General features: G+C 35.5%; 1 protein-coding gene and 1 non-coding gene across 5 annotated transcripts; one reads left to right on the top strand and one right to left on the bottom strand.

The window, feature by feature from the left end:
* Positions 1-34,935: 34,935 nt before the first annotated feature.
* On the top strand, positions 34,936-35,007 carry TRNAC-GCA (transfer RNA cysteine (anticodon GCA)). The gene has a single exon. It is a non-coding gene; the product is annotated as a tRNA-Cys (tRNA).
* Positions 35,008-37,402: 2,395 nt separating this feature from the next.
* LOC114260045 (sucrose-phosphatase 2-like) lies at positions 37,403-44,177 on the bottom strand. 4 transcript variants are annotated; one of them, XM_082899032.1, is made up of 10 exons: positions 43,849-44,151; positions 43,634-43,673; positions 42,655-42,737; positions 42,271-42,570; positions 41,998-42,099; positions 41,620-41,814; positions 41,217-41,507; positions 40,060-40,246; positions 37,800-37,846; positions 37,403-37,714 (listed from the first exon to the last, which is right to left on the bottom strand). In XM_082899032.1, the coding sequence occupies exons 3-10, from the start codon at positions 42,712-42,714 to the stop codon at positions 37,622-37,624; spliced, it is 1,275 nt and encodes a 424-aa protein (XP_082755158.1). In that variant the 5' UTR covers positions 42,715-42,737; positions 43,634-43,673; positions 43,849-44,151; the 3' UTR covers positions 37,403-37,621. The 4 variants fall into 4 exon arrangements, with proteins under 4 accessions (XP_082755158.1, XP_082755160.1, XP_082755159.1 ...); XM_082899034.1 differs by having other exon boundaries at positions 43,627-43,673; positions 43,849-43,927; XM_082899033.1 differs by lacking the exon at positions 43,634-43,673 and having other exon boundaries at positions 43,880-44,177.
* Positions 44,178-72,089: the final 27,912 nt, after the last annotated feature.

The raw sequence follows: 72,089 nt of genomic DNA, 5'->3' as shown, positions 1-72,089 counted from the left end.
GAAGCAAGAAAAAAATGAAGAATAAAGGTCATTCAGATGGCACTTTAAAGCCATAGCCAAGTTTCACACACACACACACACACAGAGAGTAAAAGGGACCCATGGCTATCTTTACTTTCAAAAAAAAATTATAATTGAAAATTAGTTTGATTATGTGTAAACACCCCATTTTGATCGACCCTAAGACTCGAGCGCTTTTTTGCTTACCCGATGATGACAATCAAAATGTGTTTCTCACAGAATCCTCAGTAAGAGAGATGAAATTTGAGCTTTAATCCCAACCTTCACACATTTTTTGCCCAAATTATTTTTCATCCAAAATTCACCAATCTTCACTACCAAAAGAATCTTGTCTCTTCAATCTCCACTACCAAATTTTTTGTACATCAATCCCCACTCACCATCCACTTTCATAATCATACCCTATCAATTTTCACTCACCATTCACTTTCATAATCATACCCTGTCAATCCCCACTCACCATCCACTTTCATAATCACACCTCATCATCCCCACTCACCATCTACTTTCATAATCATACCCTATCAATTCCCACTCACTATCCACTATCCACTTTCCTAATCATGCCCCATCAATCCTCACTCTCCATCCACTTTCATAATCACACCCCACCATCCCCACTCACCATCCACTTTCATAATCATACACCATCAATCCCCACTCGCCATCCACTTTCATAATCACACCCCACCATCTCCACTCACCATCCACTTTCATAATCATACCCTATCAATTCCCACTCACTTTCCACTTTCCACTTTCCACTTTCCACTTTCCTAATCATACCCCATCAATCCCTATTCTCCATCACTTTCATAATCACACCCCACCATCCCCACTCACTGTCCACTTTCCTAATCACACACCATCATCACCACTCACTATTCACCTCCATTATACATTATCTCTCATTAGTTTCATTAGTGCCCCATTAGCTCCACTATCTTCCCTAAATGCTCCACTTTGTCTTCCACTATGTCCTTCACTTTGTCTTTCACTTTGTCCTCCACCATTGCCCACTTGCATTGCCTATATAATGAGAGCTCTAGTCTTGAATTTAGAGAGGGAAATAAAACAAGAGAAATGTAGAGATAATGCTAAATTTTTAGAATTTGAGAGAAAAGAAAGCCCTAAAAATAAGAAAGTTGTCTTGCCAAAATAGTGAAGGTACCAAGCATCTCATCTTCCTTTGCAAAAACCACTCAAGAACCAAGTCCTAAAGTCTTGATCAAGGAGAGAGTAGTCTTGCTAAGTTGAAAAAGAGTAAAGAGTGATCATACACTTGTTCAAAACCATTGTTCTAGCTCAAATTCCAAGCTCTTGAATTGAGGATTAAGAACATAATTCACGCAAACTTGAGGGTAATCAAGAGGAAGTTTGGAAATCAAGAGGTTCACTCTTCCTTTGGAAGATGAATTTTCAATTCTTTCATTTCTATTCACATTCATTTTCTTACTTTTGTTTCATATTGTTTTGTTGTAAAGTAATTAAGTTTCAATTCCTTCATTTTCTTGCAACTTTATATCTTATATTTATTTTCTTACTTTGATTTCATATTAGTTTTGTTGTAAGCTAACCGGAAGTGGTTAGTTGAGCTACCTACATATTTCTTGTTTGTTCCCTTTCTAGCTTTTGCAACGAGACAGCTTTTGCAAGGCCTACTTAGTCGGCCGGTTAACTTCTTTTGGACAAGACGACGTAGTCTTCCGATGTTAACCAGTAGTTTCCAAGGCGCGTAAAGCTTATTTTGTTTATTTTTATTTTGAGTGTTTTGTGAGGTTTCTTTTATTTTTGTTGTAATATTCTCATACTTCCTCTCTAATTTAGTTTGTAATAATTTGTTCAAAGTGTTGTAATAATTCTCCACCCCGCTTCTTTTTATCCCGTTCTTTTACTTGCTTTCCTTTGTAAATATACATCATAGTTTGTTTTTCATTATATCCATGCTTTGTATCCATGTTTCATGCATCATGATTCGACTAAGTTTGCATTCGTGGATTTAATCAATTCCTATGTGATTATGTGCGCTACCTCATGTTCTTGAGATGATTCGCACACATGTCATATTTTAGAAGCCAAATATTTAGTTGCATCTTAAGTGTAAATTACATTAGGATTTTGTATATAAGATTATGCATATTTTGCTAACTTTGTTTTGTAGCTGTTCGCGGGATGTTCGGTAAACATGTAAGTTTTTATACTTTAACATCCTATTTTTGTGTGTTTTGTTTCTTACTATGTTTAAGCATCCTACCATGTGGCTACTTGCTTACTTGATATAACTGTATCAATGTCGATGGATAGATGTTGTATCGCTTAATTTGGAATAATATTGATTTTCATGTTTGTGAACTCAATTTCTTTGGGTTATACATCTTCAAAACATATGAAATCAATTTTTTCCAAAATGAATGACATAGTCTATACTTGTATGTTTCACATAGTAATTTTTTTAGGATTTATTAAATAAATCGGAACATGAATATATAAAATTAATAAAATGCATATCATGATTTAGTAGAAGCCGATCTTTGATCGGGTGAGTGGGAGTGCTTGTTAACGACCTTCTCCTCTCATACCTAAGGTTCTAAGCCAAGCTCTTTGGTTAAGATGAAAAGTGGACTTGACACGAGTCACAGGTTTCCTAATTTTTTCAAAAATATTAGGTGGCAACTCTAAGATCTGGTGAAGCAGTCCATTTTTGACAAAGATTTTGTAATGAAATGGATTTTCTATAAAATTTCCAAATCTGGATTCTCAACCACTTTTCACATTGCACTCGTAAGATCAGATCAAAAAAATCGAGGGTCCAAACTATTTAACACGCACAGGTACCCCCCAGGCATGTTACAGTTTCTAGTGACTCTGTTGGGATTGTATGAAACCTTGACTCGAACTCCATGATATGAGTTTTATTTTCAATTATATGTTTATTGCATTGCATGCATTGATGCACTTAAAGCCTCTGTGTTGCCCAGATACTGGTAAAAGCACAAGCACACTTTTTGTGACACTACACCTATCTCTACGGTACTTTGGAGGCCTTATGTTATAACCTTTTAAGATCTGTCAAAAAGGTGGCTCTGTTATCTAAGGTTCTCAAACTTCGAAGAAATGATATATTGACTCTTCTGATTTCTTGGGATCTTCATTGGTTATGACCCAAAGGACTCTTTGGTAATGTCACCTTAACTTCAACTCCTAAAGTAGAGCCAACCTTATACATATAGTGAGCTATAATACATTTCAAAATTTGGACAGGATGCTCTCCCATTTTTAAGATGTATGATGCCGCTTATCTAAATAGTGAAGCCCTAGACCATTTCAAAATTAGGACAAGGTAACCATAGCCCCCATAGGGGTGTTTGTTCTCTTTCCTACTATATGTTATGTGCAATGGAGATCTATATAGGGCTTCTCAGTATCAGTGGTTCAAGCATTTCAATTTATGGGTTTGAGTTTAGTTCTTTTTTAGTATGATCTGTTAAGCTGGCATGCTGCTGTCAGTATCAGTGGCTCAGGCATTTCAGTTTGTGGGTTTGAGTTTAGTTCTTTTTTATCATGATCAGTTGAGCTGGCATGCTGCTGAAATTTGATTGAAGGTTCTGTTTTATGTTTTTGCAAGATAGTTGGGCAACATAGCTTCAGAACAATCAAATATCCCCTAAGTTTTGTGGCCTTGCGTTGGTAGACTTTGTAAAACTACAAATTTGGCTCAAGGACAGCTAGTGTTAGTTTCTTTATCGCTAAGCACAGAAAGTAGAAGTATAAAAGTCGCATCAACTAGTCAGAATAACCCTTCTTCACCTGCTAGATCATTCTCACCTAGTTCATCAGCATCCATGATGGCTCATGTTTCGGAAAATATAGTGGACATGTTGTTGGCCCTTCAACGAAGTTTGGATGCTATGGATAATACAGTGGCCACCCATGGTGATGCTCTTGCTAAATTATGGCACCCATTTGAGTCATCCGCTACTCAAACACCTTCAGTGGCTAATCTGATTCCACCCCCACCAATTGAGGAATTCCCTAAACCCAATGTAACAAAAAACTTAAGGGTTACTGCACAGTCATCAGGAGGTCCTTTTCCCCTTCCACATTCATTAGAAGGACCTTTTTCCCCTACCACAACCAACGAGAGGCTCTTTCCCTTAGAAATGAATGAGGTTGATCCGACTGTGATGAAACTGGCCAAGTTGGAACAAACATTTAAAAGGTCACAGGAAATCAACTATATCCCAGACATTGAAGATGGGTATACAGAAACAATTGTCAAATTGCAAAAATAGTTTCAAATGCCACATATTGACAGGTTTGATGGAGTTGGAGACCCTATGGTCCACATTCACCTCTTCTTGGATGTCCTAAAACCCATGGGCTTGACTCGGCCTCAAAAATTTTCCTTGTTTGGAAGAACTTCATCTGGTGTAGCTACCATCTGGTATGCCAAGTTAAAGGGCTCAGTGAAACAAAGCTGGGAAAAATTAGCTGAGGCCTTCGTTACCCAATATACCTATAACACTCAGATTGAAGTGATCACTCGTGAGTTAGAGGCAACCCGCCAAGAGCCGAATGAAAGTTTTGCAGCCTTCATTACTAGATGGAGGGCCAAGGAGGTGATAATGACGACCACTAGACCACCAAAGAAAGATCAAATTCGAATGGTGATAAGGAATTTGCACGGAAAAATACTGCAGAAAATGATAGTTCTCTAATTGTTCACTTTTAAAGAACTACATGAAATGAGGGTCCAGATAGAAGATGCCACCAAGGAGGGAATCATTGTCAACGACAAAGAACCTGTGCAAAAAACCTTCGGTGCAGTTCCAATGCCACTACCAGTAGTAGCATAGCTGTAAAGCCTTCTAAGGTCAACTCAGTCACTACCACCACTAACAAAATAACAGACCCCTTTGCCAATACCAGTCCACAAAAAAAAAAACTTAGCCTGAGCCTCAAACAGAACATTCACCCCGCTCCATATGTCCCTTACCAAAGCCATGAAGATCTTGGTAGAAAACGGGCATCTTAAACCTCTTAACCCACGACCTCTCCTAGATCCTCTCCCAGCCAAACATGACCCTACCAAATATTGTACCTTTCACCAACAGCTTAGACATGATATCGACCGTTGTTTCCGTCTTCATCATGAGATTCAAGATCTTATTAACAATAAAATCATAGCTCCCCCACAACCACTAAAACCCAATGTCACCACTAACCCATTGCCACCCCATGACAAAGCCCCACCATTACCTCACCTCAATTTTATCCATACACTTTTGCCCACTTTGGACCCTAGTATCTACACCACACCCTTCCATCTACCAAAACCCGAGGTATACATTCCTGAGAGCACTAATCTGTGCATGATGGGTGCACCTCCAACCCAACCAAAACCCAAAAGCCCTATGGTGGTATTGTTAAAGGAAACAACCGAAGTACCTGTATTTGAGGCTAGTAAACTATCAGAGGAGGATTATGATCCAAGCCAGTATATTATTTTCATTGGTCAATTGAAACCTAAGGTTGTTCTGCCTGACTCATCTTTGATCAATGTTGTTAGGGAAGATGTTTTCAAATAGAGGTTGGATGACTTAGCCAACTTAGAGGAAGACTTGGCCAATTTCCAGTTCTTTGAAGAACTGGACCTTGGGAAGGTACGGATAGGATGGTGGGATCCGAGAAATTCCAAAGCCAGTTACGGTTGGACAAGCAGCAGTAAAGTTTTTAATGAAGAAACTGAGAGAAAAGATAATGAACTAAAAATCTACACCGAAAAACCTGATGATAGTAGTAAAGGAAAGGGTTCTAGAGAGAAAAAAGAAAAGCCAGAAAACCATTCAGAGTATATTTTGGGAATGATTCGAGCAGAGCTTGATAATTGTCTTTCAATCAACAAAGGCAAATGGTAGGATGATAGTGACTTGCAGCTCACCCATATTGATGATGAATAGATAAGTAGTGTGCCTGACGAGACATGGTACTCAGAAGAAATTGAGCATATGACTAGGAGTGGGCGCTACTGCAAGCCTCCACACCTAGACCAAGGAGAATCCTCAGGCAAAGACAAAGAAGTTGAGAAAGAGAAAGAGAAAGAGATAGAAGAAGACCTGATTCTAAAACAGCTGAAAAAGGTATAGGCAAATATATCCATTTAGGGGCTTCTCATAGCTTCTCGAGAACACTGACAAGCGATGTTGTCAACCTTAAGCAAGGCTAAGTTGTCAATTGACACAACTCTGGAACAACTAGTGTCACTAATCACCCCAAGAGAAACAATCCCCGTAATAACCTTTGCTGACAAAGAGCTATCACCAGAAGGGTCAAGACACAATAAGCCTCTATATGTCTCACTAGAGTGCAGAAAGAAATGGGTCCTGATTGTTCTGATTGACACAGGGTCAGCCATCATGTCTGCCCTATACGCATTGCCTATGCGATAGGGCTAAAGCTAGCAAATTTCACGCCCACTACTCAATTGATCCGGGCCTATGATAATACTAGTCAAGAAGTGATGAGGATAATCAAAGTACAAATAATAATGGGTCCATCTAAGCACAAGGCTGAATTTCATGTCATGGATGTTCCCTCCATATTCAACTTGCTATTGGAAAGGCCTGGCTTCACCAGATGAAAGTTGTATCATCCACACTACATCAATTGGTAAAGTACCCATATGACAGAGGAATCGCCACTATCTTCGAAAATTCATCTATTCATCCTCCCCAGAAGTCACAACGCCATTGTTAAAAATACAACATAGGGAAGAAGATGTGTTCCTCTCAGGCTTTACCTTGGCAGAAGCCCAGCTAGTTCAAACACTCATGGCAAAAGACGAAGATGTGTACGTTAGCGCCCAGCCAATCTACTTTATGACTAAACTGGGTCACATTCCTGGGATAGGATTGGGACAAAATGGTAGGAAAGGTATTATTACAGCCAATGTACCTCATAACCCATGTGCATTCGAACTAGGGTATGCACCCACGGCTGATTATTGGAAAAGGAAAACTGAAGAGATCAGGGAAAGGATCAGGACCAAGAGAACCAGGCAACAGTTTGAATTAGTTCATAAGCCAATTTCTGGAACCTTGAACGGGTACTTTATCTAAGAATGAGAGGATCTCCCTTTCTGTGGGTTTTCGGAGCCATGGATTGACCAAGAGGACAATAAGAGATATCCTGGGTTTGAAATCTTCTTCGATCAGCAGTTTTCTAATAGTGATGAAGAACAGGCAGATCCAAGCATCAACATCGGTCAAGACAGTGATGTTAGTTCCAATAGCAGTATAGAGGACATCCTGAGTCTAACACTGGTTGATTTGCTAAAAGAGTCTGATACTAGTACTAAACCAGTGAACTTAGGGGATATGACTATTTCTGTGATCGAGGAAGGACCACCTGTTGACTGTTCAAGCTTCATCGTGGATGTAATGAATGACACCTAAGCAAATTGGCATGTTGAGAAAAGTTTTATTGAGAATTCTGAATTGGTTATTGAGTTTGAGCCTGTTGGGCTTGTTGGTTTTGAGTCAGATTTGAGTTTCTCTGAGATGTCAAAGTCATCTTTTGTTTTTTATTTTTCTTTTGAGCCAATTTCCATAGTTGAGCCCGAGATTATGAATGAAGATGATCTGAGTTCTACTTACTTCTTTGTGCCTATAATTCATAGCATTGACCAGAATTTTTAGAATTTTGATGAAAACGAAGTCGAAGAAATTCCTTAGGCTTTGGAAAACTTATTCAACTGAGAGGAAGAAAGGCGTGCTAAGTCGTTGGTCGATGAAATTATTTCCGTTAATGTGGGTACTGTGAAGGATCCTCACTTAATCCAGATTGGTTCCATTTTATCTTCGGATGAACGCGAGCAATTAGTAGCTTTATTAAAGAAATTCAAAAATGTTTTACGTGGTCCTACAAAGATATACTTGGAATTGATCCTGAGATTGTACAACAATGGATCCCTCTTAATCCGGATCCCCGACCTGTCAAACAAAAGTTTCACCAAATTCGTCCGAATTGGGTACTGAAAGTCAAAGAAGAGGTTACTAAACAAATCAATGTTGTGCTCTTGCTTGTATCTGAGTAAAGTTCTTTCGAACAAGGAAAGTTTTTGAGGCCGAGTCAAGCCCATGGGTTTTAGGACATCCAAGAAGAGGCGAAAGTGGACCATAGGGTCTCCAACTCCATCAAACCTATCAATATATGGCATTTTAAACCATTCTGGCAATTTGACAGTTGTATCCGTATTCCCATCTTCAATGTCTGGAATAGAGTTGACTCCCTATTACCTTTTAAACATCTGTTCCAGCTTGGCCAGTTTCATCACAGTCGGATCAACCTTATTCATTTCTAGGGAAAAAAGCCCTCTCGTTGGTTATAAAAGGGGAAAAGGTCCTTCCGATGAATGTGGAAAGGGAAAATGACCTCCTGATGACTGTGCAGGAACCCTCAAGTCTTCTGGTACATTGGGTTTAGGAAACTCCTCAACTGGTTCGGGTGGAATCGGATTAGCCACCGGAGGTGTTTAAGTAGCGGATAACCCAAATGGGTACCGCAATTCAACAAGAACATCACCATGGGTGGCCATTGTATTGACCACAGCATTCAAACTTCATTGAAGGGCCAACAACATGTCCACTATATTCTCCGAAACTCGAACCATCACGGATGCCAATGAACTATGTGGGGATGATCAAGCAGGTGAAAAAAGGGTGTTCTAACCAGTTGATGTGACTTTTGTACTTCTACTTCTTATACTTAGTGGAAAAGAAACTAACATTGGCTATCCTTGAACCAAATTTGTAGTTTTATAGAGTCTACCAACACGAGTCTACAAAAATTGGGTGGTATTTGACTATTCTGAAGCTATGTTGCCCAATTACCTTGCAAAAACATAAAACAGAACCTTCAATCAAATTTCAGCGGTATGCCGGCTCAACTGATCATAATGAAAAAGAATTGAACTCAAACCCAAAAACTGAAATGCCTGAACCACTGATACTGATAAGCCCTATATAGATCTCATCCATTGCGCATAACACATAGCAGGAAAGAGTTAGGGTTACCATATTCTAATTTTGAAATAATCTAGGGATTCACTATTCAAACAAGCGGCATCATACATCCTAGAAATGAGAGAGCATCCTATCTTAATTTTGAAAGGTATTATAGCTTACTGCATGTACAAGGTTGGCTCTACTTTAGGAGTTAAAGTCAAGGTGACATTACCAAAGAGTCCTTTGGGTCATAACCAATGAAGATTCCAGGAAAATAGAAGAGTCAATATAGCCTCTCTTCGAAATCTAAAAACCTTAGATAACAGAGCTACCTTTTTGACAAATCTCAAAAGGTTATAATACAAGGCCTCCAAAGTACCGTAGAGATAGGTGTAGTGTCACAAAAAGTGTGCCTGTGTTCCCACCAGTATCTGGGTAATACAAAAACTTTAAGTGCACTAATGCATGCAATGCAATAAACATATAATTAAAAATAAAAGTCATATCATGGAGTTCAAGTCAAGGTTTCATAAAATCCCCAACAAAGTTTCCAGAAACTGTAACATGCCTAGGGAGTACCCATGCACGTTAAACAGTTCGATCCTTTGACTTCTTTGATCTAGTCTCATGAGTGCAATGTGAAACTTTACAACAAAATCTATTTTATTACAAAATCTTTGCCAAAAATGGACTGCATCATCTACTTTTGTGATAAAATGGATTTTCTATAAAGTTGCCAAATCTGGACTCTCATCTACGTTTCACGTTGCACTTGTGGGACTAGATCAAAGAAGTTGAGGGTCTGAACTGTTTAACACGCACCCCGGACATGTTACATTATGTAGAGATATAAATGTGACTGAATGACAACGTAGTACATGTAGACACCCCATTTTTGACCGCTCTTAAGACTTGAGGGCTTCAGGTTGATTACTCGAGGACGAAGGCTATGTTCTGCAAAGGTTTGATTTCTTCGGCAAGAGAAGCTTCAAATCCCAACCTCACACCCCATTTTGGACCAAAACTATTTTGACCAAAATGATTTTTAGACTTTAAAACCCTCTCTTTCAAAATATTTTTGAAAAATTTATACGATGTTCTGAGGCTCCCATTTCGTTAAATGTTGCGCTTTTCGGTAAACCGAGCAAGGACAAAGTGAAAATAAATAGAATAGAGGTGAACTCTTTAAAAAATCTTTAAAACACCTTAATTAGGGGTTTGGAGTTGAAGAAAATAGGAAGAGAGAGAAGAAAACTTGTTTGGGAGAAGATAGACATCCATCCGTTAGGTCCAAAACTGAGCAATCTTCACTAAAACAAGCATATCTTTTTGTACACTTGGAATTTTGATGTGAGCTTGCCACCATTGGAAAAAATACTTCCGGGGTTTCAATTTAGGCTCAAGAATGACCTACAATGGAGTCCGGATAAAGGAAATATACCCATTTGAAATTGGACCTGAAGAGCAGATTTTTCTGGCCGGCCACTGGTGGAGTGTGTCGGCCATGAATGGAGCTTGTCGGCCATGTGTCAACCAGAGGTGTATTTTTTTGGCCACCAATGATGGCCGGTCGGCCACTGGTGTCCAAAAGGCAGTTTTTGTGCAGATATTTTCCATCTAGTTGTTCCACACTGCTCCAACTGTCTGTTTTGTTGATATTTTCGACCTGAGCTCTTATATTTCTATATATAAAGGCCATTCTCTATTGTTTTCAAGGCTGGAAATTTTGGGATCTTCTCTCTCTACAATCCTCTCTCTCTAGATTTCTCTCTCTCTTGTCCTTTTATGCATACAAATAGAGATATACTTCTAGTTTGCCTATTAACCCTTAACCAAAGTTGCTTATCTTTGGGTTGAGGTTGCTTGAGGCCCTCTTTGAGCTCTAAAAGGTGTTTGCGGCTTTGATTGTTGCCTATTTTGTGCTTTGGCTCCAAGAGGTATACTACTTGCTTTGAACACTAGCTTGCTTTGAACACTTGTTTTGCCATCTTTTTACACTATTTTTGAGCTGGTTTTGAACTCCAAAAAACTCTATTTTATGGTTTAAAAATGATGGTTTAAGGAATTTTTGAGTTAGGAGATGATTCACCCTTTTGCTTCTTTGTTTATAAAGCTTTTACTCTTTTGTTCAACACTTTCAAACCAACTTTTTTTTGGCCTTTTAACCACTGAATTTCAAAGGTTTTTCAATGGTGAAAAACATGTTTTGAAGTCCAAAATTGGAGGGGTTAGCCTCCCCTCCTTGTATCTTGCTTGCATGCCTAGTTAGCTCTATGTGTTAGCATGTTTTTCTAGCTTAACATAGCTTAATTCCAACATGTTTTTGCCTCTGATTTGGACTGCTTTAGCTCTGTTTTGGGCTAGTTGGATCATATGAGCCTTGTTTTGCATGGTTGTAGTGTAAAGGGCTTCACTAGTTTGGTGTTTTAGGCCTTTAAATATCATTTCCTTGAGTTGATTACATGTTTTAGTATTATTTTGCATGTAATTTCAGCACCTTAATCTCTGCAACCTCTCTCCATTCTTCACTCTTTTGTTTGCTTTGAAAGTGATTTCAAACCACCTGTTTGCCTAAGTGTGAAATTGAGGTGTTGCACCTAATGGTTTAATCCCTTAGGGGGTTCATTACCAACAGTGTAATACTTCTTTCATGCCCAAAGTAACTTATGGTTTGAGCCATCTTTCCATTAGAGGATACTCACTTTTGGACTTAATCGATTAAAGAATGAATCGGTAATGTAAAATGAGTAAACAAAATGAACAAGTAAAAGAGGCAAGATAAGCATCTTTCGTGTTATATTACATGTGTTCGAATTGGACATTAATTCGAACATAAAGAAAATGGGACATTTCCTATTCAAAAGTGATGAAATGTGCCACTTTCCTTGGGTCACCATCACCCTTGATCATGCATGATAGGGTGGTGGTCTTTTTTAGTCTTGTTTTGCACTCATTGAACTTGTACAAACTTGGTTCTTTGACCATTATGCATGGAAATTGCTTGATTGGTGGTTTGAGAGCCGAGAGTTATACTCCTTTGAGTTTGTTTGATGATAAGGAGGGTAACAATACAGATAACCCTTGAGAATACACTGTTTTGCCTCTGTTTGCTCTCTGTTGCAGCAAAAAGAAAGTTCAAGGCAGGGGTAGCCGACCGGCCAGTAGCAGTAGCCGACTAGCCATCAATGAAAATTTTACACAAGTGTGTTCTTGAGTTGAAGCAGAGGCATTCTGGGAGCTAGCAACACTGTTGGTGTTCAAATAAATGCAAACGAAGGCGTTCAATGGCAAGGCGGTGGCTTTTCGGGTAGAGAAACCGAGTATGCATGCATCCCTCGCTTCCCGAGGCCATTTAATTGCTTTGTTTAGTTAATTAGTGGTAGCTAATTTACTTGCTTTGTAATTAGTTAGTTTAAGTGTTTAGCTAACTAATTCGATTTGTAATATTTAATTAGCTTAGAATAAGTTAGTTAATTTCTTTTAATTGTTGTAATAATTAGTTAGCTTAATTAGCTTAGCTAGTTGGTTAGCTTATTCATTCGGACCCTCCTTTGCGAGGGCATAATATTGTAATAAGTGTGCGTGCGTGTGTGTAAGTTTTCCAACCCCACATCTTTCTCCCTTTTATTTAATCGCTTTTGATGGTTAGATTAGGGACATGTTTTAATTAGCATATTGCATGCTTGCATTCATTCATTCGTATTGCATGCACCGAGGCTCAGCGCATCATTCAAACTGCATTATCGTTTCAAATACTTCTTTGAATACGTGTTTAACCGCATGTTATCATATTGAACCATATGCCATATTACTAGCCGAGCCTATTAATTGTATTATTGCATGTGTTGCATTAGACATCTTGTATAGTTAGGATCATGCATCTTTCTAACTAGTTTCTGTTTTAGCTTGGAGTACTCTGTAAGTTTTTATGCTTTAGCATACTTGCATGAGTGTGATTGCCATGTTGCCATGTTTCGCACGCTTGCCATGAGGCTATGTGCTTAAATGCTAAACTGCATGAATGCCTGTGGATAAAGGCTTGTTGTTTGAATTGGAACAATTCAACGAATGTAAGTTTTAAGCCCACTTTGTTGAGTGGCAAATCATGTTTTAAGCCCACTATGTTTGGTGGTAAATCCGCATCTTTTAAGCCCACTTGAGAGTAGCAAATTCAAACTATTTTCGCAAACAAACATGAGTTGAATTGTTCTAAGTCTTACAAACTAGTCTATACTTGCTTGTGCGCATCACATAGTAAAGCTAGTTTAATAATTGGAATAAGAGCACATAATATTTTTAAAAGAACATATCATGATTAGTACAGACCGATCTTTGATCGGGCGAGCAGAGGTGCTCATTTCAGGACCTTCCCCTCTCATACCTAAGTTCTCGAGCAGAGACAACTTTGGTGATGACGGACACGTGGCCTTTGGCACGTGTCAGGGTTTCCTAAATTTTTCCAAAAATAAAACATTTAGGTGGCAATTCTATATCTAGCAAAGCAGTCTAATTTTGGCATTATTTGATTTAAAATCGATTTTCTAAAAAGATTTGTTGAATTTGGACTCTTTGGTGTTCATCAGTTTCACATTGCACTTGTGAGACTAGATTCAAAACCGCGAGAGTCCGAACTGTGAGGCATTTCTTTTCAAACCCTTTCCGAAAGGCGAGTCCACAGTACATAATAATATTATCATTAAAATGTTAGTTATATGTATTGTGATAATGCAATACGGACAATGAAGGATGGGTCGGACTGATCCACACGTTTAACGGGTCTGCTGGCCTTTGACTCTCTGATGCATTCCTGTAAAAAGGTTCGGAGGATAGGTACCAAGATTGGAGTGGCTTCTCCTCGTGGACACTACGACAATCAAGTTAAATTGGAAGCAGTCGAGAAGTAGAGACAGATAGTGGTCAATTAGAGAGAGTAGAAGAAAAATGAAAAGAGTACCATATTGCCAAACTTACTTTGGAAGCCTCCTTATATCCATTGCTCATCATTTCCTTGTCTATTCTAAGCTGTCTTATCGACTGAAAGTCTATAGTTTAGTTGTCATCGTTCACGGTGATTCTACATACTCTAGCATGAAGGGTTCTGCTGCATTTAATGCTATGATTGCCTCATTTAATGGTTCATGTGTGGGCTCAATAACTCTGCAGGATCTTTGTCTGCTTATGTGGCCAACTTCCTTTCTGACAGGTGTCTAAACGCTATTGGAGATGGCCCCGAAATAGCTTTCCAAAGCTACTGGACTTTAACCATGCGACTGCTTGGAAGGCTTGGGACAAATGAGAAATGGGCCTATCTGGGCCATGGGCTACGCCCATCATATTGCAAACAAAATATTAAGCACACGATAAAGTGAGCTTTGAGTATTTATGAACTATTGACAACCCATAAATATAACTGCAAATGGTATAGATTGTTACTGTTTTTTTCATTAGAAAGTGAGTTGATGTATCCAAACTATCCAGGATATATATCCAATTAAACTTAAGAATTAAATTACGTAAATGTGAAAAGTTATGAGTAATACTATAAATTCACACTTACCAATTCAGAAATTACTCGAAAATTAATGTCCACCACACCCTACATAGACTTTATATGTCACGATCCAAACCCGATATCCGAAGGTTCGGCATCGCAACAAGATAATAGCTGAAATCATAACAAATTAATAGTATAGCAGAGTAAAATAAAAAGGATACCCAACACTTATTTTAATTATAACAAAATATATACATTGGAGCTTCCGTTTAATTACATTGTCAGAGCTGAACTATGTCTATAAAGTGCTTTGTGCCTACCCTACACACTAGTCCTGATATGTCACCTGAAAGTGGTAAACAACTATAAACATATAGCAGAGTGAGAAATATTATACTAAAAGCATTAGATATAAAAATCACAATGGATAATTATTTAGGCTTAACAAAGCTTAATATTAAAATACAGAGTATATAATACGGAAATCATATAACCCAAATAATCCTAACCACGGTACAGAACAGAACAGATGTATGGACTCAAGAGATGGCTCGTACGAACTCTAGAGGTAGCTTCCACAATAGTGTAGCACTTAACTCCGTACAGCCTTTGCTCCACACCAAAAATCAAAAAGTCAGTGGATCCATAACAAACAGATGGTCACAAAGTGACTAATCAGAAGACCAATGATTATTAAAGTCCTCCAAGACATCTGACCTCCGTAGTGACACTTATAAAATAATTACTCAAAATACATTTTAATAAACAGTTATATTTATGAATTTTTCTTATTATACAAAATAAGGTTCATAAAATAAATAACATAATTAAAAATATTAATATAATTTATAAGCATAATTTACACAAAATATTTAATAATAACTCAAAATAAAATAGAACTCATCTAAATATTAATTCTTAACTTTACTTTATCCTTCCGAAACTCCCTGATTCTACCTTTTTTCCTGGGGTGCTTCAACCCCACCAACGGTTGTTTGTTGCTTCAGTACTAACCAAGGTTCAGCTATTTATATAGGTATTGTCTTGGGCATCAAACACCAGAGTGACATGTTGCAACTTAATTGTCATTTGTCATTCTCCTTATTCCTTAATTTTTTTTAGATAATGCTTATTCAAATTAATGGCCTAATTATACAATGACCCATATAATTATAAAATTAAATATTTTAAAATGTTTCACCATACTATATAAATTAATTTTCACTATACAATTACCTATTTAAAAAATTCTAAATGAATAAATCTGGATAACCACTTTCCCAAAAAGTTATTTAACAACAATGTTATAGTAATTCAGTATAAGTTTACTCATTGGAAGTGTGATGTCACAGTTTTAGGTGTGCTTCTTCATACTTCAAACTTTTATGCTTTTTATACATTAGGGTGAGCGCGAGTAGCTTGCAGTCACGAAACCTTTAAATCACCATCTGTATATTAGATTGACAAATTAGAGAAAATCAATTCCAATTTGCATCCGTTCTCCAATCCAACGGATGTGAATTGAGCGGATTGACGGATGGATGCGAATCGGTTTGATGGTTTAAAATTTTATAAATTTTTAACATAATTCAACTTGTGTACTTCGTTAAAAAAATATATATTGCAGTTAAAGACTTAAAAAAGTATTACAATCACTGCATGCATGCATCTGTATTGTTACATCTGTATCTGTTTTTAAAAACAAAAATTAACCAGCATATATCATCTTTTTTATTTATTATTTTTAGAGTTAGATTTAAAAATCAAAAAAATATAGATAAATAATACATTTATTTTTTTTAATTTAAAAAATATATTCAAGTTGAAAAAAAAATTTCAACAGAACATTTAAACTTTTTTTTTTAATTGAAAATATAAATAGAATATCTAAACAAATTAAAATGACAAAGTTTTACAAATTACTAGGGGTGCTTGCGATTTGGTGGTTCGGTTGTGGTCAAAGGAACCTTAAATCCGCTATCCATTCAAAACTAGGCAAATTGAAAAAAATCAATCTGCAACCGTTCACTCGTCATCATGCATCTGTCCAAAATGCGGCAGATCGATTCAGTTCGGTCGATTTAGACGGATCGATATATCAACTACTCATCCCTACTAAACATTCATGTTTTTTATAAATATAAATATTTAAGCTTATCAAAAATCATATTATACACACATATATATATATATATATATATATATATTTCAAAATAGAGCAAGTAGCTCTATCTATCGCACTTTTTTACTAAAATATAAATTTCATTGCCACTTCTGATACTACTTCAATGTTGTGGTTTTTGGCCTTTTGCATGGTTACGTAACGTATACAGGACCCTTTTTCTTGTATAAAATATTTCAAAAATAGTGATTTTTTTTTTTCCCTTTTTTTATCCCTTTTCTTTTGCAAAACGGCACAAGACTCAATTTTTAATTTAGAGTAATATTACAATCCCACACATTTGGAGTTGAGGTGCCTGTTGTGCCCTGTTATGCGGTTTTATGGGTTTATTTTAGGATCTGTGTTGATAATTTAAATATTTCATATTTTAGAATATATCGAATAGAATATACTTGTAAAATAAATAATATTGTGATTTAAAATATTAAAATAAATACAAATAAGACATTAATTTAGACCCTCTTAAAACACCCACCCGCAACCCCCTCACACACATGGAGGTTGGGGATTGAAAAAAAAAAAAAAAAAAAAAAAAAAAAAAAAAAAAAAAAATTGACCAATCAAAACTAAAAGAGGCGAAGGGAGTGACTCCCAAAGGAGATTTCAACTTTTATTCATACAAATATAAGTAGATGAAAGAATTAATGATATTCGATTAACTTAATATTTATAGATATATTCCACTCGTTATACTCTAAATTATCAAAACGGATGAATACTCAAAATTTTATATTAATAGTTTAGATTTCCTTAAAGTATGGACGGCGACGACAACAACTGCAACTTCAAATATCAACCATTTGATTGATATTCCTGCTTCTTTTTTTCTTTTTTCTTCTCCTTTTTTTTTTTTTTTTTTTTGTCTGGTTTCCTTTCTCGATCATAGAATTACTGTTTAATTTATTATGACCAAAACAAAAACTTGAATGAATCATGTCTACAAATCTTGGAGATTCAACAATTAAAAAGAACTAAAAATCACAAATACTGAAATTTTTAAACTTTTGAATACAGGACAATAATACATTGCACACAACACAGTTTCACGATCCAACAGTCTCAGTTGAGACACCAAAATCAGAACGCATCACATATACAACATCAATTAAAACAACAAACAAACCCAATTTCAAATCCTCTCTCTCTATGTATATGTATATATAAATATATTAAATCAAAAACTGCTCTAATAGCATAGAAATTCTTACTTACTCACATTGTTGACCAAACACACAATACAATCAATCAACGAATTGAAGAATTATGTATATATTATGATATGACTGACCAATTTTCGCTTTGATTTTTTCGTGGGAAATTGCCGCCGAAGAGAGGTAGAGAGAGGCAAATCTCGCCGGAAAACCGCCATCGAGGAGTGAAATCCGCCGGAAAGCCGGGGTTGGAGTAGCGGAGGAAATCAGGAGGTGAGGTAGAAGACGGGGCGAAGAACAAGGTGAAGGACTTTAAAGCAAGCACAGGAGACTGACAGGAAGACCAGACCGTACACGATCCGAAGCGCCATTAGAGAGAGAATTCAAAATCTGATCGATTCGTAGAAAACGATTAGAATGAAGATCGAGATCTGGATTAGATGCATAGCATATATACATTCTAGCAATTGCCACACAAGTTAAATAAATAAAAATAAAATAAAATATTTATTATATATTGTGTTTTAATTAAGTGGTAAGAGTCTTATTCACTTGATATAAGTTTAAGATTCAAGTCCTCTTATCTCGTCTATCTATTTTTTTTCATCTTAAATAAAAAAAATAGACACGTGACAACATAAGAAACAAAAGTAGTAATATTATGTGATTGAGTTTTGAATTTGGATAAATTAGGCCAAAGTTTCATAATTTTTCACTTTTAACTCTTCAAATATTTTTTTTTTCACTTTAACCCTTAGTATTTATAATATTCATTAATTCATTTTTGAAACTCATTTCGGTACAATTTTGAATGGAAAATATGCGTATATTTAATAAATTACACTTGTTATCTGAAGTTTTATAGGTTTTTTTGCCTTGATTTTTAAAGCTTATATTTTTTTATCAATATAATTCCAAAATTAATTACCATCTAATTTTGAATTTAAGAAAAATATCCATGTTGCTAGTCATGTGGTATAAAAATAAATTATTTTAAAATGAAAAATGTTTGGTGGCCACAATATTCGCGGCTCAAATGGCTCGAATTGATCAAAACGATGTCGTTTTGTGCTGTTTTGTGTCCAAAACGACGTCGTTTTGGACAATTCGAGCCATTCGAGCCTGGGAAATTCGGGCTCTCTATCATTGCTGTTTTAAAATTTAAAGACCTACAACTCAAAATTATAAAGTTTGGATAGGTAATCTAATAAATCTATTTCTAGGGAAAAAAATCAAAAATAAATTTGGTGGGAAAAAATATTCATTACATTATATGATTTTCTCTTCTTTGGGTTGAAAATAATTTTTAAAATATTTGTTTCAGTGTTTATTTTTATTAAATTAATATTTTTTTAAATTTGAAAACTCAGCTTATGTTGAATTATAATTTATCTATTTTTATGTCATGTAGTTGTTTTTCATAAAAAATTGGATAGATGTTAGTTTTAGAATAAATTAAAAAAAATTAAGAATTAAAATTAAAAAACAATATTTAAAGGTTAAAATGGAAAATTATGAAACTTAAGGGATGTAAAGTATAATTTACTTTGTGAATTTTGGAAAGGAGAGATTGGATAAGGTTTTTTTGTTTTACAAGAATGATACATTTCATTAATTTGAAAGTATTAATAGATTGCTAATGAAGTGAAAATTTAAAAAAAAAAAAATTTAAAATCAAAACATCACATTAATTTGTGGGATTCATTTTTTAAAGCTCCTTTAATACTCATCACGTGGCAAACATCACATTTTTCTTTGTTTTAAATTCGTTGGTTGGACAATTTACCACGGGTGTCAGATGGTGGTCATATGACTTGCCACGTGGAAGATTTTGAGCCGTTTGCCACGTATGATGGGTAGATTGCGTACGCTTGTAAGAATGGGCTACTTTTTTATTTTGTTTGTTTGAAGTATTGTAATGGATTACTTTGATGATGGTTGATTCGTATAGCGTACATGTAAAGTGAAGGAAAGTCAGTTGTAATGGATTACTTTGATGATGATTGATTCGTATAGCGTACATATAAAGTGAAGCAAAGTCAGTATATTTGGTTTTAGTTTACTAACGGTTTGTTTGGGGTGTCCTAAATAAGTACATTTTTTATCTTTTTGAACTAAAAAATTGAGGTTGAAAATATAGATATTTGGGTTAACTTTTTGACTTTTTATGAAAAAATGTGTAATAAAAAATTGTAAAAATTGATTTGTAGAGAAAAATTCGAATTGGGAGTTGTGCAGCCGTAATTGTTGACTTTTGGTAAATAGTATTAACTTTTTAACTTTTTAAGTAACTTTTTGTCTTTTTATCTTTTTTGAAAGATCCTAAACTTGCCCTAAATTTAATTTTTTTTTAAATTAAGATTTTTATTTTTTTATTTTTTTATTTTAGTAAATACTTTTAAAATTTGGGATATGCACCAATAAATCCCAAATTAATAACTTATACACTGTTTAGTTCTAAAAGTTTTCTTATAGACTGAAAGGTCCCATTACAATGTTTCAAACATCAGATTAACGTTTCGAACATTAGATTTCGAACATCAGATTAATGTTTCGAACATTAGATTTCGAACATCAGATTAATAGCCCTGTTTAGTAGAGCTGTGGGAAAGTGCTTATAGCTTATGCCTAAACAGCTTATAGCTTATAACTTTCAGCTTAAGCTGATTTCCAGCTTATTCTTAAAGCATCTCCTGCCCCACTCAAACAATAAGCTGTTTTCTGACTTCCACAAAACTATAAGCTATAAGCTATAAGCTAAACCAAACACATCAAAATAGCTTAAATTAAGCTGAAAGCTGAAATAAGCTGAAATTAAGCTGTACCAAACAGGGCCAATGTTTCAAACATTAGATTGATGTGCAAACGGGACTAAATGGAGCATAAGAAAACTTTTAGGACTAAATGGTTCAACTTTTCAGAAACTAGGACTTATGGGTAAATTTTCCTTAAAATTTCAAGTAATTCTTTTTAATTTTTTTAGATATACCTTACTTAAATATATCTAAATAGTAAAATATTTTAAAAAATTAATAAATATATAAAAATAAAAAATATACTAAATTTTCATATATTTTTGTCTTTTTGGTATTTATAGTAAATTTTTTAAAGATTATTTTCATAAATATTATACTTTTTAAGTGTATTTATGTTAGATGTATTTAAAAATTAAAAAAGAAATTACTTAAAACATTAAAAAAAATTCAATGAAAACAAGAAAAATACAAAAAATGAAAAAGTAGAATTTTCTGAAAACTTTTTAAAAACTGAAACCAAACAAAGTAAGTGGTATTTTAAAGTGTTGATATTTTTTATAATAATATTAGAAAAATATATGAAATTAAATTAAATAAAAATGATAAACAAATTTTTTTTTTAAGTTAAAGAATGAAATACATAATAAATTATAAAATTAAAAATATAAGAATAAATTAGATTACATCATGGAACTCGCATAAACAAAATCACTAATAGGACAAATTGGTAACATGGATAAATAACTATTAAAACTTGTCGAAATAAATTTAACTCTAAAAAATAAAGAACAAATGACAAAAGAAGCAAACCGAAACATGTGGTTTATACAATTTTCTTAAAACAGATTTGTCGTCTCGCCAAAAGGTGCTTAAGGAACGTCAGTGTCTGTCTCCCAAAATACGACGGTTGAGACCAGCTACCGCAAAAACACCTCCTGGATAGTTTCGGCGAACTGATTAAAGGTATCACTATCTCTCTCTAACAAGAATCAAGATGTCACGACCCCATTTCGCCCCTAGCAGAATGGTACCGTGATGGCCAGTAATCCGAGATTACCAAAGGCCAACTTACAAAGATTCACACACAATCAGAGTATACACATGGGGCTTACATGTGCAGAAGTAATAAATTTAAATCTAAGTAGTCCATAAGAGCTGTGCATAGATCAAATGAAATGACATACATCTTAACATAGTTTACAGCTTGAATGCAAATAAAATAAAGTACATATTACATCTTGATCAAAAGGTTTCTCAAGCCGACATATACAAAAGAGGTGAAACATAAAGCCAAGAAGCATAATCTTCAAGATGCTAGCACAAGTATGAATCCAAACATCAGGCAAAACACATCTAGACGTCACCGCCCTCCTGCTCGTCACCTGCATATATATATATATATATATAGAGGGTGAGCTTGAATACTCAGTGAATGATATCAGAAATAAAGGTTTGCATAACTGATATTCAAGATCTTTGCCCAACAATATACAACATATCTTGTACCAAATCAAAGGATGAACCAAGTCCATCTGTCAAATCTTTCAAAGCTTCAAGGGATACTTACTAGCATCAATATAATACAAGGGATGACACTCCGGACAAACAGACCCACGCAGAAAACCGTCAGTGGCAAAACAAGGGTGCAGTTGCATTATAGTCCCCTGGCACTAAGGACTTTCAAAACAAGGGTGCAGTTGCATTATAATCCCCTGGCACTAAGGACTTTTCCAGAATGTCATCAAAACGAATATAATACTAGATACAAAACTAGGAACAATCATTTATACTTGATCAAATACTTTTCCAAAACAAAACAAAGTTTTATCAAAACTTTATAACATAACTTTATTAAAAATACCACTCATATAGCTCAAGGATCCAAGGCCTACAAGCACATAATAAATTCCATTGGATGCATTTCAAGGAGACAAGAAGAGATGCTCAAAGATGGATATGAAATGCACCCTTTTACATGACAGGAAAGGATCTCGGCATCTCTTTCAAAACCGAGTCAAGCCAAAACAAAACATGTTGGAAGTTAAAACACTGTTTTTCATCTCGGGAAAAACATGTTGGGTACCTACCAGGTCTTGGCCGAGGTCCCACACCCCTTGGCCGAGGTATGGTCCCAACGGCTACATTCGAGGAAATGAAGTCGGGAAAACCTAGGTTTCCCTTTGAAGAACATGAAGGACAAGAACATGAAGAACATGAATGTTAAAATCATAACTTCTTTATTCAAAATCTGAGATTTCATGAGATGAGTTTGAAAACATGGACCTGGGCACCCATACTTGAAGTTCTTATGAAAACAAATACAAAAACATGGATCTTGATACAAACTTTCGGATCAAAACATGGTTTTCTTTTAAGAACGCAAGAACATCATTTTCTCTTTCTAAAACCAAATTTCAAAGCAATGCATGGCTCATGAATCATGCTAGATCATACAATGTAGTTCGATGAACATAAAGAACAACAAGAGCAAAACAAAAATCTAACCTCAAAACACGAATCCAACGGTTCAAACTCTAAGGATCAAGCTTGGAAATCTATTTTCACTCTAAGAACTTCTTCCTCTTCTTCCTAGAGCTTCTCTCTCTACCATGCAAAATATGACACACAATGATATGTTTTCTCCCACTACCAGCTGACTTAACCTCCTGTTGGAGCACGTGGCACTACCGGATTGGGTTTCCTTAAAAAGGTGACTGAATGACAAGACAAGAGCATGAGAAAGGGTGTTCAACAAGTAAGGTGACATAGGCACTCCAGCAAGTAAGAACCTCGGATTAGGACAAGGCTTCAGCAAGTAAGGTCTCAATGATCTCGGCTAGGAAGGTTAACACTTGGCCCAGCTGTGCCACACCTCGGCCTAAATGTGCCACACCTCGGTCTAGGTCATACCAGTCCAGGAACGAGATCACCAGGTGCAGGGATCAAAGATCTAAAATACCTAAAGGATAACATCTCGACTTAGATGATACATATCTCGGCCTCGGTGATGCACACCTCGGCCTAAATAATGACATCTCGGCCAATATGCCAGGGTGAAGTTGGAGGTCAGCCAAAGTGGTTCCAAGATGGTCCTAGGTGTAAAAGGTCCAAAGGCATGACCTAGGCTTAAGATGACCTCGGCTACACACACCAAGCAAATGACAAAATGTACAAACAATACTCAAGCCAAAACACATAGGTACAAAACAAGACGGAAACCTTACTTTAGGCAAAACAAGTCAAAACCACAAGTGCAAGCTTAACAAACAAAACATGCAAATGCATATGAACATGACTAAGACGAGGATGAGGGTCATTACACAAGACAAGGAGAAGACCACAAGCCCAGGGGCGACGCCTGGACCTAGTAACACTACGAGATCGAAACGTCAAACCCAAGCATGAGTTTGGGCCGAGCTAGTGTTCAATGGCCTAAACTGTGTGGGCCAAGCGTTTACTTGAACTAGAGAAGAACCACCAAGGGACCAAATATGGAGACCAAGTGTGATCTTAAGCCCAACGGACCAAGTAGTCCAAACCACGCAGCCCAAGTACGAATTTGAGCCGAGTGCAACTAAGGAGGATGACCAACTTGAATAAATGTGTTTAACCAACCATAAGAACATCCGATATGAACCAATCGCACAAATTAACTCGCATCCAATACAATAAAGATCTTCCACGAATAACAGAATTACTTAACGGATTCTTTGCTCTTCCCATTGAGGAGCAACCTAGCATTTTGACTAAGTGCCAGGCGGCGAAGAGAGAAACTTGGTAAGCAAGTCAAACGGTCCTTATAAAAGGTGACCTCACTCTCCTTGAAGAGGGATCAACCTCTTACACTCTAAACTGACTCGTCTATTCTACCTTATCTCTACCAAATTCCAGTACTAACTCGACCGTCGGAGGGGTTTCAGACCAACCCCCAGTCGGGCAGCCTAACAATTTGTTCCTTGTATAGGCCTTCACCTATCAGTGCACCAGTGTTCGTCCACGAAGTTCCATCTTACTCTATTGCGAAAATCGGTCCACACAATTATTAGTCCAAAAACATTGAACAATTTCCCATTGATATGTATGTGTGGAATACTTTTACAATATGCACACTATGCCCTAAAGGAAAATTCTATACCTCATTTGTAATTTTATAATACATATACTTTTAGGGTTTGAGGTGTATATTATATGCAGTTTTGATTATGATCTTCATGTCTTTAGTTATGATTTACCATCTTATTAGTTATGACGTTATCTTAGTTATAATTCAAGAATTGTTTGGTTATAGCTCAAATGATATTTGGCTATAATTTCTTTTTTTTTAAGTTATGACTCTCATAATATTGAATTATGCCATTTATGATAATCAAATTTACAAATAACATAACTTGCATAATAACATTACCCTTTGCACAAAATATGTTCTTTTGTCCAATATATATATACGTGGGAGCCGCTATTCTCATTTTACTTTGTTTCAAATACACTCATTTCTTTGTCCATATTATACATAGTTACATTAATATCTTTGGAATTTTAATTTTTCAGGGAGCGTATTTTGTGTGAAAAAATATTAATATAACTATGTATAATAAATGACAAAGAATGAAATATATTTAAAGTAAAGTGGAATCGGAATAACGACTCCCTATATATTAGGTTTAAATATAAATTATTTATCAAGTATGTTTAATAATAAAATAATGCAGTTAATTCCCAATGGGATTATATTATATGGTTATTTCAATAGGTGATATTATTATTTCATTAAAATTTTAAATTAATAGTTTTTAATTGAGAAAATTATTAAAAAGTCTAATCTAAGAAATATATAAAATATTAGGTCTAGTGGATGTTTTTGTCGGTAAGAGATCTACACTTTGTGAAATAATTTGATAAGAAGTCCTTTTGTTTGTTTTGAAGGACATTTTATTTTTAATTTTATCTCTTAATTTATCTGTTGACTTTTTTTTAACTATCTGTTCAAATTTATAATTTTTTCCCTTATCTATTCAAATATATGTTCAAATTTTATTATAGGATAAATTACAAACACACTCCCTAAGATTTACTTAAATTACAAATTACCTACTGTGGTTCTAGAAATTATATTATGCCCCCTAAAGTTTTTAATTTCATAATAAATAAATCTTTTTATTAATAAATCATCAAGTTAACTAACAATTTTTAATAATATTAAAATTTTATTTCAATTAATAATTTAAATAATTTTATTATTATATAAGTGAACAGTGAGAAATTTCACTTTTTCAATTAATTCTATTAAATAAAAAATTTCTGATAGGAGGATATTTATAATTTTCCAAACCATAGGGAACAATTCGTATTTTAAGCAAACCTCAAGAGGTGTATTTGTAATTTACCCTTTATTATATGTTTAATTTTTTTCATTTATCTATTTTAATCTATCTGTCCAAATTTTGTTATCTATTTTTTTTTTTTTTTTTTTTTGTCTGTTCAAATTTTTGTGTTTAAAATACACCAAGCCACAATCTGTTCAAATTACAGATTTCTTCAACAAGAGATCTAAACAAATAAAAAATAAAAAAGAACTGATTTGTTTAAATATTTCAATTGGTTTTCATCAACATCAACAACAACAACTACTACAAAAAAAACAAAACAAAACAAAACAAAAAAGATAGAGAGAGAAGAGAGATATGTTCACCTTTCTAATCTCTCTCTCTCTCTCAGTTAAATTGTTACTATCTGTTGACTTTTTAGACCAATTTGTTTCTCCATCTTTCTAAACATATCTGTCGACTTTACATTAAAAAAAAATTCCTAAAAATCAAATAAACACAAATAGGTAACTTTTTTTTTTTTTTTTGTCACAACACAAACAAATATCTATATTATCAGATCGATGGATAAAAAAAAATGATCAGATCTATGAATCAAAAATAATAATAATAATAATAATAATAATAATAATAATCAGATATTGAACTTGTAACCCTTATAGATCTAGATACAGATTTGCTACAGACTCCTAGTGGGGAACGCCACCTCACTGGGGGTCGACCCCCAGTGGGGGTCCGAAGCATTTTTCGATCTAGATATGGGCTACCTAAACCTCTTATTCTCCAAGCACAACCCTCAATAGTGGCACATCTTCGATCTCATCACTGTTTCCTCTCTCACCGCCTCGAGCCGTCAGTCCCTCCCCCGCTCCATAGCAGATCCGTAGTAAAATAGATCTAAAATGATTTTAGAGAAAAAGGAAGTAGATAATAGCATGCGCATCGTGGAATCGACGGTCGAAAAACAAACATCTAGTGGTGATAGGGAAGACGAGGCACTGAGATCAGCCGTCGCAACTGGATCTAATCTTGATTATTGAAGAACAGGCAACGATATAAGGAACGATAGAGACGATTTGAGGGATGAAAATTCCAGATCTGAGGCAGTAACGGAGGGTAGAGTTAGTTGACGAAGGCGTTCCAGGGAAGGAGGAGAGAAAATGGCTCTATTGCAGTGGTGGCAGCGGTGATGTAAACAATGAAGAAGATGAGAGAGATGAAGGAACGAGGGTGGCGATCGACGACGATGGAGGTGGTTGTGAGTAACGAGACCGCAATGAGGGGAGAAGAGAACCAAAGACGAGAGTCTAGATCAGCGACGGAGGTGGTGGTGTCGACAGCAATGGAAGTGAAGCGAAAAGAAAAGAGAAAGAAGATGAATAGGAGGAAAGAAATGAGGAATGATTGAGACCCCACAAGACCCTCACAAATCTGAACCACTTATCATGTGGACTTCACGCATACATGATTGAGCCCCACACATACATAGAGGGCCAGGACCACTTTGGGGGTGTGGGGGTCATCCCAAATGAGGTCCTAAACATTTCGCGAAAAAGAGAGAGGCGGTTGTTTAGGTTAGGGTATGGTTTGGAACAAAGATATATATATATATATATATATATATGGATAATTTGGTCATTTTACAGGAAGTTATCCATGAGTACTGCTATTAGCACCTCATTAATTATTTTGGACCTCTATTTCTTTGGATCCCTACTTATAAATTTTAAAATCCTTAAATTTCTTTTCTCCTCTCAAATAATATCAGAATATTTTTGTGAAAATATTTCACCCATTCAATTGAATACATACCTCCACACCCTAAAAAGCCTCTCTCCACAAAACTCTAACAAAACCCACGAAGGTGATTACTATTTCATCTCTACACACTTGTTCATAGGGTGCCTCTATTTACACACTACACTTCATCTCAAGGCACACCATTACTCGAGGCACACCTTTAATAATTTGATAAATAAGAAATTTGCTCAATACGCACCACAATCTTCTATCTTTACCCTTACTCACACACCTCACCCACAATCTTAAATCTTCCATTTCCTTAAAAAAATTTATTACATCTTTATCCTCCTAGTCAATTACATTTTTAACCTTCACACAAATTTCTTAATCCACACAACCCTTCCCCACCAGCCCTAACCCTAACCGTCGCCACCGCCCGCTTGCTACCCTTCACCGTCGTAGCCATTATTAGCTTCGGTCGCACCTCCTCCACCATCCCTAGCTTTGGTGACCCACTCCCTGCCATCCCATTCTCCTCCCTCTCAACTTTAATCCTAAACCCTAACATCTCCTCACTGTCGCCACTGCAAAGCTAGCGTTGTCCCCCTGAATCCCCTTTAGTCGGTGCCTCTTCTCTGCAAATCCCCGTTCCACTACTATACCTTCCCCCATTGCAGCTCATCTCTCCTCCTATTTCCAACCATAGCCCCTTCTTCTTCTTTTTCTTCTTCTTCTCTTCAAACCCTAGATCTGGAACTGTAGATCGAATGATGGAGTGGAGGAGCTAAGTCACACTGTGGTGGGGATCTAAATGATGGGTAGCGGTAGAGAGTGGCCAACGGGGTTAGAGAGGAGTGACGGGGGTAAAAGAGATAGAAGTTATAATGTTAGTAGTGAAGGAAAGAGTAACACGAATTGCTGCTATGGCAGGGGCACAAATGGATTGAGGATGGAAACAAAAAAAATGATGGTGTCGGTCGGAGGGTAGCGGTGGCAGAAAGAGGTAGGATGGCTGACGGCAACGGTTGATGGCAGCGACGGCGGCTGCGGGGTAGAGTTAGGGTTAGGGGTAGAGTTAGGGTTATGGTTAGAGAAGATGAGGATATTTGGGGAATATTTGAAAATTGATAGTGTGTATTGAATGAAAAATATAAAATCAAAATTGGATATGGTGTGCAATGAGTCATTGATATGTATTACGTAAGGTGTATATCATAGCCCTTTGTCCTTTGTGGTGATTTGCATTAGGTTAATGTTGTAATAAAAAACAAACTAATTAAAAGTATGGCTTGAGATGGAAGGTGGTATATAAATAAAGGCACCTTTGTTCATGACTTGAGAAAATAAATGTTCGATTACTTGTTTCCGAACAAATAAACAATGTTCAGACCTGCGTTCTCAAAATTCAGTGATATGTTCAGGAGTTCAGTCTCGAAAAAATGATGAATAATTTTTATTATATTTGCCATTTTTTAAAGAAACCTACCCATATAAGGCCAATCTACTTTGAGTTAAGAACACCATCAAAGTTATGAACCTCCTCTGAACTTTTATTATTATACTCTTCTCATCTCATGGAGTTATGATTGCCGGAAAAACTTCTACTCATTATCATTACTGGAGAAATATAGGTAATCAAATAGTTGCCACCGTTACTGCCGGAACATTGTTGCCAAAGGGTTTTCAAGATTTTAAGAGTGGGCAAGTTTTGAATGTGGGATTTGGGAAAGATAGATGGATGGTGATGGAGATGGTGCTCTCATAAATCCTAACTCATGATGTAGTAGATGTGTGGGCTTAATTGTGAGATGGGATGTTCCAAAATTATTGATGTCCTTTTTAGTAATTTCATTTTAGATTGTTATTGTAATAAAAAAATACTAAAAAATTGGAGGTCCAAAATAGTTGATAGAATGCTAATAGTAGCACTCTTTTCTTTATGGATAAAGTATTTTGGAGTGTGGACTTCTAGATAAAGAAAATTCAAAATTCGATTTATAAACCGAGTGCCTTTTTAATTTAAAATTTCTTTCTATGGTTTTTGAATTTGAAATAGAAATATATTGATAATAGATAGAATTTTTGTCATTACTGACATTAGTTCCCCCTAAACTGGAACTACATTAAAATTTAAAATTAATAATTTATAATTGATATATTAATTTAAAATTTCTCTCAATTGCTTTTAAATTCAAAATAAAGATATACTGATAGACATATAACAGATAGAATTTTGGTGGTAATTAGCATTGCTTTTCTCATAACTCAAACCATTAATTTATTAATTAATTAATTCATAATCAATTAACTAATGAATTATAAATATAAGAGGGGGTAGAAAAAGGAATTGCAGAAGAAACAAATTTAGTTAGTAGCCAATTTTTAAAGTGTGTATAGAAGATGTACCCATGCGTACAATTTGTATCCTCATTATTAGTAATTAAATTTTAAAGGGCAAATTACAATTCACCCTCTCAACTATTATTTTGTATTTTTTTTAATAATGTTAGAAACTCTAAAAATTTTATAAAATTTTTATCAAATGTTTCACATAGGTGTGGGACCTACACAATGTGGGTTCTATGTGAGTCTCACATTCATGTGAGACATTTGGTAAAAATTTTGGAGTCTCTACATTTTTGATTTTTTTTTTCCCACATTTAACTAAACATGGTAATACATAGTGGGTGTTTGGAAAGTTGCTATTTTAGTTTTTGACTATTTTAGTAAGCTAAAATTTTTGTGTTTGAAAAAATACTTGGATTTTTTTTATAATTGGATGTGATATTTGCGAAAGAAAAAATAAAATGATTATGAATTTAATATGACATTTTGTCTTATTGGCTATTTTAGTCTATTTTGTCATTTTGTAAATTTTAGCTCAAAAAGCCAAAAAAAGCATTTGCCAAACACACCCATAATACTCTTCATTTGTTAATTTTCTTTTAATTTGGACCTTAATGACAAAAATACATTTTCAATTAGAATAATGTTAGGGATATAAAGTATTCTACCAAATAAATAACCAAATATCTCACATCCTTTCAATTATATGGGCAAATTATAGTTTACCCGTTGAGCTATTACTCTTTCAACTAAGAAATGTTACATTTTATCACCTAAAACTATCAATTATATTAATTTAACCTTCTATTAAGGATATGTTACAAATATGGATGGAAAATTAGCAAATGACTTACATATGATATATCAAATTTTGTGAACTGCTTAAAAAGACTTTTTATTCTTCTTTTTTCATTCTTTCCTCTCTTTCCCCTCTTTCCCTCATTTGTTTTACACATGTTAACAATCATAACTAGCTATGCTATGGCTACTGCTGCTGCTACCTTGAGTAGAAAAAGTGAAGGGAAAAAAAAAGAAGGAATAATGTCATTTTAGACATTTTATAATATTGGAGATATCATCTGCAAAGCATGTCAATTTTTTAACTATATACATTACAAATCTTCAACAGAAAGCTTACATTAATACAAATTTATAGTTCTAAGTGGCAAAATATAGCATTTTTCAATTGAGGAAGTAAAATAATATCGAATGAGATAGTTCAAAAGAGTAAAATGTGATTATCCTATAGCTTTCGTTATAAAGATCCAGATCAAAAAAATTAGAAAATTTTTTATCCATATATAAAATTCATATATATATTTAAAATAAAATAAAAAAACACACATGAATGATGTGGCAGTAGTATTATTGTAAATATAAGTCATCTTTATGGGTGTTTTATTTTTAATTGAAAGGTCACCATTAACACATAATTATATATGAAAATTTTGTATAAAAATTTTATTTGTATCATCACTCAAAAATTAGTATATGAGAGAAATTAAATGTTACAATTTTTAATTTAAAGGAATAAAATGATACATTATAAACAATTAAGGGGGTAAAGTATAACTTACCCAATTTTAAAATATGAATTACAGTCGTTAATCATAATTTGCATCCTTGTAAAGGGATGTCCATCGAACTTGAAAAATATTTATACCATTAAATAGATCATTAATTCATAATAGTTAGAAAATTAATAAATTCTATTAATCAATCAATCAAGCCCACCAAGAAAAACCCAACAACCAATACTAATCACATACAACTCCTATAATGGTGGAGAAGTTTTTTTTTAAAAAAAGAATCGCAATATACAAAAATTAAAACCAAAAAAAAAAGTCAAAGTCCAAAGAAAATCCAAAAAATAAAAAATAAAAAATCACCCAAGCGAAAAGAAAAACATAAAAAGTCAAACCAACCTTAAAAAGAAAACACCAAAAAAAAAAAAAAAAAATCAAATCAAAACATTAATTAAAAACTCATAATCTAAAAAACATTAATCAACACCAAAGGAACCCTAAAAACATTAATTGGGCCGTAAATAAAAATCACTTTGATCATAATTAAAATCACTACAATGGAGTGTTTTGAAAATATAGTTAAAAATTACTTTTTAACTCTTTTTAATTTTTTTGTGAAAGGGAAAAATTAGATAAAAACTGAGAAATAATTTTTAATCTACTTCCCAAAATAAGCCAATGTATCGTAGCTATCCACCATTGGCCCTGTTTGGTAGGGCTTATTTCCAGCTTATTTCAGCTTTTAGCTTAATTTAAGTTATTTTGATGTGTTTGGTTCAACTTAACAATACAACTTATGACTTTTTGTAAGTCAAAAATCAACTTATTCTTTGAGTGGGAGAGGAGAAGTTTAATTTATAAGTAAAAAATCAGCTTATCTTCACAGTTATAAACTATAAGTTGTTAAGGTATAAGGTATAATCACTTTCTCACAGCTCTACCAAACGGGGTCATTTTATGATAGAATCAAACAATATACATGACGTAATTAATTTTGATTTGAAAATATGTTGACTTCACCATTACCATAACTTATAAATTAGAATTATGTTTCAGATTTCAAATAAATTACTAAATTTTTTATCAAATCTTTCGTATGAGTGTGAAATTCACACACATATAATTTATGTGAATCTCACACCTATGTGAGAGATTTGATATAAAATTTAATAATTTATTTGAGATCCATAATATTTTTTTCCAAACTAACGCAACAATGGCTCATAACTAACATAAATTTGAATAATAACTTGGATATAATATACATTATATATATATATATATTGTGGCATGACCATTTTCTATATATGTATTCCAACTTTGCAATTTTAAGACAAATTTCACTTCATCCTTTGAGATTTGATTCATGTGTAAATTACTTTTCTATCATTTGAAAATAATTATATAATTTTTTTGTAATTTGTGAACTAAAATAGACAAATAGGTAGCGTTTGATAATGTTTATGTTTTTTTGTTTGTATTCACAAAAATTTTATAAACTAGTTTTTTTTATTTTTAGAAAAACATAAACTACAAATGTGTTTGGTTTGAACAAAATATTTGAAAATTTTCAAAAATATAAACTAAAAAATATGTTTGTTCATGCCTAAAATATTTATATTTATTTTTTATTATTTATGACAATAGAATCATATACATTATAATTGGAAAAAAAATTAATTGAAAAAAAAATTAATTAAAAAAATTATTTCAAAAAAATTTATTGAAAAAAAAATTTATTTGAAAAAAAAATAATTAAAAAAAATAATTTGAAAAAAAAAATAATTGAAAAAAAAATTATCTGAAAAAAATTAATTTAAAAAAAAATGTGTTAGTCAAATTTTTAAATTTCTGTTTAAAAACTAACATAAACTAATTTTTTAAGTTTACGTTTTTTCCTCAAATTTATAAATTGAAACGTCTATTTATAAATCAAAAAAATTATCAAACAAGTTTTTATGATAGTTTTTAAAACTTTTGTAAATATAAACTGAAAATGAAATGATTACCAGGCCTATTTCCATCCAAGTTAATAGTAGGGTGCATGCAACTCGGGCGGGTTCGGTCGGATTTGGAGGTTATCCAAGTCCAATCCAAGTTGTGCTAAGACCTACACAGGCCCATCAAAGCCCAAATTGTAACCCGAGGTTACAGGCCCAAGCCTGAGTCAAGTTATACCCGAATTGCCCGAGTTACCCGAACTATAAATGATTTTTTTTTTTTTGCAGCTACATTGTTAAATTATTAAAATTTGACTTTATTTATATTTTTTTTTATAGAAATTCCTTAATACCATCAAAACAAATATTTTATATAATGTAAGAGAGATGTCGCTATAATAGTCTTTACAATTTATGAGTAAAAATAAAAATAAAAAGTAAGATTTTATGTTATTTGTATATATAATATATATTCAATATGATTTAATAATCTAAATTATTTTAATATCATGTAATGGCTAATAATTTTTATATATATTTAATATTTTTATATATCTATATATATATAATTCGGGTTTCAGGTTGCTTGGATTGTTTGACGTCTTTGCCCAAATTTAATTCAGGCTTCTGAATTTTTGCCTAAGTCTGTATCGAATTTAAAAATATCTTGTCTAAGAACTAAAAAAATTCAAACTAGGTTCAAATTATTCGAGTTGAGCCCGCCCAAGTTATACTCTTAGTTAATAGTAAATGTAAAACACGTCACGGGGTTATGTGTTAATTTGCAAATGTCAGGAGATAAACCACATATTGAGTAAATCACAACAAGGTTAAAATAAATTTTTCTTTTAAAAAAACTAATGAAAATATTTATGATTTACATAATGGAAATACTTATATGCCAGAATATTTTAAGTTTTTTTGTTTAAACTGTGAATGGACTAGACAATGCACTTCAATCCTATAAACACAACAAAATTATATGTTTATTTCGAAATGATAAGAGATTACGTAGACATGAACCAAACCATATGCCTTTAAAATGAAACATGCCATTGATTTTCCCTCGTACAATGACCATTTCAACAACAATGAAGTACCCTTACTATCTTGAAATTAGAATATCGTACAAATATCACTAAAAAATCATTAAAAATATCAATGCCAATCCACCCCTTCCAAGTATAATATGCTCTACAGTTTGTAATTTATAAAAATAAAAAAGGATATGAAGGAAGTACCCTTATTACAGTTTGAAATTAGAATCCTCTATAAATATTTTTTTTTTTTCCCTCTTTTCATTTTTTTTTTTTTTTGGTCCCTTTTATTCTGAGATTTGTGAACCATGTTTTTCAGTTTTCCTAGTCTATGGTCAACTTTATTGTGTGGAAAGAGACAATAAAGAAATTACTATTTATATATAATTTTGTGAGAGCTAATCCAAATTGGGTCCATAGCTCAGTGGTAGAGCATTCGACTGCAGATCAAGAGGTCACCGGTTCGATCCCGGTTGGGCCCTTTTACCCTTTTTTGTTTCAAAAAAAGCTTTTCACTTCATGTGACCTTTGAAATTGATAAATTCAAGGTTCCCAACTTCTCACTTCATATTTTTTCTAATTTTTTGTTTTTATTTTTAACTTTTCACTTCAGTTCATCTTTGAAATTGATAAATTCAAGGTTCCCAAATCACAAAGCAATGATAAAATGGGATTAAAACATTTGGGCCACTTTTGCATAGTTTGATTTTCTGCAATGGTCTTACTATATTTTTTTATCACAATAAAATACAAAATTTAATGACTTGAGTTAAAACTGAAATAAACAATGTCACTAAAATCATACATTATGAAACGACGTAGTTATACTTCAACTTTAAAAAGTAGAGTATTATTATCATAAAGAGATCTATTGCAGAAAATCATATAGCGAAGAAGCTGACACCATATCAATCACTTTGTGATTATATTTTCATCTGCATATTAGCGTAATAAATCAGGACCAAGTTTGATTGACAACTTGACATCTCTCATCATCCTAACAAAAGTTACCAGGCTCTTGGCAAACAATTCACATTCATTTCTCCTCTATACGTTCCTTTGTAGATATATTACATTCGTGTTTTATTCTATTTCAAAAAATAAGGGGACAAAATAGTTAATTTCCGATTAATATAAAGCTGCATGTTAAGAAAATAGTAAAGAAGAAGAAGAAGAAGAAAAAAAAAAAGAGTAGTGGTATATGCAATGGATGTGCTGCCAATTCCAAGTTTAGAATGGTTTTGTTTTCATTTTCTTCATTTTTTGTTTTAATTTTTGTATTTTTTAAAACAAGAAGGAAAAATTCAAAAAACACCTGTGACAACTCATCTCCTTTTGTTACATTGAATTACAAGTTAGAAGTTTACGAACGGACCTTTGAGTGTAAAGTTTCAACCAACACTTCACAAGGATTACTGGCCTCAAAATTACTTCCTCACATTGTTTCATCCACAACGAGGTGGATACCTCTTGACAACGTACAAAAAAACCAGTGCAGTTTGTGTTTGCAAATTAGTCATGATAAGCAAAAATGTCCGCAAGTCTCATCCATTTCGCCGAAAGGATCCGTTTATATTCAGAGGTAGAATAAAAGGATTAATAGTGAGAGGATTAAATAAAATTGTGTTTGTTTTGATGATAATTGTTAGTGTGAGGATTGTTAAATTATTATCCTATAAAAGAAATATAAAATATTAAAACAAATAAAATTATAATTTTTACTTAACAAAAAATACAAAAATATTAAACATTAATGTTCAAAAAAAAATGTCCAACATGTAAAAAAATATATATATATATGTATATATATGCTAAATTGGAAGACTAACTTATAATATCAACTCTCCCACCTCCATCTCAATCCCCTCTTTATATCCCATCCTAATCCGGAGCCCCATCTCAATCCCAATCCTCCTCCATCTCCCAAAACAAATAGGGCAAAGAGTTTACACTACTTTTTGCAGCAGCTTCAAATTTATTTATTATCACGAAGATGTTTCCTAATAACTACCTTCCATCCGTCTCAATTATAGTTTATATCAGTATTGAATATAATTTTAAGGTACAATATTTACATAATTAAAATCAAGTCCATTCATCTCGATTTCACGAATCAGAATGCAACAATAGCCATCCATTTCTTGTAATGCAAATTTAATTTAAATATATAATTACTAATATTTGATCATCTTAATTTTTTACGTAAATATTCTACTCAACGAGTCTTAAAAAGTGAACAATTTAAATTACCGAAATTGATCCCAAATGCCTTCTCAAGTTGAGATGGACAACTTGAGAAAAATCAAACCCTTCTTGCATACTCATGGATTTTACACCAAACCCATCAATCAAAATGCAACCTAAGATTAATTTAAAAAGAAGGAAAAAAAAGGGAAAAAAAAAAAAAGCCTGTTTAGTACAAATTCTTTTAAATTCATCTCTTCCCTAACTTTGAGATAATCAGCTCAGAAGTTATAAGAAGTTAAACCAAATACCCTAACACAAATTTTCAGGGAGAAAAAAAAAGATTTAAAGAAATAAAAAATTAGAAGCAGCTCCAACAAGCAGCACCAAACATGACTGAAGAAGAAAACCCATTTCGTTAACAAGTCATTTTAACAGAAGGGGGATTGAGTATTCTAAAAAACTCTTTCAAACTCAGCAATATACCATCATATAAATTGCTGTCATTCTATTAATTTCCCTGCAACAAAATGGACATATCAAGAGAGTAATATTCTCCAGAAAATAAGAATAATATGATGAAACCTAAGGCATCACTTAGTCACCAAACCTATTCCTTAGCAGTACAAATGGAGAATTATATATGGCACAAATTTCCATCTAAATAAATTGGAAATAAAACTAGAAATAAGATGATGCAAATCGTCTCATAAATCCTCTTCATAACAAGTATATTATTGTGACAAACAAGACATCTTAACTGAGTTTATGATAATATGTATATTGCAAATAGAAAATATAACTAGTAAATGTATTTTTTTACAATACATTTATTTTAATATAAGGAAAAAAAAAAAAACAAAAAAAAAAACACAAATACTGGTTTTCAGAGTGGGGGACTGCAAGCGCAATCTAATAGACCCAATCTTGATCTTTTGGTCCCGCTTCATCTAACCATGACTGGTGCATGTGCACCCAAGAAAACCCATCTATACCACTCAGATCCTGAAAGCAACAAAATGGACATATCAAGAAGATATAAGCACAGACCTCATAAGGATGGTTTCACCACAATAATCTCAAATCTTACCTTTGAACTCACTACAGTTGTCGCCACGCAACCACGCCGCTCTTCACCTACAAGAGTTGGAGTTTGTCAGAGAATGATACAAAGAACATAGGAGGAATATTGCACATTTTTCCTACTTTTGATGTAGTTTAGCCAGTTCCCTAAACAACAATGGCATAAAATAGATCCTTGCTTTTCCTTTTCTAATTCCTTCTATTTCTATTTCAATTAATGCAAAAAAAGATGCTCGTACATTGCGCCATTTTTTACTTGCACACATTTATATCACCATGATAATCTATACTATAATACTATTATATAAAGTGTACAGGTCATTTGATGTGAACACTTCGTCACGCTCTCTTGATTTTTCAAAAATGCTCACGACAGTTGATGAGTTTGAGAACCGCCATGTGAGAAAATCAAACTGATTCAACTGCACAAGTGTAGAACATCAAAGTTCAACCTACTTCGGAAGGCGGCCTGCCAAAATGAACAGGAAGACCACTTCCATTCGGATAGGTTACAGACATATTTTGCTCTCTTCTTTTTTTTTTTTCCTGGCCAAATAGATTCATTTTTGAATTTGCCACTATAATGTACTTGTATCTGTTTTTTTTTTTTTTTTTATAAAGATAATGTACTTATATCGTATGCCTCCATGGTAGTTTTTATAGACCCATTTTACGAAACTAGGTTTACTAATCTGGAATATCCCTACATGTACAAGTTAAAAGAAAACTGGCCCTGCTTATCTTGGACCAGCACAAATCATGAATCTGTCTCAAACACTATAACACAACCTAAATCATGAATCTCTAAACAAAAACCATCTGACCATGTCCCCAATTCTTAGGGATGCAATTTACAAACCACAAATGTGTCTCAAAATTTTTCTAAATGAATATATATATATATATACATAATATGAACAGCACAAACAATGTAATGGATACTTGAATATAGGAAAAAAACACAATGAACATTTTTTTCAATAAATAAATAAATAAAAATCTAGTCAAAAAGTAGGGTGAGAAGAAATATGCAAATACTTCATACTTGAAAAGCTTGATCTTCAATGTTTTGCAATTGTATATACTAATATCTGAAAAATTAAAATTAATCATATATTTCTTCTACAGAAAAAATTTCTTCTGTAATTTATCAAAAAATAAATCATAAAGCTATGGAGCACAAACACTTCAACTTAGCTATCATAGTTGTGTCTAACATGTGTCCAACACGGACACGCCAAGACATGTATCGAACATGCCCCATGGCGTGTCTGATTTTCTAATTAATTTTTCTTTGCAAGACATGCTGAGCTCTAGTCATGGACACACACTTCTCCAAAATACGGTCATCTTGCCATGAGCCGTAAAAACAGTCATCACAAATTCATAATCACCACTAATGTAAACTATACTTGCTTGTGTTAATCATTACTGTGGAGTATTCTCTCCCTTATTCTTTACTCAATACAAATAAATATCATTCTGTCCCTTAACTTCTACGTTAGTGTTTGATTGTTGAATTGTCATTCTAAATTAATTTATGATTGTTGAAATTGCTAATTATGTCACTTGTAATGATTATTAGGAAAACTTGTCTTCTACTTGTGATGCTAGCAGCAAACAAATCAATATTAAATAATTGTTTATAATTGATAAAATAGTATTTCTATATTGAATAAAATTTAATTTATAGATTGAGTTGTTTTTTCATATTGAATTAATTTTTCATTATTTTTAGTTATTCATAGATGAAACTTTGTAGATGTAATATTTATATACATAACAAATAAAAATATATTTTTTCTTATATCTATGTCGTGTCCATATTTGATTTTTTATAAATCGCCGTGTCCCATGTAGGTGTCCGTGCCTGTATCCATGTCTATTTCCATGTCCATGCTTCTTTCTTAAAATTATATATTAATACATCACCTTGTCATTTTTCATTAACATGTCATATCCAAGTACCCTGCTTGTGCCTGTGCTCCATAATTTCCTACCTTCTCATGAATACATTTGCTTATACATATGTACAAACCATACTTTGATATGACAGTGAAGAATGGCAATTCAATAGTTTGTGCCTCTTCATGAGAATAAGCAAATGTATAGACAGTGAAGAATTCTTCAAGCCATAGACAGTGAAGAATTTTGTACAAACCATACTTTGTTCATTCCATGTAGCGCATCAAAATTAAAAGTCTATACAAGGCAGGAACAAAGGAAAGCAAAGACAAATGGCAACTCGATAGTTAAAAATAACTCACCTGATGACTCCCACTTGTTGAACTTCACTAGCCATATGTTTGAACCAATCTCTGTACGTGAAATCTGATCCACCCATACCTGATATTGTTTCCCTTGTTTATCCCCATAGCAACTCCTCATTCCTTTTATGCAGTCATTAATAGATAGCTCGTTACCAGATGGATGTACAAAAACATAGGACGGAAACTGCAAGGACAAAATAGAAGCATACAAGGAAAACAAGTTAAAAAAATATAAATTAAAGGGGCAGAAGAAAATAGAAGCTTTGTCCAAATCAATGCAAAAATCTAAGAATAAAGTACTATTGAAAAGACAAAAATGGTTCAAAAGAAACATTTAACCTTGGATAAGCCAAATTAGAATAAGTTTCAGGTCATTCAAAACTACATTTCCTGGCCGATTTCAAAATTTTGAATTTGTGATATATTGGTTCACCAGTGATGAACCACCAAAAACAGATTCTGTCTAAAACAGGAATATGATGTGCATCCATGTGAATCAAACAAAGTGAAATAGAAATGTAAAATCAAAGTCCATGCACACAGACACACACAAAGATGCATAAACAATGCAAAGTTTGATACTTCGCCATGTGAAACTCATATTTGGTTTTACAAGCATTCCTTTAAATGTGAGCACAAGCACTTTATGTTTGTGTAAACATAGGCTAGAATATAGGCACATATATACATAAATACATTAGTACAGATGTATAAATGGACATGCATAGATAAGGTCTGAGAACTAAGTATTTATTAGGAAACTAACTTACAAGAAAAAGAAAGGGAAGTGTAAGATATTTTCAGGTCTTCAAAGGTAAATCTGTTATATACATATCAGCAGAAAAGTTAAACAAACAACCAAACTTCTTCCCTCTCTCTCTCTCTCTCTCTCTTGTTGATATAATAAATTCTATACAAAGCAAACAATCAAACACCAGAAATTTCCAAAAATATTCCTTGTTTTAACAAGGAGATCATAGCTTTCTTTATTTTTCACCTAAAAATCTTCGGGGGGCAAAAAAAAAATACAAAACAAAACAAAACAAAACAAAAAAACCTAACAATCCAGTAAAATCTAAAGGGTAAACATCAAGTATACACCTACTACAAGCATAATCAACTACAGAGTAAAGTTAACAAGGGATCAAACATACACTAGTTGCTCTCAGACCAGCCAAATAGATCTCGGAAAACTCCATTTCTGCATGCCTCCACCTCTCTAAAAACAAGTAAAAAGTTACTATGTCATGTCCAGGTTCAAATTTTTCGGAGATAGTCTCCAATGGGTTCGTTATATCTCTTGGAGATTTGCTTGGGCCAAGGTTAAAATGTCCAATGGCTTGTATGATTCCTGCTGCACACCTCTCAGTTGCATGGATTATGTTAGGGTTACCCTTAGCATTTTCAGCATGCCACTGCAATAATTCTTCCTGGGCATTGCTTACCTGCACAATGAAAAATGTTTAAAATAAATCAGTTAATCACATAAATAAACTAACAAATCCCCAATGTCATAATAAAGCAATAACATGGTGAAGAAGTAATCGAATCACCAACCATGACACCATATACATCTGGAATGCTGAATAATTCTGCATCATTTCCAGAGTCTCCACAAACAAGAGTGTTTTGGGGTAGTTTTCCTTCTGTCTTGAATTTTTTGTGCAAATAAGCAAGAGCTTGACCTTTGCCAGCACCTTGTGGCAATATATCCAAATCCATCCCTCCACTGTAAATTACTTTAACATCCAACTGACCAAAAGAAATGCAAAAGCTGAAATGAGAAGAAAAGGAAAAGAATCCTCCACATAAAAACAGTTGTAATAGCAACAAACACCTATTTTTTCTTCTCCACAAAATTTTTTTTTTTTTAAAAGAAAAAGAAAATAAAGACAATTGCTAAATAATGGTCAATTTCTAAAATGACAATCTTACCCCACGTTTTTCCAACTGCACAGAAAGAGCTTTCATTACTTCCAGAGCCTTGTCTTTCAGAACATAGAAGCTAACCTTGTGCAGTCGTTGCTCCGTTTCTGCCTGCATTACCCCAAAACCTTCAGCTATACAAAGATTCCAGATACAAAAACCATTTTCTCTACGGGTGTGTCATTTTCAATTCGTTTCAAGATTTAGCACACAACACAACCACCTAATGTTCACGCAGAGATAATCATCAACATACCAACTACTATAATCAACAAACTGTACCTGAAGAGTGAGTTCAGAAAACTTGCAGGATTCCTCTGTGACTATGTTCCTATCCCATTTCTGATTTAAGAATTCAACCCAACCTTCATCAGGCACCATTGAATTACCATATGTTATCTCAGTTCCCACGGACATTATGGTTATATCTGGGGTTAGCATTGGTTTCTCCTTCCTCAACTGCTTGTACAGTGTAGGAGACCTTCCAGTCGAGAACACAAGCAGAGAATCATGACGATAATGTGCTTCCCACAAAGCATTAAACCTAAGCAGAGAAAGGTTCTGAGGATCATGATGATCAACCTGCAAACAAACTTCCGCAATAAATCCAAGCAGCATAGAGAGTAAAATCAGGCTGATCAAGATACAGACAATTGTGATACCCACCATTGTATGGTCAAGATCTGAAACTATCATGAGACGTGCAGAACTCATGAGTCGATCCATATCGTTCTAATGTTACTTTAACCCTGTAAAACAACGAATTACTTTACACAAAAGGATTTATGAACCAAAAACAGTCACATACACTTATGATCACTAAATCATTTTTGATGCTTGAGTTGTTCACTAAGTGGACTCGATGACTGCCCGAAATATGTAATAGTTTAAGGCAACTAAACAACTCCCTAAAAACACTTGATCATCCATTGTCTTACTTATCCAAACTCTCTGCATTCCTGTCCATATGTTAAATATTTATAACCCTCAACATATCTCCAATCCTTTTATCAATTTTTTTTTATCAAATTCAAAATTGATGAAAAATTTGCTAGAAGTGTGCTCCAACCATTTCATCAAATATGTATCAAATCAAGGAAGGCATTTTTTTGTTCACCAAACCAAATTTCCAAGTCATATTTTTACTCAAATTTAATGAAATTTTAAAAATAGTAAGTATTGGAAATGGGTCTCTTTCATCAAAATTTGTTAAAATATTTTTTTAGGATAAGTTTGGAGTTGGAATATTATATATCATACCAAGCTTTTAACCAAATTTTCACTCAAATTTCATGAGAGAATAAAATAAAAAATAAAATAAAATAAAAAGTAGTAAGGAAATGGAATTCCAAATCTATAAATTTTGATTCGTCTCTTGGAAAACTCAATTCAAATGGACAATTTTTTTTATAAAAAAAAATACAAGCATGGATTTGTAAAGGGTAAGATGTTAATGAAGCCATGAACTGAACGTGCATCTAATCCACATTAACTAGAAGCAACAGAAGACAATCAAGAGATTCAGACTTGAATAATTATAAAATTTCATGAAACCCAATGCTTAAATCCTCGAAATCAAAGGAATGTCAAAGAAAATTCAATGTATAAATAAATTAAAATAAAAAGCAAACTACAAGCCTGATACTTTCTCAATCCTCAACATTCACAAGCAATTGTATCCAAATCTAAAGAAAACAAGTACAAAATTAAAAAAAAAAAAAACAAATTACTTGCGTGGAATCAAATTAAAATACCCAGATTTCACAACAAATATTTGAATTCCACGAAAAGAAAAAAAAAAAAAAGAAAAAAGAAGAAGAATCAAGTCCCACCAGACAAAAATAGGATTGAGAAACATACCAGGGAGAGAGAGAGAGAGAGGTTTTGTGACCTTTCAATCTGTTGAGGGGAGTGAGTGAGAGAGAGATAGAGGGTTGGAGTATCGGATCCAAATTCGTTGGCGCTTCTTTCGTGAAAGTGAAGAGAAAGGTTCGGACAAATTTTTCATATCAACACCACCACCCCCGACAAAAATTAAATTAAATTAAATTTATATAATTCCTCGACAAACAAAACATTTTCCTTATAGATATTTGTTTGGTTTAGTGTTTAGTTATAGTAGTAGTATTTTTTTTTTTTTTTTTTTTTGAGATAAATTGGACTGATGCTTCTTGATGTTTGGTTTAATTATATCTTATTTTGGAGGTTTTAAAAATTATATTTCTGCTCATGTGATTAATAGTCTTATTTTACAAACTTTTTTCTTACATAAAAAGCAACAATTTTTAATAAAAAAATATAAAAAATTACATTAAAAAAAAAGTAAAAGAAAGAAGAAAAAAAAAACCGAGGAAGTAAAGCAAAAGAAATTAAGAAAAAAGAGAGTGTATGAGTTTAATATCTTTATTCTATCTAAATAATTGCAATGACAAGGAATTAATATACTTTTCTAAATATCATGGGATAATATGTATTAAACTCAATTATTATTGGGTTAGTATAATTTTTAAATTTTTTAGCTTTTTTAAGTGATGTCATCTCTTTAGTTTGGAAAATGCGGGGGACCCCCAGTGAGGGGCGACCCCCAGCGACCCCCAGCCCACATGGCTGTGGGTGATTGGCCAGAAAGGAAAAAAAAAAAAAAAAAAAAAAAACTGGCGAATGGCTGTTCGCCACGTCACTGGGGGTCGACCCCCAGTGGGGGTCTGTAGCAGGACTCCTTTAGTTTTTTACATATTTTTTCAAAAAAAAAATCAAAAAACCAGCTATTAACCTATTTTTCAAAACAAACCAACACTTAAAAAGATAAAATAAGCTAAAATAATTAGTAAGACAAAATGTTACATCAAATTCATTATCATTTAATTTTTTCTTTTTCAAACATTACATCCAACTATAAAAAAATATAATTTTTTTTTAAATATAAATATTTTAACCTATTAAAATAGTCAAAAGTTAAAATAACTAACCTCTCGAAACGGAGATTGAATAGCAATTAAAATGTCAGAAAAAATATATAGACATTCCTAAATGTATTGATGACTATTTTTCTATTCCTAAATGTATTGATGACTATTTTTCTAACTCTTGCTTTATGTTTATAGAAAAGTATTTTTTTGATAGTTAACATAAAATCTTTATTAAAAAATTGAGATGTTAGATAAAAAAATAAAAATAAAATAATCATCATTTTTTTCCCCTTCTTCCTTATAGGGTGTCATATTTTAGTAGGAAATAGTTTAGAGAAGGCAAGTGATTTCCTGCAATGAGCCCTGCTGGAGACCCCCAGCAGGGAAGGACCCCCAGCACCCCAACCTCCACGTGGGGGGCTGGCAATGGAAGGAAAATAAAAAAAAAAAAAAAAAAAAATATATATTTTGGACCAATCAGGAGAGACCCCCAGTACCCCCACTGGGGTCTCATGCATTTTCCTTCCTGCAATATATACACTCGACTTACATATTGGAGACGTTGATTATTGTTTTTACTTATTTTTTAACTTTTTGACAATTTTTAATTTTTTTAAAACTTTTACTTATTTTTAAACTTTAACTTGACTATATTTATAATTTCTTTCAAATTTTTTGCTACGTGCACGGTGGGGAGGTGGACATGTAAAGTGGGGGCCACTTGAATCTGGGCCGTTGATCGCAATGTTTTTGATCAGTGATGGTGATTATGAGATTGTTGGTGGTGATTTTTGTCCACAAGAGAGTAGAGAATATGAAATGGCATATTCTTAATTTGGAATATATATGGAGAGTCATGATCGCCAATTGCCATTAATTTTGATATTTTACTTCTCTTTTTTCTTATTTTTTATTTTAAATTTATTATCAGCGTAAATATTCTTTGCGTAGTTAACAACAAAGTAAGTGAACCGATTTTCTTAAGATTCGATAAATTTGAGAGGGTGTAATTGAAGAAATCCCAATTATCTATTTAATTATATAATAATGTTACATCCTACTAATTTACTACCCTTAAATTTAACACTTATCAAACATATTATTTAAAATAATTTTTAAGAGTGTTAATTAGATTCCTCAAACATTTTTCGTAATTACATAATGTATGCATTTCAAGTTTATGTGAATTCAATCGTAATAGTTTTCATATCGATTTTGCTTCATAAAAAATATTTTTTTTTTTTGAACAATAAAAAGGATGCTTCGTAGGGATATTATATATAGCGATCCCGGTTTTTTCTCTATTGGTTATTGTATTCCGGACTCGATTTCATGAATGTCTGTTGTTGTATACGTTGCATTTCCATCATTTACTCTTTGTATTTGAGTTTTGGATTGTGTTGAGCAAGTTTGAAACATGTTGGTTGTGTTTAGAAACAAATAGTTTTTGTCCAGATTTTGGCCTTCACGCTCGAGCGGGAGGGGCCCCTTTTGCTTTTGCTCCTCCCCTCGAACGGGCAGTCTGACGCTCGAGCGGGATTTTTCAGTCTTCAATATTTTTTCCCTGCAGGACATCGGACGCTCGAGCATCCACTTTCAAGCTCGAGCGGGGACCATCGTCTGTAAAACTTCTAGAAATGTGTATCCCACGCTCGAGCGGCGCTTTCCCCGCTCGAGCGGAAGTTTGTGTCTGACGCTCGAGTGGGGCGTCCCACGCTCAAGCGTACTGTGATGTATATCAGTCCGAGAAAAAGCTTTTTGGATCACTTTTCTTTGACTCTCTCTCTCTCTAAAGCACTCCAAAACCCTAATTTGAGAACTTCTCTCTCTAGACTACATATTCTCTCTATAAATACATCTAGTTCTAGTGATCTTCTACCCTAGTTCCTTTGTATAAAGTGTGGAGCTTGACGTAATCTTCTTTTTGATCCGAAAAAGTTGGTGTTTGGAGCATTGTGGGTTTTCACCTTCTTCTCCTTTGAGCTCCGAAATTTGAGATAGGGATAACTACTCATATTTATGGTCTTTGACATAAACATGTAGTCTTTTTGATTTAATGTTTAAGTTGTAAAATTTTGGGTGTTAGGGTTTCAAAACTTGAAATATATAATGAGGGGTTTTGTTTCTTTTGAACTACACATGTATTTGAGTCTTAAAATGAGGTCATTGATGTTTATTGGTGATATTTGGACCTTCTAGTCAATGTTGAGAAAAAGAGAAAATGCCTTGGTTGGGCTTAGTTGGGTTATTGGTGTAATTAATGAAATTAATTATGGGAATGTGAAATTGGTTTGGAAATAATGAAAATGGGCAATTGTGAGATTGAATGGTGTAGTTGGATTGATTAATCACTAGCCTATGAAAATGTTGGCAATTTATCTGTTTGATGAATTTATTATCTGTTTAGAAATAATTATTTTGGGCTATCGGTGGAGGATAGTCTTGATTGTTGTAGACACCGCATGATGATTAGGTGAATTAAAACTAATCAATTGAGTATGTCATTGAATATGATTGATGGAATAACATATTGAATATGTGCTTTGATTGATCATTGTACATGATAAGTGTTTAAATATATTGCATATGTATTTTGTTTGGGAGGAGATAGGGGATGTACTCGATGGTTTGAGAGGAGATAGGAGATGTACTCTCAAACCTGTTTGGGAGGAGATAGGGAATGGACTCCATTGATAACTAAGTTGGCCGGAGTGTCTAGGGTGAAAGTCCTAAAATCTTGATTGTGTTTGCATAATGTAGATGAATTGAAGTGTTGAAGTGTTAATAATGTGAGTTGTAGTCTCATATTAAGTGATTATGATCAGAATATTGTTAACATAGTTGTAGTCTCATTATGAACTGTCTGGATGAATAGAAAACCATATCTATGAATTGGTTTGGATAATGAAACGAAAAATGATTGATATACATATATCTGTGAATATGGATTGGTTATGAAAGAGATGTACGTCTATTTACATCAGTAAAACATTTATTAAAAGCTAATGTTTTAGTTATCGTTCATATTATGTTTAGCATATCTTTACTGGGCGTTGGCTCACCCTACATGGGACATTACTTTTCAAGTACAGGTGATATGCCGCCTCCAAGGCCTTAGCTTAGAAGGTTTTGGGAGTTGAAGACTCTTTTGGTTGTTTTGTTATCTTTGGTGTTACATGTAAATTCAAGCCAAGGGTTTAATGTGTTTAGAGTTAAAACTCTCTTTTTGTAACCAAGTGTTGACTTAGAAAGTTGTAAGCCTGAAGGGCATTTACTTTTGTCGTTAACATGTAACACTTTTTGTAATAAATACTCTGATAAATGGAAATACGTGTTATTCTCTTATGGTTATGGATGTCATGAATGTTGGGTTCATATGTATTATATTGAGGGCGTTACATTAGAGCATATTAGCATCCATGGTCCTGACTCTAGAGCAGTGGTGTAGCTAGGAATTCAGTGAAGATGTGGGCACAAATTAAGTTGAGGGTTTCTATTTTTTTTTAATTTAATTTAATTTATCTATGGTTTATATTTGTTTTTAATTATTATTATTTAGGTAAATTATGCTATGAGTTAGATATGTGATAGACATGTGAGTTTTATTGATTTAAAATATAATAGTGTGAGATATTTTCAAATTAGATTCATTTAGGTATATTTTAAAGATTTTTAAATTTTGAAATTGGATATTGAGAGGCAAAATAAAGATTTTAACTGAACAAATAAAAATCATATTTATTAATTTTATCTGTTTGTATATCTGATTTTTAATTTTTTTTTGTTATGTTATAATATAATATATAAGATATACATATTATCTAATAAGAAATGCAAGTTTTAATATATACTTCTTTTTGGAAATTGATAAGAGAGATTAGGATTGAGAGATTATAAAATGTTTTTGTTATCTTTTCATTTGAAATTTATACATTAAGGGATAATTATTATTTGGGAGCTTTTTTGATAAATTCACTTTCTAAAAGCTTTATTCCATCCAACCCATGTTCTTTTTGACTATTCCATTAGGTCCTATTTGAGATAAAAAGACCAAAATACCCTTTTCATCTACTTATGTTCCATTTAGCTCACATTATTTTCTAATGTTTCAATAAGTCCTATGGGTGACATAATTACCAAAATACTCCTAATGTGAATGTTCACACCGTTAATGTGAATGTTCATATCGTCAATGTGTAGGGGCCCGGCCCATGTCGATTCTCGTGGGTGCTCGGAAAAAATCAAGTCGGGCTAGGGCGGGCCCGGCCCGTTGACAATGTGAATATTCACATTGACATATTAACATTCACATTAATAGGAGTGTAAAATTGGCCCGCGTCCTGTGGTGGCGCGAAACCTGCCCGCAGCCCATGGGCGGCTCGGGGGCTGCCCATGTCTTATGTTTCAATAAGTCCTATGGGTGACATAATTACCAAAATACCCCTAATGTGAATGTTCACACCGTTAATGTGAATGTTCATATCGTCAATGTGTAGGGGCCCGGCCCATGTCGATCCTCGTGGGTGCTCGGAAAAAATCAAGTCGGGCTGGGGCGGGCCCGGCCCGTTGACAATGTGAATATTCACATTGACATGTTAACATTCACATTAATAGGAGTGTAAAATTGGCCCGCGTCCTGTGGTGGCGCGAAACCCGCCCGCAGCCCATGGGCGGCCCGGGGCAGGCCCGGTCCGGCCCGTTGACATGTTAACATTCACATTGATAAGAGTACAAAATTGGCCCGCGGCCCGGGGCGAGCCTGGCCTGACCTGTTGACAATGTGAATATTTACTTTGACATGTTAACATCCACATTGATAGGAGTGTAAAATTAGCCCGCGCCTCGTGGCTGCCCAAAACCCGCCCAAGGCACGTGGGCGGCCTGAGGCGGGCCCGGCCCGGCCTGTTGACAATGTGAATATTCACATTGACATGTTAACATTCACATTGATAAGAGTATAAAATTGGCCAGTGGCCCACGGCGGGCCCGACCCGGCCCGGCCCGGCCCGGCCTGTTGACAATGTGAATATTCACATTGACAAGTTAACATTCACATTGATAGGAGTATAAAATTGGCCAGCAACCCAGGGCGGGCCCGACCTAGCCCGGCCAGTTGACAATGTGAATATTCACATTGATATGTTAATATTCACATTGATAAGAGTGTAAAATTGGCCCGCAGCCCGTGGGCGGCCCGAAATCCGATCGCAGCCCAAGGCGGGCTTGGCCCGACCCGTGACAATGTGAATATTCACATTGACATGTAAACATTAACATTGATAGGAGTGTAAAATTTGTCCGCTGCCCGAAGCTTGCCCGCGGCCCGGGGTAGGCCCGGGCCGGCCCGTTGACAATGTGAATATTCACATTGACATGTTAACATGCACATTGATAGGAATGTAGAATTGGCCCGCGGCCTGTGGGCTGCCTGAAGCCCGCCTACGGCCTGAGGCAGGCTCGTTTGGGTCCGGGCTCGTGCATGTCCGAGACCCTAGGCTAGGGCCTAGGCCATCACTTTGTAGCCTGGCCTGGCCCATCAACCCGCTTAAGGCCCATTCAAGGCTCGGTCCGAGGCCCAGCCCGCTCGAGACGCAATGTCTTTTTTTGTGGAAAATAATAAAATTTTGGTAGAAAAAATTAAAAAGAATTAAAAAAAAATGGCCAGGCCCGCCTAAGCCCGACCTAAGCTCGAGGCTAGGCCCAGACCCACCGGCCCGACTCGAGGCTCGATCCATCGGTCCGTCCAAAGCCCGAATATCCTTGTGCCAGGGCTAGGGCCTGGGCCTAATTTTTTGGCCTGTGGGCCGGCCCGAGCCTCTACGCATTGATTATATGAACATTCACATTGACGATGTGAACATTCACATTATGGGTATTTTGGTAATTATGTCTCCCATAGGACTTATTGAAACATAAGAAAATAATGTGGACTAAATAGAATATAAGTAGATGAAAATGGTATTTTGGTCTTCTTACCTGAAATAGGACTTAATGGAATAGTCAAAAAGAACGTAAGCTGCCTGAAGCCGCCCGCGGCTCGAGAAAGGTTCGTTTGGGCCCAGGCTCGAGCCTAGTCCGAGTCCCTAGGCTAGGGCTAGGGCCTGGGCCATCACTTTGAAGCTCGGCTCGGCCCATCGGCCCGGTTAAGGCCCATTCAAGGCTCGGTCCGAGGCCCGGCCCGCACTGAGGCCTAATGTCTTTTTTTGTGGAAAATAATAAAATTTTGGTAGAAAAAATTAAAAAGAATTAAAAAAAAATGGCCAGGCCCACCCAAGCCCGACCCAAGCCTGAGGCTAGGCCCAAGCCCATCGACCTGACCCGAGGCTCGACCCACCGACTCAGGCCCTGACCCAAACGAGCCTGTCCCGGGCCGTGGACAGGCAGCGGGCAACCCACAGGCCACGGGCCAATGCTACATTCCTATCAATATGCATGTTAACATGTCAATGTGAATATTCACATTGTCAACGGGTCAGGCCGGGCCTACCCCGGGCTGCGGGCAAGCTTCGGGCAGTGGGCAAATTTTACACTCCTATCAATGGTAATGTTAACATGTCAATGTGAATATTCACAATGTCACGGGTCAGGCTGCGGTCGGGCTTCGGGCCGCCCACGGGCTGCGGGCCAATTTTACACTCTTATCAATGTGAATATTAACATGTTAATGTAAATATTCACATTGTCAACGGGCCGGGTCGGGCCCGTCTTAGGCTGCTAGCCAATTTTATACTCTTATCAATGTAAATGTTAACCTGTCAATATGAATATTCACATTGTTAACAGGCTGGGCCGGGCCCACCCGGGCCGCCCACGGGTCGTGGGTAGGTTTCAGACAGCCACGAGGCGCGAGCTAATTTTACACTCCTATCAATGTGAATGTTAACATGTCAATGTGAATATTCACATTGTCAACGGGCCGGGCCAGGCCCGCCCCGGGGCACAGGGGGGCTTTTGGCCGCCCATAGGCCGCGGGCCAATTTTATACTCTTATCAATGTGAATATTCACATTGTCAACGGGCCGGACCGGGCCCGCCCCAGGCCGCCCATGGGCTGCTGGCGGGTTTCACGCCACCACGAGACGCGGGTCAATTTTACACTCCTATTAATGTGAATGTTAACATGTCAATGTGAATATTCACATTGTCAACGAGCCGGGCCCGCCCTAGCTCGCGGGCGGGTTTCGGGCCGCCCACGGGCCAATTTTACATTCCTACCAATGTGAATTTTAAAATATGAATGTTCACATCATAAAATTGCTAACCGTTTAAAAAATATTTATAAGGGTATCAAAATTAAATATAAGGGTATAAGTGTCCAAGAAAATAGTGTAAATCAAGAAAAAGGACTTTATGGAATAAAATTATACACACATGAGACTAAATGGGTTAAAAAATTCATTCATAGACTTCTTGGGTTAAAACACTTCTAAATGGGATTTATCAATAAAAATCCCTTATTATTTCTAAAATAATTAAATAGGCATGAGAGAAGTTAAAAATGGTGTGTATAAGAGAAATCTAAAAGGCTTAAAAGAAGTCAATCAGTGCTGAAATTTTTTTTAAATTCAAAAATTAAGAAATTAAGATTAAGATATTAGAACTCTCATAAGTCTTATGGTCCAAAAACCCCTTTTCTCTCATCTAATATATAGATTTAACCCATAGGTGACGTGTCATAAATGAGAGGATCAAGGGATTGGCAGAAAACACATCCTAACCATGTTGTTTTGGTTGTAAGATTAACAAAACAATGTTAATGGAGCACAAACAAATTTTCCTCCACCTGTCTTCTCTCTCTCTTCTCTCTCACTCAAATCATTTTTGATCAAAATCATTCTGCCAAAATTTATCTATTCTCTCTCTCCTCTAGTTTGGGATCAAAATCACTCCTCTTTTGTGTAATCTCTATTGTCTCTCAACTAAAATTCAAGCACTTATGAAGCAGGGGCAGTATGTGTATAGGTATTGATATGATAGGGTCTTTTGGGAAAGAAAAAAAAGAAGTCAATTTTTAGCTTTTTACTCATTTTGGATCATATCATCTCTCACATTTTTTACCTATAAAAAGACAAAATAGACTAAAAAAGCCAAAAAGTCAGTTTTTTACCAACTTTCCAAAACACCGCGATATGAATATATCGGTATGATAAAATTTAAAAAATAAGATATAAGTACGGTTTGGTACGTTTGTAAAAAAATATTTATTTTTAATTTAAACCAATGTAAAAATTAATGAAATTGTTTGATTTGTCAAGATCTAACCTACAATCAATATTTAATGCTAAAAGTAAAAGTATAAACTAAAATTAAATGTTGGCTTGGTATTGCACAGATAGAATTTTTTTTTTTTTTTTTGAATAGATGGGGTTTGGTTTGTGTATTTCAATAGATAGAAAAAAAAATTAAAAAAAAATTGAACAGATAGAATTTTGACAGATAAAATTCAGGAAAAAAATTAAACAGATAATAAAATTTGGATAGATATTTGGATAAATAAGAAAAAAAAATTGAATAAATAGTCAAACAATTAAATAAATATATATAAATTTAAACAGATAGTCAAAAAAAATTAAACAGATAAAAAAACTCAATAGATAAATTAAGGGATAAAATTGAAAACAAAATGTCTTCCAACAATAAAAAGATTTCTCACCAAATTATTTCACAAAAAGTTGATTTCAGCATGGAGATTTGGGAAATAGATAACAAACAAAAGTTTTAAAAATAAATAAAAATAAAAAAACACGACACATAAAGCCAGCTTTGGGGCTGGGAAGTGAGATTTTAGCTTAATTTAGGCTAAAATTTAAAAAAAGATAAAATAGGTTAAAATAATTAATAAGACAAAATGTCACATCAAATTTATAATTATTTTACTTTTTCTCTCACAAATATCACATGCAACTACAAAACAATCTAATCGTCTTCCGAAATATAAAAATGTTAGCCTACTAAAATAACCCACTAAAATAGCAACTTCTCAAACACCCATTATAGCGATCTCGGATTTACCCTTGTTGTACAGTGATCCGGACATGTGTCCGTGGATGTTGGTAGTTGATTATTATCTTGTTTACATCCTTTTTACTTTATATTTGAGTTATAGGATGTGTTGGGCATGTTTGTTACAGGTTGGTTGAGTTTAGAAACCAAAACTAGTTGCCCAGATTTTGACCTGTCCACTCGAGCGGGGGTTTTGGCGCTCGAGCGAGAATTGCACCCATCCAGTATTTCCTGTGCAGTGTTGGACGCTCGAGCGTGGAGTTGGCCGCTCGAGCGGGGTTGTGTGAGTGCCGCTCGAGCGGGGAGTTGGAAGCTCGAGCAGAGACCTGGTTCTGTAAAAAGTTCTGGGAGTGTGTATCCGCCGCTCGAGCGGGATTGTTGACGCTCGAGCGGGAGTCTGTGAGTGACGCTCGAGCGGGGTGTTTGACGCTCGAGCGGGGCGACTGGGTTTAAGTTCCGAGTTTTGACTTTTCAAATCACTTTTTCACTTTCTCTTCTCTCTCCTACTTTTCCAAAAACACCATTGTTGAGCCTCTCACTCTAGAACTCTACCTTCTCTCTAGGTTTTGATCTAGTAGGAGTGATTTACTCATCTTTGGCCTTTATAAAAAAGTTGTTGATCGTCGAGGGCTACATTTTAATCTGAAAATTTTGGGATTTGGAGCACGTTGGGTTTTGTCATCTTCTCCCTTGGGGCTCCGAATTTGAGGTAGGAATATCCTACTCCTCTCTATGGATTTTGTCTTTAAATTTTAGTATTTTGAGATGTTGGGGTTGGTTTGGTAATTTTGTGAAAGTTTGGGGCTTTTGTGTTATTTTACAAAAGTTGGGGTTTTATTTATAATAAACCTAGATGCATGTTTGGTATAGAGAAATGGAATAAATGATGAATCATTGATGAAAATGGGACCTAAGGGTTGTAATGTTAATTATGGAAAATGACCTAATTACATTGATTGATTAATTAGGATAATTAATTGTGAGAAATGAGGAAATGAAATGGAATTGTTGAGATTGAGAGTGCATGGGGTTAAAGGGTGTAGTTGAATTGTTTATCACACACTGAATTGAAATGTTGATTGAATATCCATTTGTGCATTTATTTTCTGTTTAGAAATAACTGCTTTGGGCTATCGGTGGAGGATAGTCGTGATTGTTGTAGACAATGCATGATGATTAGGCAAATGAAAACTAATCAATGGAATGTGTCATGGAATTTGACGGTTGATAGAATACATTAACTGTATGTATTGAGTGATTGTATATAGAACCAATGTGTTTGTATACGTTATGTGTAGAGGAGGAGATGGGGGATGTACTCCGCGGTTTAGGGGAAGATGGGGGATGTACCTCTAAATCGGATAGTATTGGGAGAAGATAGGGGATGAACTCCGTAGATACAGCTCATATGCTTGTCTAGAGAAGTGAAGATAGAGCTCATATGCTTATCTTTGTGAAGTGTAGATACAGCTTATATGCTTATCTGTGAATGTGGGATATTGTTGTTATACATATCTATTGAGAATGTGGATATAGCTTATATGCTTATCTGTGAATGTGGGATATAATTTTTATACATATCTGTTGAGATAATGATAGAGCTAATATGCTTATCTGTTGAAAAAGGGAAAATGGAAAGTAACTTGGACTCATAAGTCGTATGACATAAAATGTGATTTATGTGGATGTATCAGTGTTGGCCATCTATCAATTGCTAATCTTTTAGTCATTGTTCATGGTTGGTTTAGTGTATTTCTACTGGGCTGTGGCTCACCCTATATGGGACTATCATTTTCAGGTACAGGTAGCATGCCACCTCCAAGGTCATAGCTTGGGAGGCTAGAGGCGAGCAGATTGTTGTTGTTTAAATTCCTTTTGATGTGTTACATGTATATTCAAGCCGAGGGCTTAATGTGTAGATGAGTTAGCACTCTTTTGTTGTAACCAAGTGTTAACTTGGAAAGCTGTAAGCCCATAGGGCATTTTGCTTTTGTTGTTAACATGTAACACTTTTTTAATGAAACTCTGATGAATAGAAGAATGTGGTTATTTCATATGTCAATGAATGTCTTATTTGGTGGGTTTAATGTTATTATTTTGAGGGCGTTACAACTTAGTATCAGAGCATACCGGGTTCGAATACTTTGGGTACGTAGGAAGTGATTAGGATCACAATGGATTTGTCTCGCTTGATAGAGACGTAGATGTAGTGTCATGTGCTATGTGTTTAAATTGATAACATCCTTATGTGTTTATTTGGGTATGGGATTTAATTTTTAGGATATTGATTAGATCCTTGGGTTTCTGGGAGTCTTGTTGGAAAAGCACTTGATCAATGCTGTTTCTAACCGGAACTCTAGTAACGCATCGGGACTATCATTATCCGGAGATGAAATTCGTAAGTGCTTATGTGTTTATGTGCTTACGTGGAGTGAATTACAGTTGTCCATGCATTAGGACGTGAGTGTTTAGTTTTGGCACATTTGTGAATGTGCTAACGTTCTGTATTACCTTTATTAGGATGTCAGGACGAGGAAGAGGTGCTAGGCGTGGTAGACCTGCGAGGCAGGAAGTACCGTTACCGGGTGAGATTCCGGCAGTGCAGGAGGGAGTTGGCCAGGCCAATGTGGCCGAGCCAGCGGGTCAGCAGGCCATGGGTGCCTTGGCCAGAGAGATAGCAGGAGCTTTGGGTATTCTTAGAGCTGGGAATTAGGCAGCTGAGGCAGGGCCTTCTTTCTTGAAGAGGGAGTTTTTCCGGTCTAATCCGGATGAGTTTATCGAGGATCCGAAGGAGCCACTGAAGGCTGATGAGTGGCTAGAGCAAATGAGTAAGACGTTCGAGATGCTTGGCATCGAGGACGGAGCACTGAAAGTGACCTTGGCATCCTTCCAACTGAAGGGAGATGCGGGTCAATGGTGGAAGTACGAGAAGGCTCGTGTTGGTGGTACATGGGAGGCGTTTGTGAATGCTTTTTAGGAGAGGTTTTTGTCTGCAGCAGCTAGGGAGAAGCTGAGGGATCAGTTTAGCCGGCTTAAATAGTAGGGCTTGTCAGTGGCCGAGTTTGAGGCTACTTTTACCAGTCTGTCCAGGTTTGCACCTGAACTGGTGGCGTCTGAGGAACGCCGTTGCTATGAGTTTGAGCGGAAGTTGAGGCGGGGCCTCAAGTTGAGAGTTGGTGGGTCTTACATCCGAGAGTATAGACACCTGTTAGATGCCGCTGCTCATATGGAAATTATGATGCAGGAAGAGGAGGAAGAGCAGAGAGGCTCCAAGAGGGGCTAAGATGGTCAGGGTGATGGCATGAGACAGAGGGGTTATAACCCTTAGCAGCCTCAGGGTGCAGTTTCTAGATCGACCTTTCCAGTGCCGAGTGCAGGCTTGGGGAGAGGCAATCAGGGGGAGTTTGCATGTTACAAGTGTGGCCAGCTGGGTCACAAGGTTTCAGTTTGCCCGCAGAAGGATGGGGGTCAGAGAGTTGCTTCTTCTTCAGCTAGACCGTAGAGTCAGAGTTTGGGCAGGGGGCATCCCTTGTCTTGTTATCGGTGTGGACAGCCTGGGCACCTGAAGAGGTTTTGCCCGCAGTTGAGTGCCACTTCGGGAGCGTCTGGTTCCAGGCAAACGCAGAGTTTTCAGCCAGCTCAGTCTGTGCAGGCCTCGAGGGCCAATCCGGGGGCTTCGTCGTCCTAGTCAGTGCAACAGTCGTATGCTCCTAGAGGTGAGCAGGTAGACCAGGGGCCTACGGGGCGCGTGTATGCTGTTACCGCGCAGGATTTAGTACCGACTCCATCAGTAGTGAGAGGTACTTTTCTGTTTTACAACTCGGTTGCTAGTGTGTTGATTGACACGGGTGCATCTCATTCTTTTGTATCTGCTGCATTTGCATCTGTTTTGGAATTGGAGTTAGCACAGTTAGTATCTCCTATTTGTGTGGTATCACCTTTGGGTGGTGAGTTGATCTTGAAACAAGGTGTTAGAGGTTGTGATATAGAGGTCGCCGACCATAGGCTTCCTTTTCCGTTTGTTGTCATGCCCATGAAGGGTTTTGATGTTATTTTGGGTATGGACTGGCTATCGTCATACCGGGCTGTTATCGATTGCTACCGCCAGAGGGTCACGTTATGTACCTTGAGCGGGGAGTGGTTCCATTTCTTGGGAGACCAGGTTGGTTGTGTTTTACCACCGGGGTATGATTCGCGAGGGCGAAGTGAACTTAGTGGTCTATTTGCTAGCTTTGAGAGAGGTGAGAGTGGTGAGACCCAGCTTGTATTGCCGAGGGTGGTTTGTGAGTATTCAGATGTCTTTCCCGAAGATCTTGTTAGTTTGCCACCTCACCGAGAGATAGAGTTCTCTATTGATCTAGTGCCCGGCACGGCGCCGATTTCTATGGCACCTTACCGGTTTGCTCCAGCAGAGTTGGTTGAGTTGAAAGTTCAACTTCAGGAATTGCTAGATAAAGGTTTTGTTCGTCCTAGTGTTTCACCGTGGGGAGCACCGGCCCTCTTTGCTAAAAAGAAAGATGGTGCCTTGAGATTGTGTATAGATTACCGGAAGTTGAATCGAGCTACGGTCAAGAATAAGTACCCTATGCCCCGTATAGATGATTTGTTTGACCAGTTGAAGGGTTCCCGTTGTTTCTCTAAAATAGACTTGAGATCGGGTTACCACCAGTTGAGGGTCAGGGAGGAGGATATTCCGAAGACGGCATTCCGTACGCGGTATGGCCACTATGAGTTTCTGGTGATGCCATTTGGGCTTACCAACGCACCGGCAGTCTTTATGGACTTGATGAACCGGATCTTCCGGGAATTCTTGGATCGATTTGTAGTCGTTTTCGTGGACGACATTCTTATCTATTCGCCTTCTGAGGAGGAGCACGAGGAACACTTGAGAGTGGTGCTTGAGTTGCTTAGAGCCCATAAGCTGTATGCCAAGTTTGGGAAGTGTGAGTTCTGGCTGAGGGAAGTCAAATTCTTAGGCCACGTGGTATCCGGGGAAGGAGTGTCTGTTGATACATCCAAGGTAGAGGCAGTGCAGGATTGGGCACAGCCTAAGAGTGTGTTTGAGATCCGCAGTTTTCTGGGATTAGCTGGGTATTACCGTCGGTTTGTGAAAGATTTTTCCAGGCTAGCGTCACCGTTGACTAGACTGACTCGGAAGGGAGTCAAGTTTGTGTGGAGTGAGACTTGTGAAAATTCGTTTCAAGAGTTGAAGGTTAGATTGACCATCGTGTTGATTATTCCGGAGAGAGGGTTGGGTTATGCGGTTTATTGTGATGCCTCACGAGAGGGTTTGGGTTGTGTGTTGATGCAAGAGGGGAAAGTGGTAGCTTATGGCTCACGTCAGTTGAAAATACACGAGAAGAATTACCCTACACATGATCTAGAGTTAGCGGCTGTGATCTTTGCCTTGAAAATCTGGAGGCACTACCTTTATGGTGAGAGGTTCGAGGTGTTCTCTGACCACAAGAGTTTGAAGTATCTGTTTACACAGAGAGACTTGAATTTGAGGCAGAGGAGATGGATGGAGTTCATTGAGGACTATGATTTTGAGTTGCACTATCATCCGGGAAAGGCCAATGTTGTGGCCGATGCCCTTAGTAGGAAATCCATTAGTGATGTAGCTAGTATAGCCATCCGAGAATGGGAGATGTTGGAAGCTCTTGGCGAGTTTGATTTGCTACTGGGCGAATCCGTTGAGGCTGCGGCCTTGTTTTTTGTTGTTGCGCAGCCTACACTTGTGACATGAGTGTTAGAGGCACAGGGAGGTGACCTTGAGGTAGAATCCCTCCGAGAGAAGATCTCAGGTAGGAAGGTTGAGAAGGGTTTGACGGTGTATCCCGACCAGAGTGTGAGATACCGAAACCGTTTGTTTGTGCCGGAGTCTTGCCGAGAGGAAGTACTCCGAGAGTTTCACCATTCGCGCCTTGCGGTGCATCCGGGAGGTACTAAGATGTATCAGGATTTGGGTCGCCAGTTTTGGTGGCGGGATATGAAGAGAGATGTGGCTGTTTTCATATCGAAGTGCCTTACTTGCCAGCAAGTGAAGGCCGAGCATCAGAGGCCAGCGGGTTTGTTGCAACCCTTGCCTATTGCCGAGTGGAAGTGGGAGCATGTCACTATGGACTTCGTTGTAGGTCTTCCGAGGACTCAGCGGGGTAGTGATGCTATTTGGGTGGTTGTAGACCGGTTGACTAAGTCGGCGCACTTCGTTCCTATGCGCGTGAGAGATTTGGTAGATCATCTTGCCGACTTGTATATTCGGGACATAATGAGGTTGCACGGGGTCCCAGTGACGATCGTCTCAGATAGAGATCCTCGTTTTACTGCTAGGTTGTGGCAGAGTTTGCAGAGTGCCTTGGGCACTAAGTTGACCTTTAGTACGACTTACCATCCTCAGACTGATGGGCAGTCCGAGCGTACTATTCAGATCCTCGAGGATATGCTTCGGGGTTGTGTCCTGGACTTCAATAGGACGTGGGAGAGGCACTTACCCTTGGTAGAGTTTGCCTATAACAACAGTTTTCAGTCTAGCATCGGTATGGCACCGTTTGAGGCCCTGTATGGCCGACCGTGTAGGTCTCCAGTGTGTTGGGCCGAGGTGGGTGATGCACCTTTGTTGGGTCCGGAGTTGGTTAGGGAGACGACGGAGAAAGTTGCGCTTATCCGTAAGAGGCTTGTTACATCCCAGAGTCGTCAGAAATCGTATGCTGACCGTAGGAGGAGGCCTTTGGCGTTTGAGGTAGGTGATCATGTCTTTCTGAAGATATCACCTAGGCGAGGTTTGATGAGGTTTGGGAAGAGTGAGAAGTTATCCCCTCGGTTTATTGGTCCTTTTGAGATCCTTGAGAGGATTGACGAGGTTGCTTATCGGTTAGCCTTACCGCCGCAGTTGTCCGGAGTGCATGACGTGTTTCATGTGAGTATGCTTCGGAAGTATGAGCCAGATCCATCACATGTATTGGATTGGACCGATTTAGAGGTAGATGAGGATGCCTCGTATGAGGAGAGACCAATTCGGGTCTTGGATAGGCGGGATCAGGTCCTGCGTGGCAAGACCAATCCTTTGGTGAAAGTCTTGTGGAAACATCACGGAGTAGAGGAAGCCACTTGGGAACGTGAGTTGGAAGTCCGTGAGAAATATCCGGACTTGTTTGTTGATATGTAATCTTGTATTTAGATTTTGAACTATTGTTGAACTTAAGAGCTTTTATATATGTCTTAAGTTGTGAAACATTGAAAATGTTTTGGTTTATTGGAAGTATGTTTTGGAACTTGCCTCATATGGAAGTTGAATGTAATATTATATATGTTGAATATCTTGTTGAAATTGGAAAGGAAATGCGTAATGTTAATGCATGTTGAAAGTACATATGTTGTTTACATATTGTGAAATGCCTCTTGTTAAAGGGATGGGATGACCGGTAATGGGTCGAATTGTTGAATGTTAAAATGTAACATTGTTTAAAATGGAGGAAAACTTGTTTTTGAAAACTTGTGCTTAATTTCGGGGACGAAATTCTTTAAGGAGGGGAGGTTATAGCGATCCCGGATTTACCCTTGTTGTACAGTGATCCGGACATGTGTCCGTGGATGTTGGTAGTTGATTATTATCTTGTTTACATCCTTTTTACTTTATATTTGAGTTATAGGATGTGTTGGGCAGGTTTGTTACAGGTTGGTTGAGTTTAGAAACCAAAACTAGTTGCCCAGATTTTGACCTGTCCGCTCGAGCGGGGGTTTTGGCGCTCGAGCGGGAATTGCACCCATCCAGTATTTCCTGTGCAGTGTTGGACGCTCGAGCGTGGAGTTGGCCGCTCGAGCGGGGAGTTGGAAGCTCGAGCAGAGACCTGGTTCTGTAAAAAGTTCTGGGAGTGTGTATCCGCCGCTCGAGCGGGATTGTTGACGCTCGAGCGGGAGTCTGTGAGTGACGCTCGAGCGAGGTGTTTGACGCTCGAGCGGGGCGACTGGGTTTAAGTTCCGGGTTTTGACTTTTCAAATCGCTTTTTCACTTTCTCTTCTCTCTCCTACTTTTCCAAAAACACCATTGTTGAGCCTCTCACTCTAGAACTCTACCTTCTCTCTAGGTTTTGATCTAGTAGGAGTGATTTGCTCATCTTTGGCCTTTACAAAAAAGTTGTTGATCGTCGAGGGCTACATTTTAATCTAAAAATTTCGGGATTTGGAGCACGTTGGGTTTTGTCATCTTCTCCCTTGGGGCTCCGAATTTGAGGTAGGAATATCCTATTCCTCTCTATGGATTTTGTTTTTAAATTTTAGTATTTTGAGATGTTGGGGTTGGTTTGGTAATTTTGTGAAAGTTTAGGGCTTTTGTGTTATTTTACAAAAGTTGGGGTTTTATTTATAATAAACCTAGATGCATGTTTGGTATAGAGAAATGGAATAAATGATGAATCATTGATGAAAATGGGACCTAAGGGTTATAATGTTAATTATGGAAAATGACCTAATTACATTGATTGATTAATTGGGATAATTAATTGTGAGAAATGAGGAAATGAAATGGAATTGTTGAGATTGGGAGTGCATGGGGTTAAAGGGTGTAGTTGAATTGTTTATCACACACCGAATTGAAATGTTGATTGAATATCCATTTGTGCATTTATTTTCTGTTTAGAAATAACTGCTTTGGGCTATCGGTGGAGGATAGTCGTGATTGTTGTAGACAATGCATGATGATTAGGCAAATGAAAACTAATCAATGGAATGTGTCATGGAATTTGACGGTTGATAGAATACATTAACTGTATGTATTGAGTGATTGTATATAGAACCAATGTGTTTGTATATGTTATGTGTAGAGGAGGAGATGGGGGATGTACTCCGCGGTTTAGGGGAAGATGGGGGATGTACCTCTAAACCGGATAGTATTGGGAGAAGATAAGGGATGAACTCCGTAGATACAGCTCATATGCTTGTCTAGAGAAGTGAAGATAGAGCTCATATGCTTATCTTTGTGAAGTGTAGATACAGCTTATATGCTTATCTGTGAATGTGGGATACTGTTGTTATACATATCTGTTGAGAATGTGGATATAGCTTATATGCTTATCTGTGAATGTGGGATATAGTTTTTATACATATCTGTTGAGATAATGATAGAGCTAATATGCTTATCTGTTGAAAAAGGGAAAATGGAAAGTAACTTGGACTCATAAGTCGTATGACATAAAATGTGATTTATGTGGATGTATCAGTGTTGGCCATCTATCAATTGCTAATCTTTTAGTCATTGTTCATGGTTGGTTTAGTGTATTTCTACTGGGCTGTGGCTCACCCTATATGGGACTATCATTTTCAGGTACAGGTAGCATGCCACCTCCAAGGTCATAGCTTGGGAGGCTAGAGGCGAGCATATTGTTGTTGTTTAAATTCCTTTTGATGTGTTACATGTATATTCAAGCCGAGGGCTTAATGTGTAGATGAGTTAGCACTCTTTTGTTGTAACCAAGTGTTAACTTGGAAAGCTGTAAGCCCATAGGGCATTTTGCTTTTGTTGTTAACATGTAACACTTTTGTAATGAAACTCTGATGAATAGAAGAATGTGGTTATTTCATATGTCAATGAATGTCTTATTTGGTGGGTTTAATGTTATTATTTTGAGGGCGTTACACCCATTGAGAACAACACTGATTTCTTCCTTCCCACTTCAAAAAAGCACTTCCTTCTATTTATTTTATTTTTAATTTTTGGGTGAGTGGGTACATATACTCGATTAATAAATAAATTGCACTTTATCCCTTCACTAAACAAGTATTATATTTATTTTTTTTCATAATTTTTAATTTATTTTAATCTCAACTATCTATTAACATTCTATTACGAAAAAAAAGAAGAAGAAATAACACATGAATTTTACACGTATATATCTTTCCTCTCACATATTTTTCATAAGATATGAAAAATATGTATATATCTCCTACATTTATGTAAAATAAATTAGCTCCTAATTGAGCATTTTAATCATAAAATTAGTAACTCACATGTTACTTTTTTGTTCTATTAATAAAATGTCAACAATAGGGGTTGGATTGAAATAAATCAAAAAAATTAACAGCAAAAATAATAATTACCCATAAGTAAGGGATAAAGTGTAATTTGTCCAATATTTAACTTTATCCAGCTTTCTAAGTTAGTATTATTCCATATTTTCTCTCATTTATAGAGAGAGAAAGAAACAAAAACAAAAACAAAACAAAACAAAAACAAAGAGAGAAGAGAGAAAGAGGAGTTTTCAGTTCCACTCTGCTATTTTTGGTGCTCTCTCTCTCTCGCTCTCTCTCTCTCCAAAGTAAACTCTTCCAATTTTTTTTTTCTAGAGTCTATAGTCATATATTCCATTCTGTTTGTACTCTCATTTGAGAAGAGAGAAGAAGTTGAATTGGTAGATGAAGCTGATGAAAACGATGATAATGATAATGAAGTGGTGAAGTTAAATTCTATCTGTAATCGCTGGTGGAGAGCGAAGTAAGAAAATGTTCCTTCTTCTCTTCCGATTCAAGTTCCCTAAGTGGTATAGCAGCTAGAAATCTCTTCATGAACTCTTTGCAACATTCTTTGCCACTGCAAATTTCGTCATCACTTGCCTGATCAAAACTGACCCCTTCTTTCTCTCCATTCCCGTGCATCAAAGCTGAGTCATCAAACCTCAAAATGTATGCTTGGTTGCAACCCTCAAAGAGCCGCTCACCAAATGTGTCAATGATGTAGTAAGCGTTGATGTCGACCTTCAACACGAAGAAATGATCATTCCAGCTTACTATGCAAATCCTAGGTATGTCATTGTCACCCTCTGCATTCTTCTTGATCTCATCCCATATCTGATCAAAAGACATGACTCCTTTCAATGTCTCAAACTTTTCCGGGCCGAAGAATCCGATGAAGGACTTCTCATGCAAGATCGATATTGGGTAGAGTTCGACTTGCAGAACGGTCTAGATGTCAAAATTCTTGTCGGCGAATTGGTTTATCAAGTCCTGATTATCACAGACCTTTATCCATTAAGAGGAGCCTTCGACTATGAGCCTATCGAATTGGGCCCTCGTTGGTGTGTTGTCTTGGTTGGATTGAAGCCAATTGGCAATGATTGCAGCCAGTGCTGTACATGCGCTTTCTCTGGCAGCTTTGTCGCTGCATTGGTCGAAGGAAGCAAAGAAGACATTGGCTTTGAGCTTTGCTTGACCATCTATGCTGACTAGCTCCTTTTCTTCCCAATGACCAGTGGTGCTAGGTTCCGTTTGCTCACGAGCAAGGTTATAGCGATCCCGGTTTTCCTTTCCTTATTTACTGTATTCCGGACTCGGTTCCGTTGATGGTTGTTGTTGTCTGTATTTCATTTTCGTCCTTTAACTCTTTGTATTTGAGTTTAGAATTGTCTTGGGCGTGTTTCAAACAGGTTGGTTGAGCTTTTGTCCCAACTCTTGTTGCCCAGATTTTTAGTGATCTGCTCGAGCGAGTCTTCTTGCGCTTGAGCAGAGTTTGCACACCTTCAGTAGTTTATCCATCTGCAAAAATACTGCAGATGTGTTTTTCACGCTCGAGCGGATTTCTTTACGCTCGAGCGGGTGTTCGATGTTTGTAAAAGTACTGATAGAGTGTAATCTATGCTTGAGCGGGTGTTCCTTTGCGCTCGAGCGGGTGGAGTTTTGCAGTTGTGTCTTGGCGCTCGAGCGGGTATTATTGCGCTCGAGCGGGTCCAGTTTTTGTGTTTGACGCTCGAGCGTCCTATTCTCTGCTCGAGCGGGTCATACGTATATCAGTTGGCAACTGGGTCATTTTAGATCACTTTTTCAACTCTCACTCTCTCTCTTACTTTTCAAAAACCTATTTGAGAGCTTCTCTCACTACATTTCACATCCTCTCTAAGGTTTGATCTAGTTCTAGTATGTTTATAGCCTTGTCCTTTTGTAAAAAGTGTAGAGCTTGGCTTGGGCTTTCTATCAATCCGAAAATCTTGGGGTTTAGAGCACGTTCGAATTTCTTCATCTTCCTTCTTTGAGCTCTGACTTTGAGGTGGAGATAACTACTCATATTTATAGTCTTTGACATAAACTTGTTGTCATTTTGATGTAATGTTGAAGTTGGGTAATTGTGGGTGTTAGGGTTTCAATATGAAAAGAGGGGTTTTGTTCTTTGGGACCAATACATGTGTACTTGGGTTCTAAAATGGGTTTGTAGTTGTTTAAGGATAATATTTGGACCTTTGGGTCAATATTGAAAAAATAGAGAAAATGCCATATTTGGGTTTTAGTGGGTCATTAGTGTAATTAATGACTTTCATTGTGAAATAGTGAAATTGGGAAGTTATGAGAAAGAATGGTGGAATTGGACTTAATAATCACTCACCTTTGAGAATTATTGATAATTTATCTGTTGGTGCATTTATTATCTGTTTAGAAATAACTGTTTTGGGCTATCGGTGAAGGATAGTCTTGATTATTGTAGACACTGCATGATGATTACGTGAATTAAAACTAATCAATTTGAGTACGTCATTGGGTATGACGGTTGGAATAATACAACGAATTTGTGTATTGATTGGTCATTGTATATGATAAATAATTATACATGGGTGCCAAATCTCGCGGATGAAATTTTTGTAAAATGGCAATTCAAAAATAATTATACATAGGTGCCGAATCTCGTGGATGAAATTTCCGTAAAATGGCAATTCGAAAATATCTAAACATGGGTGCCGAGTCCCACGGATGAAATTTCCGTAAAATGGCCACAAGAAAATAATTACACATAGGTGCCGAATCCTGCGGATGCAATTTCCGTAAAATGGCAGTTTGAAGTATTGTTGGCATAAGGTGTAGTCTCATCTAAGTTGTTTGGCCAGGTTCTGAGTCGTGTTTATAAGTTGAGAATTGCATAAGTAAAGGATTATGAAATGGGATTGTACTGTATGTTGGTTTATATGAGTTAAACATTTATCAAGTGCTAATGTTTTAATTATTGCTCATACTATGTTTAGCATATCTCTACTGGGCGTTGGCTCACCCTATTTGGGACATCATTTTCAGATGCAGGTGACATGTCATCTCCAAGGACGTAGCTTGGGAGGCTTAGTGGCTAAGAGACCTTTTTGATTACTTTTTGTATTACATGTATATCAAGCTAAGGGCTTATTTTGTGTAGAGTTAGTACACTCCTTTTTGTAACCAAGTGTTGACTTGGAAAGTTGTAAGCCCGTAGGGCATTTACTTTTGTTGTCAACATGTATACATTCTGTAAGAATACTCTGATTTATAAAATGTGATATCTCTTTCTTGTATCATGGATGTCTGTTTTTGGGTTTATTTTGAGGGCGTTACAAGCAAGTTCAGTGACATCTAATTTCTGCCCAAAAAAAAAAAAATAGTTATGAAGAAAGGTTAGATTACAATTTGTAGCCTCACTAGTAGCAAAATATGTAGTGCTATTGACAATACAGTTATATATTAGTTGATATCGGACAATATCAGTAAATATATCGAAAATTTAAAATCCCGATACACATCAGTCCGTATGTTATGTATAGGGCACTATTTAAAATCCTGCAAAAGACCCCCTAACCCATGTTGGAATAGTAGCCCAAACACAAGCTTATACGAACTTTATGTATGGGGCACTATTTAAAATCCTGTAAAAGAAACAATTGTTAGTTCCTGCATATTCATTTGTCTCAATATATGTGTAAAAACTGCACAATGTGTAAGAAAGTATATGAAGGTATCTGCGAATATGTGAAAGGAGCATTGAAATTCTAAATATTTTGTCATTTTCTCTACCTTATTGCATAGGGTTGCCATTAGCATGATCTATGATTAAATGGCACAACATATGAATCTTACCTCATTATAAAGCCGAGCAATTTCCAAGCGATCAGGTTTATCATCACAGGCAGCAGCTGGAATTTCTTCTGAAGCTGCACAAGAACAAGTCAAATCATATTAACTACCTAAACAAGCTGGCTCTTTTGACATGTTAAAGATCAGCGGTTCATTAGTATGCAATGAAATAACAACAAAGCACGAAGGAATCCAATATACTAGTGGTTTTAAAAAACTAAGAGTTGCCAAACATTGTTCTTGATTTACCAGAACTAAACTTAAAGAAACAGTGGGTGCACTTACTGATCACTTGTGGTAACTAATTATTAGTTTGAGAATCAATATCCATAAAGCATGGGCTTGGTATATCGAGAACCTTGGCTCCAGTCTTCGGCTCTTCAATAGGAGTCTCATTTGCTTTTGCGTCACCCTACAATAACGTCAAATAATAAAGAGAAACCATATGAGTTAAGTATTGCTTCATTGCAGTTAACTAAGAATGCAATTTATGTAGTCTATTTCACTGGCAACTCTTTTATACAGAACATATTAAGAGTTCGTAGCGATTAAGTCATATAGGAAGATGAAATAAACAAACCGCCAAACAAGAATTAGGATGGTATGCTTTTGATTTTTGGTTAATAGAATAATCAAAAAGAAAATAAACCTAAACAGAAGATAAATTGCTTCATTTTTCTTTTGCTCGTCAAAAAATATTTTAGAAATTCCAACCAAACAGTGCCAAAATATTTTTTTCAACATTAACACACCAAGGAGACTGATGTTCACTAACCTTACAGTAGCTAATGGTAGATGTCAGCTTCTCATTCCTCTCCTCTTCATTCATTTCGCTGTAATCCATTCTCATCTTCCCCTTGTATTTTTCTTTGGTTCCTAGCTCTGTCGGCTTGTAACATGTCATGTACCTCTTGAACTTCTGCATCAACGATGTCCCGAACCTCTGGTGATTACGCCTTGCTAGGTCCACAAGTTAAGGTTGAGACATAGATGAAACAGAGCCAGGTTTGTGTGATGAGTTTGAATTGTGTGATGAGTTTGAATTTGAGGGCTTCATGGAGAGACAAAGAGAGAGAAAGAGAGAGAGAGAGGTTGAATTTGAGGGCTTCATAGAGAGAGAGAGAGAGAGATGAGAGGAGAGGGGTGGAACTTTGTAATCTAAAACCTAAAATGCTAAAAATTTGAGATTGAATTTTATTATATATATATATATATATTCGCTATTCAACTCTTTTTTTTCTCAGCAACAATCAGAATTATAATTTGTTGATGACTTGTGTACTTGTTGTTGTGAGAATATATTGTATATATGGCATAATTGGTTACATTAGGAATTAGCATAAATAGGAATCTTTGTATATATGGCATAATTGGTTATATTAGGAATTAGCCCTAAATCTATTATGCCATATATACAAACTAATTCCTAATATAACCAATTATGTCATATATACAATATATTCTCACATTTGTTTGCAGTTGTTGGCTTTGGAAAGAAGAGGGGACCCAACTCTTCTAAGAAGTAAGCTCACTCTAATGAGAATTAAGCTCAAGATCTTGAAAAAATCAAAACGAGAAGCACTTGCTAGATGGAATCTTCACATCCATATACAGCATTAAATGGCATGTTAAAAGATATAAAAAGCATTGCTCAGTGTAAATCCAATTCTAAAATAGAAAATATATCAAAAGAATTCACTTTCTGTTGACACAAACCACCATAAAAATTGAAGTTCAAAGATTGAATATATATTTGAAACACAAGCATTAAGAAAAGGTCAAATTCAGCAAAGGGTAAGAAAGAATTGGAAATAGCAAAAACAACACCAACTGCAATTACAAGGATAAATACCTAGGACGAGAATAACTCCTACTGCTCCATAAACAATAAAGAATATTAAATCTGCAATCTAATAAGTTGGAAATCATCAAAAAGTTTAAGACTATCAAGTGTGTGAGTACTCAAAAAATTGAGAAAGACCTTGGGTAAATATTCTGTCACAATCATCATTGGGGTACTTTGTGTTACAGCACCAAGAAATTGGACTACATTTGGATGTCGTATCTTCTGAAGCAATTCAAGCTCATCTCTGAAAGCCCTCCTGAGAAAAATCAACAAAAAGAAAAATGAAAAACCAAAAGTTCAGAAAATAATGTAAACAAAATGAAAATGCCATCATATGGACAACTCACATTTTATCCTCATCAACAGTCACTTCCTCCCAAGTTTTTTCATAGCAACTTCTATTCCTTGCCATGATGCTACACAGAAGGTTCCTTGGGATATGTTTCAGTTAGTCTATAAAATATGAATTACTACTTTCAAGACAAAAAAGAACCAGAAGTATGATTGCTGCAACATAAAGTAATCAAATCAACAACCTGAGCTTACCAATTAAAAACTACATTTATGACTCAGTCAGCACAGATGTTTAGTCTCTTCTTTGTTACGAAACATTAATTTTAGGCAATGTTTCACCAAAATATAAGAGGTTAGACACTTTAAATTCATGAAACTAATGTTTTTCTTGTTTTAAATATAATAGGTTAATAAAATCGCTAATGTTTTTCTTGTTGAGGTTTTTTAATATTAAAAACACAATCCAATGACAAAAAACAAAAATAAAAGATTAGGCTGTCACCCATTTAAAGTTTTTATTTATTTTTTATTATGTTTGATAGGGCATACAAATTAAAGCACCAAAGTGTTACATAGCCACTTCCAAAAGAGTTGAAATTACCTTTCTGCTCTACCCATGGCCTCGAACCATTTTCTTTGCAAAGCCTCATTGGTGGTGGAAATGGATTTGGATCACGACCTAAAATAAAACCAAAATCAACATGGAAAATGCGGCCATCAATACATGCGCCATTTTATGAAGCTGTCCCAAAAGCTAAACTGCCTCAACAAAGTACTTGTTGAGGTGCTTTTAGCCACCTTAAAATTTCATTTTTGTCATAGTGACAATTACATTACACCATTTATAACTAAAATAGGAGTTTATAATTTTAAACAAGAAACAAATGGCATATGCATTAAAACGCAGATTACATGACAAGAAGGTATTATATTTCCCAGTGACTATTCAAGTAGAGAAATTCTGAGGACATGCTGACATACTGAGGACCTAGTGACATGCAAAACTCATACAATAATACATCAAACTGAGACAAAAAAGACATGGTTTAAATAAGTCCAGTCCCCTGCTCTAAACAAACTATTGAAATTGTATAAAACAAGGGGTAAATTTCAGTTCCCATCTCAATGACTGTATGACCACTCTCCAACCCTTTATGAAGACACATAATAATGTTTCTATTACTTGTTAGGCCCATATCTTTTGACATTATGTCAAATGCAACAAATGTTGCTACCAACCACTTTCCCACAACTAGTGCACACAAGAACAAAAAGTTAATTTTGCTTTAAATAGTTGCGATTTGGGGTAAACAATTTTTTTATTAAATGTGAAGTGAAATGATATTTAATAATAATTGATATGATGTTTCTGTTATTAATCCAATAATTTAAATTACATTTGTTTTGGTTTTAATTTCATAACTAAAAATACAATATGAATATAATATGTACATGGATTTCTAGTCTTCAAGAATAAAAAGGTTTTAGAATATTTCCAACCTTTCATCATTTTCTTTTAATTTTTTTATCTAATTTGATTTTAAATTTGAATAAAAAAATTGATTTGATATGAATTATTTTAACTTTTTCATTAAATTTTTATCAATTTTAAAAAAAAAAATTCATTCTTATCCCATTTTTTTTTTTCTTTTCATCAATTTTGATGGGAAAAATAATAATTTCCAACGCTTCATCTTTTTAAATTTTTATCAAATTATAATTCGATAAAAAAAATATTAAGGGTTGAAGATTCTATTAATTGGAATTATAATGAAATAACATCTTGAAATAGTGAAAGTTTGAGTATGTGGTTGGTTGAAATATATAATTTGATTAATTCTCTTTTCATATTTGTATAAAAATTGATAGTTATAACCACATCATTATAAGTTGGATTATGGAAATTTTTTTGAGATGTCAAATATTTTTCATTTGTAATTATCCTATCTATTAAAAAAAATAAAAGAAAAGGAAAAAAAATGCAACTTTTGGATATGTGTCTATCAATTTTGTTTTGTGAACATAAACAACTGATGTTTCAATTTAAAAAAATTAAACAGTATAGAAAAGATAGATTGGATTTTTTGGGGATAAAAGAAGCCATATAACTCCTCTATATACTATTTTAAGATGGACTATTTTAATCATATAAAAAAATAGAAATTATATTTAGAGATTATCTCTATATATTATGTTAT

The sequence above is a fragment of the Camellia sinensis genome, chromosome 12, assembly GCF_055761805.1.
Source record: "Camellia sinensis isolate YWXY chromosome 12, ASM5576180v1, whole genome shotgun sequence".
NCBI classification, from domain to species: domain Eukaryota; kingdom Viridiplantae; phylum Streptophyta; class Magnoliopsida; order Ericales; family Theaceae; genus Camellia; species Camellia sinensis.
The sequence above is the reverse complement of the archived record's forward strand: the minus strand, read 5'-3'. Positions and strand labels throughout refer to the sequence as shown.

Coding starts and splice junctions, on each gene's coding strand:
- LOC114260045 (XM_082899033.1), bottom strand. CDS start 42,714: ATGGATCGACTCATGAGTTCTGCACGTCTCATGATAGTTTCAGATCTT. Junction 41,508..41,619: donor CAGATGTATATGGTGTCATG/GTTGGTGATTCG, acceptor TTCATTGTGCAG/GTAAGCAATGCCCAGGAAGA. Junction 37,715..37,799: donor CAACTGTAGTGAGTTCAAAG/GTAAGATTTGAG, acceptor TGTTGCTTTCAG/GATCTGAGTGGTATAGATGG.